This window comes from Brassica napus, chromosome C3, assembly GCF_020379485.1.
Source record: "Brassica napus cultivar Da-Ae chromosome C3, Da-Ae, whole genome shotgun sequence".
Taxonomy (NCBI): domain Eukaryota; kingdom Viridiplantae; phylum Streptophyta; class Magnoliopsida; order Brassicales; family Brassicaceae; genus Brassica; species Brassica napus.
Genome location: NC_063446.1, coordinates 49,800,183 through 49,862,533, shown reverse-complemented (window position 1 = coordinate 49,862,533; position 62,351 = coordinate 49,800,183). Strand labels below are relative to the sequence as shown.

Sequence of the window (62,351 nt, the reverse complement as noted above, 5' to 3'; positions counted from 1 at the left end):
CCTAGACCTTAACCTCAAATCCTAGATCCTAAACCCAAACCTAGACTCTAAACTCAAATCTTAAACCTTAAAGAAACAACATCAACATTAACCCAAACCTTTAGGATATAGGATTTGGGTTCAGGGTTTATGATTTAAGTTTAGGGTGTAGGAACTAGGTTTGGATATATGGTTCGAATTTATAGTCTATGATTTGGGTTTAGGCTATAGGATTTGGGTTTAGGGTTTACGGTTTGGGTTTAGGGTTTAGGATTTGGGTTTAGGATATAGGGTTTGGGTTTAGGGTTTAGGATTTGGGTTTAGGGTTTAGGGTATATATTTAAAGTTTAGGGTTTAGTTAGTAGCGTTAGCATCATTAAAATTGGCGTTATTATTTTTTTCAATTATTTCGAATTATTTTAAATAAAATTAATCTATTTTATTATTAATCTAGGTGATATTTTGATTGATAATACGAGGAGAGATGAATTAAAAAGTTCAAGTCTTGTTCTAGGTTTAAACCGAAGAGGAACTTAACATTTTTTTTTCTGACACAATTCGGATTTAAAAATGGGCGATAAAGCATTATAAAAAGCCCACAAAACTATAAGAAATAATATACCTTACGAACAATAAACGCTTAAGAAGTAATAACAATAGATTACAAAATTTTATCTACGGGCCCTACTAACTTTTAATATGCATATGTAGACACTCTTAGAAGAAAGAAAAGTCTCCCATTATATATACTAGGGGTAGAACTTCCGCGCTTGTGCCGGGTTATGGACGGAGTTGTTGCTCTACCTCTAAGTGTGCTAAGTGATGTCGTATTTGCTAAATTTCTGTTTTAATATGGTCATTGATTTACTTAGGCCAGCATTAACGGGATGCTTAGACAAGTGCTGACGGGTGGGGTCCATAGCAAAAGAGGAAGCACCGACGCCAAAGACGCTAGATCAAGCCCCGTGTTTTTTCAGTGCTTGCACTGTTTCACGGGTCCCACTGACATGTGGCAGTACGTGATTGGTTCGTTTTTAAACTTTTTTTTTTTAAATCAGACAAAAAAAAACTTTTAAAAAAAAAAATTAAGCACCCCCAAGCGTTAATGGTGCTCTTATACACTTGCACACGGGGTTCGTTTGTGTTGTTTTGAGAATAATTATGAGCGGACTCCTCTACTTCTCCATCTGTCACATTCACTGTTGGGAATGTCCTAAAATCATTTTGTACCTACTCTAGTAAAAGTCGTAGTGTCGAGATTGACAATCGTATAATATTAGGTGGTTATAATGTTTTGCTAGAAACCGCTTATAATCTATGAATTGAGAATTCATTACTAATATTATATGATCCTATAGGGTCACACACCTAAGCGAACTGGATCAGATTGTAATTGAGTTTAATTAGATTAAACCAATATTAGAGTTTTGGTGGTTTAATATTTATAAGATAAATATAAAGTACATTAATCCAAATTGGATTTGGAACCAACACGTAAGGCCTTAAAGCCCATTCCCATAATAATTATTATTAGGGTTGGTATGTGTCGTGTGTATGGATGACATATATGCTGTGTAGAGATCGATTATTATTATTCTCAAGCCACTGTACTAAAACCCTAAAACTAAGAGACAAAAGGTTTGTCTAAGATTTGATCTTAACGGCACTAGCATCCCGTCTCGATCCAGTTTGTGTGCGTGTGGATACCGGTAGAGGCACGACGTTTGGAGTGCATGCAATCTTGACTTGGTTTGTTCATCTTTCCGCTGCAAGTAATCAGGTATATTCAAAACCGTAAGATCTAGATTTATTTCAGTATTTACATGAGATTCTAGGCAACTGAATTCATAGCTTGATTTATAAATTGTTATAAATAGATATGAATTTCCAACAGTGGTATCAGAGCCTACTTGTTTAATACTGAAATTGAATAAATGAGTATATGTTAGATATATGTGATTGCTAAAATCTGTATGAAAATTGGATTATGATTTGAAGTTACGTTTCGTTCATAAGTTTTAGAAGATGAATACGTGAAATCTGACTTATTGATTTACGTGTGAAGGAATATTTAACTTTGGGAAAGTCAATATTACACATGTATGAGATAACTATAATCGTCCGATTATTATGCAACTAATATATAGTTTACAATATAGTTTACTTGCTTATCGTATGATATTTAATAACCAGGCATCGCGCATTATCGTAATGTTTGACTGCATGTTTTAAATATTTAGAAATAGCATATTCATGACTAATGAAATCAATTGAATCAAAGTGTTTGGTTCGATTGGTTTAATACGATTAGTTTGGTTTAATTGGTTTGGTCGTTTGATAAGATTTTAATTAGATTAAATTCTAAAATCAAATATATAAATAATTAATTTATTTTAATTAGATTAAAATTATTTTAATTATTTGTAATCCAATTAAAGTACATATAAGATATGTATTAGTTATATTTATATTTTATATCAGATATAAATTTTAAATATAAAAATAAATTGGATTAAAATTTATTCCTCAATAAATCTCAAGTATTTTTGATGTCTACCCAATCTTATCAACCATCAAGGCTCGTTTCATTGTAAGATGGACTTGCCAAAGCAAGGTGTCTGCAATTACATGAGTGAGGTGGATGGTAACGGTTACCATATGAATTAAGATTGGTTTACTTGACTAGGCTATTAAAACGGTTTCGGGCTTAGAGACATAGGTTGGATAAGATATAAGATGTCATCTGACAACCAAGAATTATATTGGATATAATTAGTAAAGTGTTGCTTACCTAAATAGCTATACATTCGGGCGATGAGCCAAAGCTCACTCGGATTTTAGTGAAATATGGATCTTGGATATTATATTCAGTTTGAGGAAAATGTTTTGAATATAATATGAGTTTTCTTAATTGTTAAGATTTCTCTAATTCCTGAACATCATATTAATGTTCGTTATTCCTCTATTCCAGCAATGTTAACTCCTCACAACCCATTTTCATTCCAATATGCCCTTAAGAAGGACAAATTGAATGGATCAAATTTCTTCCAATGGTATCGAAACCCGAGAATTGTTCTCAAACAAGAGTTTAAACCCTACTTGGAAGATCTGAAAAGGAAAAAGACTTTTGAAACATCGTCTAAGGGTATTTATGTTATAGAAGTAAATGTTACTACTTCTGGTTCTACTTCTTGGGTATTGGATACCGGCTGTGGTGCTCATATTTGTACGAATATGAATGGCATAAGCAACAGTAGAATTTTGGAGAAAGGTCAAGTGGACCTACGGGTGGGAAATGGAGCAAGAGTTGATGCATTAGCCGTGGGAACATTTCATTTGTCTTTACCTTCAGGCTTGGTTTTAGAACTTAAGAATTGCTACTATGTACCTGCTATAAGTAGGAATATTATTTCCATTCCTTGTTTGGATTTGGAAGGATTTCAGTTTTCGATCAAAAACAAGTGTTGTTCCTTTGATCGTAATGATATCTTTTATGGTAGCGGTCCATTAGAGAATGGACTTTATATTCTAGACCAAAGCGTGCATGTCTATAATATCAGTACCAAAAGATTCAAGTCCAACGACACGAATCAGACTTTTCTTTGGCATTGTCGTTTGGGCCACATAAATGAGAAACGCATTCAAAAGCTTCATAGTGATGGACTTTTGAGCTCATTTGATTATGAATCATATGAAAAATGTGAATCTTGTTTATTGGGTAAAATGGCTAAGCCTCCTTTTACTGGACACGGTGAAAGAGCCAAAGACTTGTTGGAACTTATACATATTGTATGTGGACCAATGAGTATACATGCTAGAGGAAACTATCAGTACTTCATTACATTTACTGACGATTTCAGTAGATATGGTTATGTTTATCTAATGAAACATAAGTCTGAATCTTTTAAAAAGTTCAAAGAATTTCAGAATGAAGTACAAAATCAGCTTGACAAGAAAATAAAAGCTCTTCGATCTGATCGAGGTGGAGAATATTTGAGTCAAGCGTTTAATGATCATCTGAGAGAATGTGGAATTGTTTCACAACTTACTCCTCCAGGAACACCACAATGGAATGGTGTGTCCGAAAGGAGAAATCGAACTTTATTAGATATGGTTCGATCTATGATGAGTCATGCAGATCTTCCACCATCCTTTTGGGGATACGCTCTAGAAACGTCTGCGTTTACGCTGAATAGATGTCCATCAAAATCAGTTGAAAAGACTCCATATGAGATGTGGACTGGAAAGGTTCAAATTTGCCTTTTCTGAAAATTTGGGATTCTGATGCTTATGTCAAACGTATGTTTACAGATAAGCTTGGACCAAAATCTGATAAATGCTTATTTGTTGGTTATCCCAAAGAAACCAAAGGTTATTACTTTTACAACTCCACTGAGAACAAAGTGTTTGTTGCTCGTAGTGGCGTTTTTCTTGAGAGAGAGTTTCTTTCTAAGAACAACAGTGGGAGTAAAGTACAACTCGAAGAAGTTCGAGAAACACAGGAAAATGTTTCATCCTCTCAGGAAAATGATCAATTAGATTTACGAAGAGTCGTAGAATCTACACCTGTGGAACCTGAGGTACGTAGGTCCGAAAGGACACGTCACGAACCTGTTAGATATGGGGTTTGGGTGACAGATCATCATGATCTATTGATAATAGAGAATGAACCTACGTCATTTGAGGAAGCTATGATGGGCCCAGGCTCCGATAAATGGCGAGAAGCCGCAGAATCCGAAATGGACTCCATGTCAGTAAACAAAGTGTGGACTTTGGTTGATTTACCTGATGGTGTTAAAACCATTGAGTGTAAATCGATTTTCAAGAAGAAAACTGACATGGATGGTAATATACGGATATACAAAGCTAGATTGGTGGCTAAAGGTTACAAACAAATTCATGGTATTGACTATGATGAAACCTATTCACCAGTTGCAATGCTTAAGTCCATTCGGATTCTCCTAGCAATTGCTGCTCATTATGACTATGAGATTTGGCAAATGGATGTGAAAACAGCTTTCCTTAATGGAAATCTCGAAGAGGATGTGTACATGACACAACCTGAAGGTTTCACAGTCCATGGAAGTGCTGGGAAAGTATGCAAGCTTCAACGTTCCATTTATGGTTTGAAGCAAGCATCTCGGAGCTGGAATCTTCGTTTTAATGAGGTTATCAAAGAGTTTGATTTCATTAGAAATGAAGAAGAACCTTGCGTTTACAAGAAGACTAGTGGGAGCGCAGTTGTTTTCTTAGTGTTGTATGTAGATGACATACTTCTCATTGGAAATGACGTTTCTATGCTTAATTCTGTAAAGACTTGGCTTGGAGGTTGTTTCTCAATGAAAGACATGGGAGAAGCTGCATATATTCTTGGAATAAGAATCTATAGAGATAGATTAAATAAGACTATTGGATTATGTCAAGATACTTATATCGATAAGGTTTTGCATAGATTCAAGATGCATGATTCCAAGAAAGGCTTCTTGCCGATGTCCCATGGCATAACTCTCAGCAAGACTCAGTGTCCGTCGACACATGATGAGCGAGAGCGCATGAGTAGAATCCCATATGCTTCTGTTCTAGGATCTATCATGTATGCCATGCTCTGTACTCGTCCAGATGTCGCATGTGCTTTGAGCATGACGAGTCGATACCAGTCTGATCCAGGTGAAAGTCACTGGACAGCAGTCAAGACTATCCTCAAAATATTTGAGAAATACTAAGGATAAGTTCTTGGTCTATGGAGGAAGTGATGAACTTGTTGTGAGTGGTTACATTGATGCCAGCTTTCAGGCGGACAAAGATGATTTCCGATCACAATCTGGTTTCATCTTTTGTCTTAATGGAGGAGCAGTGAGTTGGAAGAGTTCCAAGCAAAGCACCGTAGCAGACTCAACAACTGAAGCTGAATACATCGCTGCTTCTGAAGCAGCAAAGGAAGCTGTTTGGATTCGGAAGTTCATTGCTGAACTAGGTGTGGTTCCGAGTATTTCTAACCCAGTGGATCTTTATTGTGACAACAATGGAGCCATCGCACAGGCGAAGGAACCTAGATCCCACCAAAAATCCAAACACATTCAAAGGAGATATCATCTCATTCGTGATATCGTCGATAGAGGAGATGTGAAGATTAGCAGAGTCTCAACGGATGCAAATGTTGCTGATCCATTGACTAAACCTCTTCCACGACCTAAGCATGAGAGTCATACTACTGCTATAGGCATAAAGTTTCTTAAGATGTGATCTTGATTCTAGTGGTAGACTTTTCTTTTATGATATGATGTTCAGGTTTACATACATTTGGTTATGTTTTAAAATTAATGAAATTGTTTCAGATTTATTTTATTATTGGATAATTAAATAAAAGTTCCAAAATAATTTATATCATTCTTATAGGTCATCAAGTACGTGACTTGATCATGAAACCCTATAGGTGAGAGATGTTATAAATTATTGAGGTCCCTAGTCAAGGTTGTTAACTTGGGACATTAATAACTGAGAATGACTAGTATGTGAGGTGATTGATGACTAAGTTTCATGGAGTCATTCAATATGTGGTATTGAAGTCAATCACATGGATATGTGTTAGAGAACACATGATCGGAATGACCCGCTATGAGAACTCTACAAGATTGTTATATGAGTGTCATAAGAGTTTCTCATCACGACTATAGAGTATAGTCCTTAGACCTGAGTTCGTCATGATTCTTTACTTACGGATTAGTTCACTTTGACCTTGTCAAACGTCAGCCGTAACTGGTGATTATAAAGGCATTGATTAGGTGTTCTATGAAGTTTGTAAAGAACAGGGATGTAACAAGATGGGATTTGTCCCTCCCATATAACAGGAGATAAATATCTTTGGGCCTATCGAAGATTTGATACTGAAAAATGCATGGCCATGCTCAAACGAGGTGAATGTCAGTCGTTTGTTTTTATCAGTATAAATCATAGTTCGATAAACGTGATCTAGCTTAATAAGGATGACACTAGTTCTTGCCTTATGCTGAGATCGAGATATAGCGACAAAGGGATTAGGAGAATAGATGATTCTAGTACAAGTGGGAGATTGTTGGGAATGTCCTAAAATCATTTTGTACCTACTCTAGTAAAAGTCGTAGTGTCGAGATTGACAATCGTATAATATTAGGTGGTTATAATGTTTTGCTAGAAACCGCTTATAATCTATGAATTGAGAATTCATTACTAATATTATATGATCCTATAGGGTCACACACGTAAGCGAACTGGATCAGATTGTAATTGAGTTTAATTAGATTAAACCAATATTAGAGTTTTGGTGGTTTAATATTTATAAGATAAATATAAAGTACATTAATCCAAATTGGATTTGGAACCAACACGTAAGGCCTTAAAGCCCATTCCCATAATAATTATTATTAGGGTTGGTATGTGTCGTGTGTATGGATGACATATATGCTGTGTAGAGATCGATTATTATTATACTCAAGCCACCGTACTAAAACCCTAAAACTAAGAGACAAAAGGTTTGTCTAAGATTTGATCTTAACGGCACTAGCATCCCGTCTCGATCCAGTTTGTGTGCGTGTGGATACCGGTAGAGGCACGACGTTTGGAGTGCATGCAATCTTGACTTGGTTTGTTCATCTTTCCGCTGCAAGTAATCAGGTATATTCAAAACCGTAAGATCTAGATTTATTTCAGTATTTACATGAGATTCTAGGCAACTGAATTCATAGCTTAATTTATAAATTGTTATAAATAGATATGAATTTCCAACATTCACATGATCCTTTTGTAATATTGAAGGAGTTTGAATTTTCACACATATAAAACAAAGAAAGCCTCAATAAGAGGTAGGAACCTGAGTTTCCAGAGAAAAGGAGGACACATGAAAGACCCCAAGGGAATGATCATCGGGGTGTACATCTGATATAGTTGTTGTACCTTCAGTATGATCCAGTTGTAACTCAGTCTTGCTGATACATTGGCTATATTCTTGCCAAATTTAGTCTTTGCATAATGTTTTGTTCCTCATGTTCTGTTTCCGTTTGGTTCCAGAATTGCTATCCTCAATAGTGGAAGTTAGTGAGCTGTAGAACACAGAGAATTAAAGCACCTGCCATGAAACATGTACAATGTATCATCTTCTGTATACCACTCGGTGTTGCCAGCTCACAGGTAGAATGCAACAATTGCAGAGATCGGACAATTCTTGTTGCTTGCAACATAAACCTCATCAACTTCATCCACTTGCTCATATTCAGAATCTTTTGTGCTTCTTGAAGCTTCTTCACTAACCTGTTTCTTTTCTGATTTCTCAGGTACACATGATAACAAAGACGAACCCTCCATTCGGGATGTTGCTGTTGCTGTAGGCAACTACTTCCAGTAAACCCATGATCTGAAACATACATAACAGAGATCTTGATGAGCTTTTGTGGCAAAAAGCAATGTGAGTTTAAGATACTCTTGATCAGAGATTGTGAAGCAACAATGGAAAGCACCAACTAATTTGAAGAACTATTCAAACTATAAAAAAGATTTGGTGAATGGGTAGATTTTCAATCTAAACTAGAGCTTATGCAATTAAAATCACCAAGCAACGCTAGAATAATATATGTTCCAATTTCCATGGGAAAGATTGGTTTGCATGAACGTAAATATGGGGTTAGCTGGTTGTTTTTTGAATGGTAGGAATAAAATTCATCTCCCGTCTCCGAACCTTACTCCAGTCAAATCACAAACATGTATGTAAACTTATCCATCTGAAACGAAAGAAGTCCATCAATCCCATCAGACATCTCGCTCATATACATACATTGGTGGTGGATCTTCGAGATGTCGTCATCCACTGTAGAAAACTCTGGCACTGCAATTAACAATTTTTTTTATTCAACATGCCGATTGATACATGAATAAAGTGCAAAGTGAAAGCATTCATAAGAACTTAACCATTCCAGATTTGATGGTAGGAAAATAATCTCCCTCTGTACAACAACAAAAACGAAAATCAATCAGAGTTATACAGTTATAAACACTTTTTAAAACCATAATTAAGTTTCAGAACTAACCTCCTCTTGAGAGATAACTTGAGTTTATGGGAAATGTGAAGCAAAGAACGTCTTTTGCAGTCGCAGCGGCTAAGGTTTAGTGTATGTCTTCTCGGAGTCAGTGTTTGTGGCCGCGGGACCCCTCTGGTGGTGGTTTCATTTTCTATGGTCGACGGCGACGGATCTACGCCTGGGATTGGACAACCTAGGTTGGTGAAGACCCGAAGATCTGATGGCCACCGTTGTCCAGCCGGATTGGGAAGTTTGTCTTTCCATCCATGATTGCACCCTCTATGTTGTTGTTTTTAAGCTTCACCTGTAACCTAGGTTTACCGTTTTCCGGTACACTGAGATTGTAATATTCTGATGCCCGTTTTTGGGGCGAAACAATATAAAAAAAAACTTGAGTTTATTGGTTTATGTTGACATCCCTCTTATATAGAATGAGAAGGGAAGTCGAGAGGATGCTAACGTTTTGAAAAAGGCAGTCATATGAGAAATTAATTGAAGAAGATGGAAGAGAAATTTTGGTGTGATTGGTGACCACAGAACGAGAAGGAACGTTCAATTTCTTAAAGTTCCATAAAAATATACCATTTATGAGAAATTATTTTTTTTTCTATTTCTTATCATTATTCTTTTGTAGAAAAATAACAAAGCAAAATTATTTTTCATTATTTTTGAGGAGGAAAATTTGAAAGATGACGAAAAATAAAAAAGGAAGTCTTAATTAAATGCGGATCCCACAAAACTGCATACGTGTACAGCTTTAGAAAAAAAACAAAAACTCAACTATTATATTATAGACTAGAGTTCATGACCCCACGCAAACGCGGAGTTTATTTGTTTTGTACAATAATTTTAATAAATTTTTGGGGTTTTGTTATATTAATGAGTTTAATAGTTTTTCATTATTTGATTTATATTTTTTATTGTATTTTTTTGTGTGTTTACGTTAGACAGTGTGATATCTGTAGGTTCAGATCCTCTACAAAATGTACTTCTCTCGTTCTTTGCATTTGCACCTTGTTTAACTTTGTATAATGGTTGTCTTAGTTTTATCCCAGTATATTTTGCATTGCTACTCATTTGACTGTGTCTAGTTAATTGAATCACATTAAATCTCTGTTGTATTGAATGGTGACATTGTTTGTTTCTGTTTATAGAAAATCAATGGGTAATAAAGATAATATGTAATCAAAGCTGTTGCTTGTTTTTCAAGGCTCAACAGTTGTATTGTTTGTTGTATTGTTTTTTTTTTCTGAAAAAGGGCTTTCAAATTAAACTGCAAGAAAATACATGTATGAGTTTTCATTTATAAGTTTGATAAAGTTTGCAACAAATAAAATGGTTTAAAGAGACCCTAGATAAAGATTCACATTTGAATCCTAGAAAACAAGACAAAAAAAAATATTAACTAGTGGTTGTAGTTCCCTCGGCCTCGACTACCTTGTTGTATTGTTTGTTGTCCGTCTAGATTGAACCTATAAGAAAGTTACAAACTTACAATATACGTTCATATTATATTAAAGTCGTTGTAATTCACATCAATTTGCTTTAACGTATATCCCATAGTATGGTTTGTGTGCGTCAGATTTTATATATTCTTCCTAGTAAATATGAATATTAAAATGCATGTGAAACGTGTAGTTAAGTAGAGAGTCTTATAATTCTTATCAGTCTTATAGTTCTGTTAACGATCATTTTCTTCTGCTGAGCAATGGTGCCTTGAAAACAAAAAGTACATAAGAACAATAAGTAAGCTACATTTTCATGTTCCTTTCAAGACCCTACGCTTTTATTTGACTGTTTTAGATTGGACATCGATGCATTTACAACCGCTCATGATTGTGATCTTCACGAGGTAATGATCATTGTAGCCTTCTCCATTGTCTGCTTCGTAAGATTCCAAGGCTGAAGCCACATCAGCTGCTGCTCTTTTCTCAACCTCATTGCTTTTTGTTCCTGCAGTTCCACCTTTCTGAGCAGGAACTCTCTCTCTCTCTGCAACACACAATGCTCCATAGATCACATAAACAACCAAGAACTTGTATAAGGTTCAGTTTAATCCAAAATTTACTTGCATAATCTTAAAACAATGGCCAATTTTGAGAAAAAAATATAGAAATTGAAAATAATAGGGAGCTGGGTAACATTAAAAACTACCTACATTAAAAATCAAATAGGCATGACTGGAGTATTATACACCTATGAGAAAGAAGTTGCAAGTAGAATCCATTGATCAAATCAGATAGTATTAAAAAGTTTTAGATTATTAGATAGAGGGTAAGAAACAAAATCAGAACTTTTGATGGGATATGGAATAGCTATGGATCCAAGCATTGTGCCAGGCTATTGATATATAGACCTAAAGATCGACCTATCTACCAAAACCAATCAATACATATTCAAAACCTAAACCACAGAGCACAACCAACCAAAAAATCTAATTAAGATTATAGCAAGAACGCACTTGGATTGGATGGTGAGGTGAGCTTTGTGATGGGCAAGACAAAGAGAGCAAAGCTCACCGTTGGTACAGTCTAAGTAATACATATTGCAATCACCCTTGTGAGAGTCTACATGAAACTTGCAGTGAACAAAGAACTGCTCTTTAAGCAGAGGTTTCAGGCATGGCGGCCATCAATTATCTTCCTCCTCTGGTCCACCAGCTCCCTACACCAAAACCAATACATATTTGATTATCTGTTTCAGAACATAAACATTTTGTATACGATTATATATATATATATATATACTCCGAGAGAACATTTAAACATATCTCTTACACCACAATTGAACTGAAAACTTTAGAAAAAAAGAATATCTAAAGTTGAATTACAATTGAACTTTCACAATTTTTTGGGTTGTGAAAGAGCTAATTAAGATACCTGAGAAGTTAGAACCGAGAAGGAGCTTATCCACTCCCATGAGCTCTCCACCACAGCGGAGATTCCTGGCCTCCCACGGTGGGTAACATTTAAAACCACTTACATTCAAAATCAAATAGGCATGATTGAAGTATGATACAACTCAAACCCAAAAATATTAACAACGATATAGCAAATAAAATGCACGAATTGTAATATCACACCTCTTCATGGGGCCAATTCGTTAAAGATTTCCGCAGACGCATCTATTCCTTGCAATCGCATTAATTCATAATCCCAAGAGGGCGAGAAGAGTACGAAACAAAAATCCTAGAGAGCTATGGCGTTATGAAGCAAGAGGTTAGCGACACTTATCTTCTCCATCTCCAACAACTCTCAGGTCTGCAATTCCGGTGGGATCGCGAGCACCGGGACATTGTTCAGCCACCGGATCTCCTCTGCTACCCCACCTGCTGCTGTTGTGTTAAAGGGTATGAAGATTACCGGAGATCTCTAACGATGAATTCACTCACAAGGTGTTGCTAGTTGATGCAGGCCAGCAATAACCTGAGAGAAGGTGAGATCATCAATGGTAGCGTGGTGAGCAGTAGGCTGTCCGGAAATTGCATATGAAGCAGCAAGTTTCAAAGGAGTGATTTAGGATTCGTCGGAAGAGAAACTCAGATAGCATGTATGAGATGTTGGATTCGAGGCTCAACCCTCACCTATTTATAGGGATAGTGTTTTTTTTCTTGTTAGCAAACGCTTCAGTTGTTGATAGTAAAGAAAGCTAGACGGGGAGACTGGGAAGATTAGGCCTGGGCATCCGGGTTTTGGGGTCGGATTTAGGTCGGGTATTGTCGGGTCCGGGTCGGATTCGGATCGGATATTCTCGGGTCCGGGTTTTTCGGGTCCTAGCAATTTAGACCCATATAGGTACCTATAATTTTTCGGATCGGTTCCGGGTCGAGTCTTGTCGGGTCCGGGTCGGTTCGGGTCTATAATTTCAATACCCGCAAAATACCCAAAATTTTTGGGTATATTTCGGATCCGGGTCGGTTCGGGTATTTAGGACCCGAAATAGATCCGAAATACCCAAACTGGATCCGAAAACTCTAAAAATACCTGAAGAATCGCAAAAATACCCAAAAATTTATCCAAAATCAGATCCGAAAACCCAAAACATACCCGAATTTTACTTGAATACCCAAATTATATTTTTTAAAAATCTAAAATTTCACCAAAAACCTACAATTATACCCGAAAATCCAAACCCGAAACTTTAAAAAAATCCAAAATACCAAAAATATACCCAATCACCTAAATATACCTAGTATATACAATTATTTGTAGTACTTCGGGTACCCAAACGGGTCTCGGGTAGGACCCGGACCCGAACCGAGACCTGCGGGTCCAAAAAAAAAAGACCCAATAGGTACTTAGCATGGACCCGGACCCGGACCCGAACCTGCATTTTCGGGTCGGTTTCGATTCGGGTCTTTCGGATCCGTGTAAAATGCTCAGGCCTAGGGAAGATAAAGAGTTTAACGTGTATGAAATTCATACGGTGACGGTGTAGCGTTGGAGGGTAGATTAAATCTGACCTAATCGACTCCTAGTCTAAACGCCGATTATTTCTTGGTGTAGGCTTTGTATCCCACTATCGTTAATTAATAAGGCTTCGATCTAGTCTTATTTCTAAATCTGGTTTTATAATGGGCTATGCAGGTAAATACTAAAGGACCCAACAAATAATCGAGAATTTGATCATTCTGCGTTTGCGTTTGCCTGCCGATGGGAATAAATTATTAAGGTTTGTGGGTCTCACACAAATAAAGAAAATGATGACGTAGACAGTTCGACGAGAGAGTAACAACTCTCCTGTTACTATAAAGATAGATGATTACTAGGGTCGATGTATATTTCAGTTTGTCATCTTTATCATTTATTTTCTGTATTTGTTTTTTATTTTATGTATATGTTATTAAATGTATTATAATATATTATATTATGCTTCTAATATTTCTTATAATCATAATAATTATAGCTAATGTATATATTCATTGTTATAAGTAAAATTAAATTGTATCTCTTATTTAAAAGATAAATTTCATACAAATAGTTAAAACAATTTTTTTAAAAAAATGTTTAAATACACTAAAACTTCTATGAAAATATTATTATTTAATATATTATTTTTAATATAAACAAAACAATATCTTACAAAACAAAGAGCCAAAATTCTTCAAAGAAAGAGCTATTTTGTGTCCTACTAATGAAGATGTGAACATTATCAACGATTACATGTTAGATATGCTCGATGGTAAGTATAGACAAAGTTCTTTCATAACTATGTTCACGTATATCACATATAAATATTTTCTAATTTTTTTGGTGCGTTTCAGGAGAAGAAAAGATTTATATCAGCGCAGATAGTATTGATCCTTCTGATACAAATTCAGTTAACGACGAAGCTCTTGGTCCTGATTTTCTAAACACCATAAAAGTTTCAGGTTTACCAAATCATAGTCTCAGACTGAAGGTTGGTTGTCCCGTAATGGTTTTAAGGAATATTAATCCTACAGCAGGGTTAATGATGGTTCAAGCCAGAATCATAACTGGGGAAAAGGTTGGACAGATAGTAGATATTCCGAGACTATCAATAACACCATCAGACACCCGATTGCCTTTTAAAATGCGCAGAAGGCAACTACCTTTGGCAGTGGCTTTTGCTATTACAATAAACAAAAGCCAAGGACAATCTCTATCGGAGGTGGGTCTGTTTTTACCAAAGCCTGTGTTTTCCCATGGACAGCTATATGTGGCAATATCTAGAGTGACCTCAAAGAAATGATTGAAAATTTTGGCTCTTGGTAAAGATGGAAAGCCTCAGAGGAAAACCATGAATGTAGTTTTCAAAGAAATTTTCAACAATCTTGGATGATGTTTTTTGATAAGGTATGTCGTTTGAAAATATTATCTTAATGACCTAGGAAAATTGTTTCACAGTTAATGTATTAAAGTAATTTATAAGACCAGACTAAGTTTTTTTTTTTTGTATTGCAGATTTCAGTTCGTGAAGAAAGAGGAGTTTACTTTCAGAATTCTTGAACACTGTTGTTATTAATAAGACCGATGTTATTTTATTGTTATGGATTACTTATCAACAATCAAAATTATGCATTGATATAAATTAAAATATTTCAGAAATACTACATCAAACACAACCATTCAAGTCAATCAAGAAATGAAACAAACAAGCGTAAGGCAAATAAGAAGTACATGCCATCAGCAGTCACCCGTACATCTACCACAATCCTAAACGATTCTATTTCTTGATTAATGTATGAACTACTCATTTTTAAATTATACTAACCTTGGTTTGTTCGCAAGGTTGGCAATTCTATTTGATATTTGTGATCCAACGGTTACTGATCTTTCTTCTCCAACATGACCAATTCTTATCAATGACACCTTCATCACCTGAAAGCATACAAAAACATAGAAAAAATAGATTGATCATTGAATCTTTTGTAGTCAAACATGACAGTTTTTTCACAAATAATTACTAAACGAAAGTGAAGATACACTACCTGATATGCAAGACAAGTTGTTTATGATTTTCATTCGTTTGTTTCATTCTTTGTTTTCCTTCACTATGTGTCTCATATCAACCGTGTAAAGGATAAGACATGCTTTTAGTAAACACATAATAATTTCAAAAGAACAAAGAAAGAGTTTTAAGAGATGTAAACCTGAACTATCACCCGCTGCTTATGCTCTTAGTAAAATTATGAATAGAGAATAATGCTTCGTTAGGATCATCTCTGGAACACAAGTAAAAAAAACAAAAACATTATCAACTATAAATAATCAAAGTTGCCTTTTTATTTTGTGAGTTATAGAAGTGACAGAACAACCAATGAATATTCAAAATAGAAACTACAAAAAAAAGAACCTACCAAACAGAAATCGTTTAAGAGAAATAGAAACCCAACTTTGCTTCTGTCATAATTCGATAGAAAGCGTTTAATCAAATCATCTCCTTTTTCTTCTTTACGGTACCTTGCAATGATTCCAATATCTGGTCATCATATAATTGAGTTTCGATGTACACAAAGATTCCAAATTAACACTGACTTTATCTATTACATGCTAATCTTCAAAGATTTTAACGGAGATGGCCAATCTACTATTAGAGATGCCAGATTTAAAAAAGATTTGAACAATTTTTATGATTAAAAACACCTAATCGTTCACAATGTCAATTAAATAAAAAGAATATAAACAGTCTAACCTTTTTTTGAATAAATCGATGAACAATCTGATGATTATGGATTAGGATTCCTCCGATTTTGTATTTGATCAGTTTTTTGAGTCATAATCGAGACGGAGATCAGATCAAAGAGAGAGGCAACATCAGTTTGCATGTGTCAAAGAGAGAGACAGTGAAGGAGCGACAGAGAAGTTTAGGAGAAAGCAAAAAAGTAGTTGAGCTTTTAGCATATACGTTTTTTTCCCGGAGTAATTAGTTGGATTAGTTGGACCAGCTCAATTCTTTAAATAATTGATAGACTAATTTTTTATATACTCTAGCCCAATTTTATGACCCAATTCACTTTATTATTTAGTTTAAGCCATTATTTAAAAATAATTGACATATTAATTATTGAAATAAAATAAAGTAGATTTATGGTTGTTGTTTCTTTGTGGTGAAAATAAAAACAGAAACTATAATATATAATAGATAATATAGATTCTAATCTGCTACAATACAATTTTCAAGAAAATAAAATATCATAAAACTAATAATAATTCATGATCAACTACAACAAAAAAAAAATAAACGTTTTTTAAATAAATAAACAAAAAAAACCCAGTAAGTTAATATATGAATCTTACACTTATATCAAACTGCATCAAGTTATAGAATTATAGATATAATATTATGTAGAGATTGAAAAAGCTCTTAATATAACATTTTTACATTATAAATCATATATATTACTCTAAATGGAATTTACAAAACATAAAAATATAAATGGACATTTTATAAAATAAATGGTTTATAAATTATATTGAACAAAATTTAAATCCAGCATCCGCGCGGGGGCGCGGATCAAAATCTAGTTCTAGATTAAAACTCAGTGTAAAAGATAATCAAGGTATTCACAATAGATATTCATAATTTATTTAACATTTAACATAAAATTTTATTTAGTTTTACAAATATTATGTTTCTGAAAATACGAATCAGACTATTAAATTAAAAATGAAAATTTATATATTTTCTAACAAAATGTTTTTTCTTATATTCTTGTTTACAATATTAAGGATTAATGCATCTATTTAGTGGTTTAGGTGAAATTATAATATATTTTTGGTCCAACATTATGATAACTTTATTTTTATTTTTTTGTTAAATTTCATACATTATTTTGATTTTTAAGTTTTTCTTTCTTTTTTGTGAAAAGAAATGAAAAAAAAAAAACGTTAGTGTCTGGTGTTGCTTAGTGTGGTATAGTTTATGGACAGAACTTAGGTTCACCCCCTAGGGTGAACCTTTAAATTAACCCCACACTTTATGACCAATCAAAGTGATACATAGATTATTAATTAAAAAATATTAAATTAAATAAAAAATAGCTACAAAAAATAAAAACGCTAATTTTAACGACGTTAACGCTTCCAGCTAAACCCTAAATCTTAAATTCTAAACTCTATACCCAAAATTCTAAACCCAAATCCAAACCCCTAAATCCAAACCCTATACCCTAAACCCTAATCCTAGACCCTAAACTCAAATTATATACCATGAACCCAAAAACTAGACTATAAACCTAAACTCTACACCCTAAACCCAAGTTTTAGACCCTAAACCCAAACCATAAACCTTAAATCCAAATTATATATCCTAAACCCAAAACATTAACTATAAGTCCAAACGGTAAATCCTAATCCCAAACCGTAAATCCTAAACCCAAAACCTATACCCTAAACCCAAATCCTAGACCTAAAACCCAAATGGTAAACCCTACACTCAAACCCCAAACTTAGATGCTATAGGGTTTGGGTTAAGGTTTACGGTTTTGGTTTAGAGTCTAAGACTTGGGTTTAGGGTATAGGATTTAGGTTTATAGTCTATTTTTTGGGTTTAAGGTATATAATTTGGGTTTATGGTCTACGATTAGGGTTTAGGGTCTAGGATTAGAGTTTAAAGTTTATGGTTTGGGTTTAGGGTGTAGGACTTGGGTTTAGGGTTTATAGTCTAGTTTTTGGGTTTAGGGTATATAATTTGGGTTTAGGGTCTAGGATTAGGTTTTAGGGTATAGGGTTTGAGTTTAAGGGTTTGGATTTGGGTTTAGAATTTAGGGTATAGGGTTTAGAATTTAAGATTTAGGGTTTAGAGTTTAGCTGGAAACGTTAGTGTCGTTAAAATTAGCGTTTTTAGTTTTTGTAGCTAATTTTTGTTTGATTTAATATTTTTTAATTAATAATCTATGTGTCATTTTGATTGGTCATAAAGGATGTGGTGAATTTAAAGGTTCAACCTAGGGGTGAATTTAAAGGTTCACCCTAGAGGTGAACCTAATTTCTGTCTTTAGTTTATCTCTTCTTATGGTTCCCTCTCATATTTTTTTTACTATTCTTGTGAGGTATCAACCTTGGACAAAACCTGGTTCAAAACATAAAGCATCTACATGGTAAACGTGAGAGATTTGCTACCGAATGAAGTTAATTAAGTAGATAATTCATAAAGTGTTCAAAAAAAAAAAGTGTTCAAAAAAAAAAGTAGATAATTCATGTTGCAAAAAAAAAAGACATTTTCTTAGTTCATGATGCATGCTGCTCAAGAGGAGTGAAGGATGGGTTGCTTTGTTTCACAGATTCTAGGAACATTAGATCTGGTGAGTGAATATTGTCCCAGTGATCCCACCAGAGACAAAATTACTGATATGTTAATGTGAGTGTTCTTTATAGAACAGTCGATGGTTAGAGGGGTTCAAGTCATGGTTTTGTTGCCAAGAGCTGCAATGGTCATATCCAAAAAGAGATGAATGCGCTGAACTCTACTCCAGATGGTGGTCATTATTTACAGTAGATTGTTTTTAATGTGAATACATTGGTTTGAGAAGAACTTGAATCATTGCTGTACAACAACCGATTACGTTTAACCTTAGTTGGCGTTTGAGGAACTTGAGAAACTTGTATTGGGAGTTACTTTCACTGTCTTGTAATGCCACAGGGACATGCTTTGCAAGGGGCCTTACAGGTTGCAAATACCATTCTGAAAAAGTGAAAAAATACCCATTTTCTTGCAACATCTACCATTATCTCATCAGTTTGAGACCTAGAAAGACACCAAAGGCTCCAAAAATGTTACCCACATACCATTATATTACATACTTAGATTAGGTTGAAATAGAAGCTTTTGTGCTCAGATTCTTGGAGTCCTTCTGCCTGAAATAGAAGCTTTGATGATCTAGTGACTTGCGACTCTTGTCGGAGCCAAAACCAAAAAAAAAGAGGATTATTCACACGCCTTTCACACATCAAATCTACATAAGAACAAAATAAAGTGTAAATCTTTTAGTCCTCAAATACACAAATACAATCACAGAATTAACAAACCTTAAAATTGAATTTGTTGTTTATGTGAATGACGAAAATCCCAAAAGCCAGAGTCTTTGTAGTTCCTATCCTAGCACGACTGATCATAGCACGACTGTAAGACCCGAATCATGGCCTCTCGACCCGACTGGACCCGCATGCTTACTTATTAATTTCTTTGCTTGTTTGATTTATTTTCAAGTCTTTTATTTACTAAGTCATGTTTGAATATGAGGTTCATAACAATCGACCAGATAGCACAGCGGAATAAAAATATGTTTACTTTTTATTACTTAGAAACATGAGATCCAATACACAATTTCTTAACAGTTTCATAGACAATAACCAGTTCCTCCCTAGCATCGTCTAACCACACACCACACAGCCTCTCACTGACAGAGCCACCACGGCTCCTTCTCCTTGTCTTGCTCTTCCGGTTGATCGGAGTTGCTTTCCCAAACGATCAAAGTCGCCGGAAAACTCATCACCACAAGCGGCCTTGCTCTTGGCCGGATTCTCTCTCTCTCTCTCTCTCTCTCTCTCTTTCTCTCTCTCTACGATTTCTCTGAGTATTTTTACTCTGGAACTGAATAATGCAATCGACAGGGATATCCCCATATTTATAGAAAACAAGGGGGTAAGTCTTGCCCCACGAACAGGCATGACTTGTAACAAAATGGGCATCAATCGGCCAAGGGTTGCACCTCTCGGCCACTTGCATCCAATTGCCCAAACTGACTTGGTTTGGGTCAGATATAAGCCCAAACCATTACCCAAGCCATCTGGACTTAGCCCATGGCCTTGTCCAAGGACCCAACAGCCCATGGCCACATGGCCGGACCAAACGCCCCACCACTGACCCAGACCCGGACCATCGGCCCGAAACCCGAACAGTCTGTCCAGCTGAGATGAGCTGGCTCCCAGCTGACCCAGCTGAGTGAGCTAGTAGTCCAGCTAGTGGAGCTGACTTAGTACTGGCCGAGCTGGAGTGAACTGAACCTAGCTTCGTTGAGCTGGTCGAGCTACTCGTTCACTTCGTCCAGCTACCGTCTTACTCCTAGCTGACTCCTTTCTCTCCCACTCTTGTTTGGTTAAGTTTTGCTATACTTAACGCTTTTATTCGGACCATAGAACGCTTGTCTTTGATCGGACTGATCGACAATACGTGTTCCTCGAACCATGGTCCGTCCCGACAATATTACTCAGGATTGGGGATGTTACAACGACCTTGCATTGATAGCTCCAAAACAACTTTCTACACAAACATCAATATTGGATCTAAAAACCAGATAACTTTGAAGGGGTTATTAGGATTTGTGAGGATGATGATCGCGGATGAACCTTTTTACCGCCTCAAAGAGAAAAAAATGCATTGAATGAGGAATTGTGCTTGGAGTGCGTCAAAGGAGTTTATAACGGTTTACGGTTCCAAGGCGAAGAAACTCATACGAAAAGACACGAAGGTGACGTGAAGGTGGCGTGATCCAGAGATTTGTCATGTAGATTCGTCCCTCACAACCCTCCCGAAACTCCATTGTCATTTATGTAATCAGAGCTTGAAGAACACGATGAAATCTAGATCGACTTTCTTAAAGACATGAATGCGGGCTATGATATTATTATTTTTAACAGCCCAAATAAAAAATATCAAAACCCAATAATTTAAACCGTGAAGCCCACATCGATTGTAGACTTAAGTTAATGAAATGCTGTATTTTGATGGGGGACACATGTCGTTTCCTCGTGCAACGACTTTCATACGTGGAATCACATGTGGCGCAAAGAAGAGTGAAAGACCATTTCTTTATACTAATATATATATTTCTTATTTGCAAACCGTTCCTGAACCAATTAGTTTAATTTCATTCAGTTTTGATTATTATTAATCATATTCAATATTTCCCTAACCTAATCGTGTAATATATATATTATGACTTTCTTCTTCTTCACCAAATTTCAGCCACCATCTTTATTAAATTGTGCGAGAGAGCAGTAAACCATCGCGCACCATCTTCTTCTCCTCTTCTTATCTCCTTGTTTCTCGCTTGTTCTTATCGGAGTTGCATGTGATTATGTGTGCTGCTGCGTTTGACACCACCAACCACCACGACCGGAGCCACCGTTTCAATCTGACCAGCCGTGATCCTCAACTGTGAGTCACCGGAGAGGGCTATGCACTTTTGGGGCTGAGATCCGCCACTATGATTCCAAGCCGTGAAGGTTAAAAGAGATTATATTAATTTCTTGTGTTGCAAGTTTCTTAAACCCTAGATTAATAATATTTTAATCATGTCTCATTGTTTTGCCTCTATTCTTTTCCGATCTGGTGTGTCATTGACGAGATCAAGATTCATGGTGAAACCTTAGCTTTCTTGGTGATCAAATCATTTCGTTTGTCTTCTAATCCGTTTCTGGTTTCCGTTATTGGCTAAGGTGAGGGATATTCCGTTAAATCCCGTACTAGTGTAGAACTCTTTCTATGGTAGTTTAGATTTCGAAGCATAACCCGTTTCTTTGAATCAAATCTGTCTGAGTCTTGTTAGTTAGTTAGTTTATTCAATGTTAACCTAGAACTAAGGGTCTAGTGGATTCAACTGTTGTTTGGATTATTTGATATTAAGTGATGATGTATATATATATATATAGTAGTGACTATGTGATGAGTGCGGAGGCCAGAGATCTGGGCTAGCGACGCATATGAGTACGGGGGCCCAGAGAAATCTGAACTAGCGACGTATAGAGTGCGGGGGAACATAGACATCTGATCTAGCGACGCATATTGGATGAGTATGGGGGCCCAGAGACGTTTGAGCTAGTAACGTATATTGTGTGGTGCGGGGTGCATAGACATTTGCATATCAACGCATAGTGGTGGAGTGCAGGGGTCCATAGATGTCTTGACTAGTGATGCATATTATATTATCGTATATCCGTATGAGAAGAATGTGGGGGTGTGTGGACTAGCTATGTAACATCAGCGCATTGTTTGTTTTGTGTGATGTGTTATGCATCGTCTTTGTTCATGTTAGAGCTAAATTTCCATAGCTGGAGTTCTATTTTCTTAGTTAGTGGTTTGTGTGTCTAGCATCTCATACTTCACTGAGTGACTCCTGAGTAACTCCCATGTTACTCACTCCTCTTTCTTCCCCTTGCAGGTGATCATGATCAGTAGTCGGATATCTGGACGGTTTAATGTCTTAGGGATCATGGCATTTTATTTTGGTTTTCATTCGATTTATTTGACATATTTTATAATTCGATTTAAAGATGTATTTATTTTGGATTAGTTTTATTAAACATTTTGATATCTTATTTGGTTTTAAATAACTCGGTTTAATTTGATATTTTATCGGTAGTAACACGCCGTTCTAAAGAGAGAAGAGGAGAAGGGTGTTACAGTTTCATTTTTACATTTATGTTCGATGCGAAGGCTTGTTATCAAAGGTGTTAGACCAAATGGCCGTAAAGAGAGAACTACTTGCATATAATTGAGATGTGCAACAAAGAAATATGCCATAGTTGCGATTGATTGCGAGGTGATGAGAACTGTAAAGAAGGATGCAAGGGAGTCATCATTTAAGTTTGTTGCAAAGAGATGCAGAGTGTTAGTCTTCTTCCGATTTTTCGCCAGGAATTCGCAAGGAAATTTTTTTTTTTTGGCATCAAAGACGCGAGAGGTGTTTTTGTTAGTTTTCAAAAGTCATTTCATATCACTTGTAATTCCAAAAACGATTTTGTATAGCTTGTTATGTTTAGACGATAACTATCTCGTGTAATGATAGGTCTCATTATTTACAATTTTTAGACCATGTTATAGGTCATATTTATAGTCTTTATTATGTATTTCTAGTCTATTTTAGAGTATTTTCAGATTTATGTTACGGTCGTTTTACTGAAGAGTGGTCTGTCTGACGCGCGAGCAGAAGCTGTTGAAGATTTAGGAGATATGAGGACCCTAGACCGACGCCACCTGAGCGTGGAACGACGCCACCTGAGCGTGGAACGACGCCACCTGAGCGTGGAACGACGCCACCTGAGCGTGGAACGACGCCACCTGAGCGTCGTACGAAGATCCTCCTGACCAAGTCCCAGACGAGTTTTATTGAAGATTCAAGAATTGCAGTCTAGCCCCAAAGTCTCCCTTATTTACAAAAGACCCCAGAACATGTTTTAATCTATATTATTATAAGCCATTGTTGACGGCTAACATTTATTCTAGATTGGGGAGAAGAGAAGAACTGGTTCGAAGTCTTCTTGGACTCCTATTGATTCATCCCATTTTATTTATTCGGATTATAATTTGTGTTATTGCTTTCATGTCTGAGTAATCACCCTGTTAGATCTAGGGATTTCATGAGCTTAATATCAAATTGATAATCATAGGATTGATAGGGTTATTCATCATATTCTACATCAGGATTGTTTATCATACTAGGATCTAGATTAATTAACTAGAACCTTGGATTATATGGTACTAGTGGTATTCCGGCGCTACGCGCCGGGTTCGTATGTTTTATTCTCTAATGAGTTCAAAATTATTTGTAATCATGGAATCACTAATATCTCTAGATAAACTCTTACATCGTGTGTGTATGTTCTTTTAGCTGCTTCATATGATATTGTTGGGAGATGTTACATTTGATGGTCGATATGGATTTCTAGCAAACATAGATTATATTATTGTGTTTTGTAGTTGTGAGTATTCTCTTTTCGTTGTTCATTGGCATATATAGTTTGTTTCTACTAAATAGTAAATTAGTAATTTGTTTTAGGAGAAGTCGCATTATGCAATTAATGTACTATATCTTCAAAAGTATTTCTGTTTCTAAATTTACAACGTTAGTTTTCATATTGTTTTGCGGCTGATTGTAAATTTACTATAATGGGATAATTACAGGTTTATTTTAGGTCATTAGATGTTGAGAATAAACTCAAAAATCAATATTTATATCGGACAATAACCAAAATGAAAAAGAGACACAAAAATGAAAAAAATGTTGAAGATAAATATCGGGCAATATTTTACTATGATATTTATTTGTTTTTGGTTTTCTAGCCATTATGTTTTTCATTGCTATGAGTAAATAATTTTATGTTGTTGATTTTCTTGTTTAAAGAATACCTAAATAATGTAAATTATTCTTCTTTAATAATGTAAATTATTCTTCTTTAATATTTTATTTAGTCTAGTTTTTTATGTATATTTATCTGATTAAGTTTTTTATACTCCATAATTGTTTTATTGTTTGGATTAAGCTTTTTCATTATATATTGAAATGTTTGGTCTGAAATATATTTTTTATATATCATCTGGTGTGTCAATTACCACTTGATGAATCTTTCTTTTCAACCTTTCTGATTTTTTGACATTAAATGTTATGATAATAATTTTCTCTATTGTATAATTTAAATTTCAGTTATTTATATATATATATATATATACATATGTTGTTTGGTCATCAAATTTGTTGCTATGATGTGTTAACTACCATTTGATGAGTCTTTCTCATTAAACTTTTTTTAAAATTTTATGGTTCATTGTATTGGATATGCAATGTATATCTAAAATAAATACACTTTTTTTGGATCAGATACGCTCAAATTTTACTATTTCCGTTTAAGTTACTCACTGCGTACTATTGTTCTTGCATGTAAGCAATAATTATGTTCTTGTTGCAATCAAATTTGAAACTTTTTGTACTCGAGCTCATCTTTCTGCAACGATGTCATCAAATTTGAGCAACTGATTCATGAGAAACTTTGCAGTCATGTCAGACTCATCCACCGCAACTTCCCCAATTTACAGAAACTTTCGAAAGATTTCAGCTCTTAGAGTATCTCCAATGTAAAACTCCATTTTTTACTTTAAAATGGAGTAAAAATAAATATGGAGTAAATATGCTCCAATCCTACTCTATTTCTCACTCTATAATGGAGTGATGAACAAACAAAAAATAGATTACTCCATTTATGGAGTCCATTATGGAATGAGATATGGAGTTGGGTTGGAGCATTCTTACACCATATTCACTTTTACTCTATTTTAGAAGAAAAAATGGAGTAAGGATTGAGCTGCCCTTAAGCACAACTTATTTTTAAAATTAATGTCACTCTTCCCCACTACTAATTTGTGCAAACCAAAATCAACTTAAACACAATCCGTATATCATATGAAAATTTATTTGTTTGTCGTAATAGCAGATTGCGTTGCAAATTATATATTTATTTCACTATTTAATTATTTCACAAAATATATTTTAAACTTTGTTTTCAAGGTTTATTTTACTTTGATTGATACTTCCTTTATTTTAAATACATGACGTTCATTAGTTTAAGTGTGGTTAAGCAAATAATTAATAAGTGTTCATTAAGCAAAACAATAAATATAAGTGTTTTTACATGCATGCATAATCATAAAGCGTCCTCTAAGAAAAAAGAGAGTAGTAAATAAAATGTAATTTCTTAAAGTTGTACGGCCGATTGAGTTCAATACGAAATACATAAAAAAAATTATATGCTTGTTTATTGAATTTTAGTAATACTTTTTATATACAGTTTCTGGTAAGTATTGATTTAAACGATACAAAAATTAATAGTCTATTTATTATAAAAATTACGTTAAATTTGGTAAGAAACTTAGAAACCTAATACAATTCATTGTTATTTAAAAATATATATGTTTGTTTGAATTTGTGTATATGTTATTATATAAACACCAAGTAAACCATGTTATCCAAATAACTATTATTGCGATGGAAGTGATTGTATAATCTTCATAATAAACTTTTACATTGAATCTATTATATATAGTTTAGTTATTATATATAAACAATTGACTATATAACATTATTATAAACAAATAATTGTATTTTTATTAGTATAAATATTTCTATGTTCTTAAAACAAATAACCTTTACATCTAAATTTTAAAATATTATTTTTTATTATAAATTGGAGGATGTGATCAGGTGAAGCAATTTGCCACGTTTGTCAAAGGTCTACCTTAACGTCCGCCAGGAGATGGAGCTGCGAAGAAGAAAAAAGAAAAAAGAAGAAGCTCATAGACCACGATAGTGGTGATTGAAGGAGGAGGGGAGTTAGTGGTGGTGCTCCTCCGCAGAACAATGGACCGCCAGAAACTGCGATATACTCTGCTCCACAAGATCATTATCATCCTCCTCATCAGCATATGTATCCAATGGCTCCCAGTCCTCCATGTCACCATATGGACGAACCTCATCCTCTTGTTTGTGTTTGTTATGATGGGTTCGGTTGATTCTTTGTTTGGAAAAATGCAAGTAAAATTCTCAAAGGAAAAATAGTGATGCTGCGTAAGAGGGTGAATAACTCATCCTCTTCCTCCATTTCTTATCTACCTTGTACACTTTTACAAATTTCCCAGAGATTCAAAGATTCCTCTTTATAAACAAAAGATGCTTTACCCTCCCCCACACTGTCTTTGGTTAATCAACTGTTAAGTAAAGTGGGATTGATCGGATTATTGATTAAAGATCATCAAGGGATTGTTTATATTCTATGTTATCACATGTTAACGAAATTTTCTTGAAGGAAATTAATTGCATATTGATCTGTTTTTGTATGCTTTTTATGTTTTCTGAATTATAGGATGAGCTTTGGGAGAACTCAGAAGCTCTTTATACAATGATGTTTAAACATCAAAGGGAACTTAAACGGAAACAACAGAGAGTTTGTGGCTATGTCATCCAAGTTTGTGGCCCACTACGCATGTTCATCGATGAAGATGTCTCTACTTTGTACGATGTGAATTTTGTTCTCAGACTAATTCATTTCTGTAAATCAGTTAAACATTCCTCAAAGCTTAAAACACCATTGCTTTGTATAGGAAAACCAGCCACTGTTCACTGTAGCAACAAATCAACTTCCCACCAAAACAGACAAAACAAAAATATCTCTCAAAGACGATTACAGATACCAATATTGTAAAGGAAAAAGCAGCATGCAATCCTGCTTACCTTTCCATCAACCAGTACAAGATCAGCTCCCATCAGTTCTCCACCTTTCTTCACATTCCGAGATTCCCAGAAATGAAAGTTCCTCGTTACTACACTCTGCCTGCACCAACCAGCCTTGAGCTCAGAGAAATAAAGAAGTTGATTCACCATTTTTGGAACTTTCACAAAAATTATTTTAACGATTTTGATGGAACAAAGAGATGTGCGTGAATCCTCTCCCAGGGTATGTATATATACACAATCACTGAACCTGCTAAGGAATTGAAGAGGCATTGACGCTCAAGTAGTGGACTTCGTTGATTGAATGCCATAATTGCGTACGTTTCTGAATCTATGAGGAGCTGGAGGGGTACGGGGAGGATTTTACAGTGAGAAAAGAGTCGGCCAAGTTCGTCGGGATCAAACCCTATATTAGAAGTCTGGGCTGAGTATGATATGGGCTTTACTTCTTACGTGTATTGGAGCTATTTTATTATAAAAAACTCTCAACTGAACCAAAGCCCATTTATTATATAAAACTCGTAATTGAACCAAAGCTCGTAAACATCACAAGAAAACAAAAATGAAGAGGACACGTGTCCAAAAACGCCCATCCCTCCCTGCTGACGTGGCGGCCTGAGAAGGGAAGTAAGTCTACTTTATTGTTATAGATAGATATTTAGAAAGCAAAGAAAGATAAGTTATTCAGATCTACGGATAGACATGGACTCATTGGAAAATGTCAAACACGCAGAATCGGAATGTCATGCTTGGTTTAAAGCTAACATTAAACATGAAGAAATATCAACAGAGCGACAATCTCCTGAACAAGTCACGATCTCAGAGAGATGTTTGATAGATGGATCATAGACACATGACATACTCTTCAATGGTTGTGGATGGACATGGAAAAAATCCAGAGGAGAAATTCAACTATTGGGAGCAAGAAATCAACGCCGAAGAATATCTTCCACACACTCGGAAATTGAGGTTTTGTCATGGGCAATGGAGTGAATGCTATAGCTATCGACGTGTAATGCTTTGGCACCGATTGTAATAACGTAATCTCAACGATTAAAGATCAAGGAACATGGCCAAATTTTTTCTCTGAATTGAAGGTGTTGTCAAGTCTCAAGAATAGATTCTTAGATTTTTCGAATGTTTTTATTCCTCATTCTGAAAATGTATTGTTTGATTCATTACCTAAGATCCTTTCACAGGGATCTGTAATATATTGATTGTTTTGTTTCTGTCTGCTTCCACAGACCACCTCAAGCTTGAGTAATAGAATAGTCGTTTGAGGAAAAAAAAACACTATCTTAATAACAAACACAAGGTTTAGAATGAAAATACATATTTTCATATTTTCCTATTATTAGTAGATTAACAATAGAAAGAGAATAACAGAAGACAAAAGTTGAGGAAGAAGAACTTGGTGCAGCTTTTGCAAAATAATAAGTAATAAGATATACAAAATTTCAGAGTATTTTTAACCGTTTTGACTATATTTCCAAAATTTTGTTAAAAATCTTCCAGAAATTAGATTACAATAGATTTAGGAAATAGATGATAGCGTATATGTTGTATACTGCGGGAGCTTGTTGAAAGAGAACACAATAGAATGTAGATTTTGGAAATAGTAGACCAATGGTTTTTTGTTTTTGAGCACCGTAGACCAATGGTTAAATTTTAGAAAATATGATATGCTAACTTTCAGAACAAAAGAGTTGTATACTTAGGGTTTGACTGGTTCAAACGCAGCGGTTGCGTTTGCGGCTGCGGGAGTTTGCGGCTGCGGGAGTTTGCGGCTGCGGGAGTTTGCGGATGCGGGTGGTTGCGGTTTCTAGCGGTTTTAAGAGATTTGTACGACTGGTTCTGCGGATGGAAATTGGTGCGTTTGCGGGATACTTATGACTGGTTAACTACCAAATGCAGCAGCGATTAAATAATAAATTAACAATATTTACATTTTATATAATTATAAAAAATATCAAAAATCATAATATTATAATAAATATAAAAATTATATTTAGAAAGTTAAAGTTTTAAATTTTTAAAAATTATCGAAAATATTTTTATTTTAAAATTTTATAATATTAATTAAAATAAAATGCATATATTTTAGTATTTTTATAATTTAAATTTTTTTATTGAATATTTTTATTTTTGTATTTATATTATTTATATAAAAAAATTATCCTCCCGCAACCGCAAACTCAATATTCTTAATGTGTAATAACATACACAAATTTGTGTATTACATATTTTAGGACAAATTAATTTACCATTTATAAAATTTTACATTGTATGGGCATATTATGCAAAATTCGAGTTGTTGTAATTTTTAAATATATTTATTATATTTATAGGAATTTCATTCTAAAATGACTAAATCTTAACTCAGAAACAAAAAAAAAACTGAAAGAAAATTTAACTTTATAAAATATTAGATGTTATTTTTAAAATTTTGAAAGAAAATATTCTTTTATTTATTTTTGTATAGTTAATATAAATAGATGTATATTTGTCATTATATTTTTAGTAAATGGTATTTTGTGATTCTTTTTGGGTGCTATTTTTAAGATAAAAATTCAATCTATTTAAATTTAGAGAAATTCCACATGATAGCTTTTTTTACTTTATTTTCAAAAAAATAGTTGTCGATGTGAAAAATGACCAAAACAGGTTTTATTAAAGGGTATATATATATTTATATCCTAGAGTTAACTAATCTAAATTTATGATTTAGAGTTAAGAGGTGGATTTTTTAGGGTGGGATTCAAATTTTTAAAAATAAAAAAAATAAATATTAAAAGTTTCAAAATAAAAAGAATTATTTTGGTCATTTTATTTTTTGAGAGTTATTTTGCTGACAAAAACTTTTTAAAAAATATTTGATAGAATTGCCCAAAATTTCCTACGATAATTTTTTTAGTTTATTTTCACAAAAAATAGCTCCTAATAAGAAAAATGACCAAAAGATGTTTTATTAAAGGGTAAATATACATTTATATCATAGGATTAACTAATCTAGACTTAGGGTTCAGCATTAAGTGGTGTTTTAAATTTAAAAAAATAAAAATAAAAATAAAAAATTTCAAAATAAAAAAGACTATTTTGGTTATTTTCTTTTTTGATGACTATTTGGGTGAAAAAACTTAAAAAAATGCTATCTGAGAGAACTGCCCTGAAATGGATTCATTTTAAACAATTGTTATTCAACTAAATAGTTTTCATTAACATATACGTAAGTTATTACTGTAGTAGAAACTCTATAAATTAATACTCGATAAATTAATAATCTCTATAAATTAATAAATTTCGTTGGTCCTAACTTAAGTCTGTTCAAAATTTGCACAAGTTGATAAAATAATACAATAATAATTGTTTAGAAAATTCTATGTAAATATATGGTCTCATTAAAATTATAATTAAATAATATATATATATATATATATATTTTATATAAGTAAGAACTTATTACTATATTGTTTGTTTTGTATTCACAATAGAATTATTTTATATTTTCTTAACACTTAGTATTTTTTTGATGAGATTTAGTAATATTATATCTAAAATAACATTTAAATTCTATGCAATATATATTATATACACTAAATAATATAATAAAATTAATATAAATGTCAAATATCAAAAAAATAACAATTAGTGTCTATATAGTAAATCAAATATTTTTTTCATCTTAAAATAAATATATTTTAAAATAAAAAATCTAAATAAATAAATTTCTATAAATTAATATCTCTAGAGATAATAAAATTTTAAAATTGTAATATTATTAATTTATAGAAGTTCTAGCGTTTTTGTAAGAATCATTTGAGTTTCTCTAGTATCATTATATGACAGTAGAGATGGCCCACGTGCATAAAGCCCAGAACGCAGAAGAGAATAAAGACGAAAGAGATAAACCAAAACTTCCTTCCTTCTCTACACATCCTAGGCATCAAAATCCTCTGCAATCCCACGAAACAGAGATTCCTATTTTTCTCCTCAGTTTTAAATCAGAAACAGTAACGCCATTGCTTGTTTTTCTTTACGCCAAATCCTGTATTGGGTTCTCTTTTATGTTTGAACTTTCTCTTAGGCCATCGCCATGGGAGCTCAGAAGAGCATCCACGCTGGCAGAGGTCCATTCTTATGTTCTCCTTCTGTTCTACACTATCTCAAATTAATTGTTGAAAAAACGAGAACTTATTGTGAAATTAGCCACAACCATAGTTGATTGTATAATTTATGTATAGATACATTGGTTGTTTGTAAGGGAAAACACTTTCTTTTCTTTTTTTTAAAGAATTTTGTGTTTGCTTTTGAAAGTAGTAAAAGATGTATGATGGGATTGAAGTATCTATCAGTTTTGGTTGTGAACTGCTTTTGTTTCTGTTTGATTGCATTTCAGCCAAGATTGATGTGAATGTGGATTTCACTCACAAGCTTTGTACTTCTTTAATGTTTCCTGCTTTCAGGTTTGCTCCCATCAAAATCTATTCTTCAACTTAAAACATTAATCAATACTTACTTGAGAAAATCTATCATATATTTTTTTTTAACAGGGACACTAGCAGTCCTCTCTCTCTAGTGATTGGCAGGCAAGTTCTTTGACTCTAAATGATAATTTTTGACTCTGCAGAACTGACAATGTTGGTTTGGGTGGTCTCTGTATGTTGGCAGCCTCTGTATAAAGCATCCGAATTTGTTTGGAGGAAGCGAGAAGCTTGATGTATCGTGGGATAAAGGGTTGTATGATTCCAACGTGCTCGTGGCTTTTAGGAGACCTAGACCCGAATGGCGTCCCCAACAGTGCTTCTTTATACAGGTTTCAACCATCATCAAACAAATATATATATATCAAAAACTGCATTTTATAATAGCTTCAAAATAATGTCACAGCATTCTTTGTCACCTGAGATTGGAGTCCACGGAACTCCATATGACAATTTCTCCCGGTCAGGAAGCGGAGGTGTAAATCTGTCTAAACTGGCAGTTGGTTTAGACTTGAGTGAGCCGGCGAGTTCAAAGTGGAGCAGCACAACCAGTGTTAAGTTTGAGGTACCTTCTCCTCCTCCACACCTTGAACCAATATTTTGTTCATCTACTTACAAGAGCAATATTGGTGCAGCATGTGCGTCCTATGAACGATGAAGGACGTTTGATAACGAGAGACGTGGATGGATTCCCTGTAACCTGCAGGTGATATTACCTTACGTTGAGTTTTGTTTCATTGATCCCTAGCATAAGACTGATAATTTACATGGGCCTAGAAATGTTTTTGCCTATGCAGTGGAAATACTCATGACAGTATGGTCGTTTTAAAGCAAGAATCCCGGTTTGCAAAGGCTAACGACCAAGGTCTTTCTCATGTAAGAAGAAGATGCTCTCTTCACTTTCTGTTTCAATATCCCACCAAAACCCTTCTTTTTTTTTCTAATCTCTCATACATGTGTTTTGCTTCTTCAGTTCAGCATGCAAATAGAACAAGGTATTCCGGTTGTGTCCAAGTGGCTTATCTTCAACCGTTTCAAATTTGTCGCATCAAAAGGTGTCAGGTTGGGACCGGCCTTTCTCTTAGCAAGGTACTACTGGCTGAATCTTGACAAGTAGGTGAGGCTTTGGTGTGGATTCTTCTGACCTCCTCTCTTTATTTTTTTTTTTTGTGACAGCCTGACAGGTGGGTCAATTGTAGGAGACATGGCTCCTTATCAAGCATTTGCCATTGGTGGGCTAGGCAGTGTTCGTGGATATGGTGAGGGCGCTGTTGGATCCGGACGTTCTTGCCTCGTTGCTAATACAGAATTGGCATTGCCTTTGGTAAATGAGGAGCTGTTGCCTTACTCTTATTGTGGCTCCTCTAAACCATTTTAGTGAGCCTTTGGTTCCTTGTTTGATTGCAGAACAAGATGACAGAAGGAACAATCTTCTTGGATTGTGGAACGGACCTAGGTTCAAGCCGTCTTGTCCCCGGTAAGCTCCTCATCTGAACCATAAAGAAGTTGTATTTTGAACACTAAAATTGATGAAATCAATTGGAATTTGGTTTAAGGACACCCGTCGTTGAGACATGGGAAGCCGGGGTTTGGGTATGGGTTCGGGTATGGGCTACGGTTCAAGTCCCCGTTGGGTCACCTTCAGGTTGATTATGCCATAAATGCTTTCAACCAGAAGACTCTTTACTTTGGTGTCACCAACCTTGCCTCTTCATCATAGCCAAACTCAAGAGAAGCACATATTCAGTGTCTTGATTTACACGTATATATATATATATATATATATATTTGTGTGTTGAGGTGAGACCAGAAACGCCACAAGAGGAGGCTAACACGGCCCTAGAAGAAGCTGTTATAAAAATTGACAGATATGTTGAGGAGAAAAGAAAAATGTTGTCATAGGAATCATGTAATTGTCACAGGACCAAAAAGTTATAGTGTGCAGCTGCCAGAGTTTTGTCTGAATGCTGCGAGTTTCCACTGAGAAGAGAACACACATTTGATTTGAATGCATCTCTTGCTTTTTGATTTTCCATATCTGAGTTGAGCTTTAGTTTGCAGAATCAGTTTTAGATTTGGATTAAAAAAAACACCCGTATGATTATTAAAGCTGAACCAAATCTAACCCGAGATCAAAATTGGATGGTTTACTGAAGTCTTTGGGTGTGTTATTTATGAAGAGAGTAGTACTGCTGAACCAGAACCAATTGATATGTATGAGAATTGATTTTTGTAAGTGGATTAAAATCAAATGTGTGGTTGAGCCAAACAAGAATTGACTTGAATACGGACATTACGGGTCATACCATAACCATTTCTGCAAATTTGGTTTTACATTCCATACAGCTTGTTAAAAAGAAAAAAAAGGAAGGTTTAGAAGAAATTGTTGAACTGACTGGTAAGAGAGCTCTTGAGGTTGGAATAGAGACCGTAAAGAGAATACTGCTTCATGTTCTCGACTTCATACCACGAGTTAAGAACCGCCAAGTGTGTGTCAGTCCCGGAAAACGCAAGCTGGATACCGAGACTGCAGTCCACAGTGCCTCCTCGGCCTTTGCAGCTGGGTGTTCTGATAGCACAATCTTGCTTGTTGAGGCACACAAAGTTGGAGTTCCCCTTGCAGGACGCACACCCGTCTCTCTTCCAGAAGAGGTTTTGAAGCCTACCTTTCTGAAACTCCATCACCTTACAAAAAGAAAAATGCAGAGCCATGACAAGAGGTCCTTGGAGGAGGAGCCTACATAATAAAGATTATTTGAGACAGGGAAGATGATCTACCAAAGTAAAACTGGTAACGGTGTAGGTGGAGTTAGCAATAAAAGCCGGAGGAGACCTAGCTGCATATTTCCGACCAGCGAAAGCCACCATATATCCACCATAGTTGTCCTTGCATTCAAAAACAACATATTTATAGCCAGCTGCATTAACCAAATCAAGTACTACTTGTAAAGCCAATGCGTATAATAATTAAACATGATGGGAGCCAGTGATGTTTGAAACTAGTCATGGGTTAATTTGAAATCACTTAAAAACCAAATCTGATATTCAACCTCGAATATTTATAAGACTTGTGTTAGTAGAGAGCTGAAGCAATCTAACAAGTGTAATGTCAACATAATGCAGTGGAATATTCAAGAAACCAAAGTCAATTAAATCCACTGAGACAAGCATTTTCCTAAAATGAATTCAAAAAAGAAAAAGTTTGAATTTCACTACCAATTGAAGAACATTCAGGTGGTAATCACATTGACTTAAAATGGAAACTATTAAGGACTTGTTACCAAAAGTGGAAAGACTCATGTTTGACTTGTCGTTATAAGAAAAACAAATCTGATACTAATAACACTGAGAGTATAAAGTCAACCAAATCTAAACTCTGATTTAATCACAAAATTAGTATTAATATATAATCAAAAAAAAGAATCGGAGTCTACCGGGAAGAAGGCAGAGGTGTTGATGGAGAGCAGAGAGATCTCGTCGATCTTAGGACGGAAGATAGAGAGCTGAGAGTTCATGGCGGCCAGGGTTAGTCGACGGTCGCATGGAGAGAGAAGAACCGTCTGGTTCAGGAAGAAAGAAGCACGCGAAGAGAAGGCGATTCCGAAGGTGAATCCATCGGATCTCTGGATTCTGGTGTCGGAGCAAGGCGAGTAGACATTGTTGGTGTTTCCTCCCAAGGCTGCCGCTCTGTTGAAACCTCCTCCGGCGATGGTTAGAGCCACCACGAGGAGCGTTAGGGTTTGCATTTTCGAAATGTTTTGGGAACTGTGAAGAGAGAGAGAGAGAGAGAGTGTGTGTGTGTGTGTGAACGGCTGAGTGAGTCTGTTTGTGGCTTTCACGTTCGCCTTCGTCGTTTTCCGCAGCTTCATCACTCTTCCGACTTTGGAAAATTCCAAAAGTTCTCTCTTTTCTTTTTTTCTTTCTAATATAGCTTTTTCGTAAATTAACTGTTTTGAAATTATCTAGAAAAGTTTCCCAGACTTGTCTCTATTTTAGAAGGTTTTCCAAATTAACTATAGTTAATACAATGTGGTTCTAATCTGTAAGTTTTTTTATTATGGTTCTTTTCTGAAAAAAATAAAATAATGGCTTTTTTAGTGTATTTTGGTTTCAGTGACCTGTTCTTGTTGAAGCTTAAAACGCTATAAGTTACGACTTTTAATTATACCAAGGCAATGGAGAACCCAAAGGAAATATTCAGCCATCAAGGGGACTCCGACAAGACGATCATTTATTCCCATTCCTTTTTATACTGTTGACGGAGGCTCTAATTTCTCAACTTAAAGGTGCAAATGAGGTAGGCAGACTGACAGGTTTAAAGATAGCGCGAGCAAGTCCAGCAATCTCTCATCTCTTTTTTGCCGACGATAGTCTTTTCTTCTGTAAAGCTGATGTTCAGCAGGGTGCTGAGCTGATAAGGATCATCAATCTATATGGGAGAGCTTCGGGACAGTTACTAAACCTATCGAAATCATCTATTTTGTTTGGCAACAGAGTAGGACAGGAGGTCAAGATAGCGATGAAACAGATACTGAGTATCAATAAAGAGGGTAGAATGGGCATGTATTTAGGACTCCCGGAAAAAATCTGTGGCTCCAAGAGACAGGTTTTTGCTTTCATCAGACATCGGCTCAGTGATCGTATCAATTCATGGTCGGCCAAGCTTCTTTCTAAAGGCGGCAAGGAAGTACTTTTAAAGTCAATAGCACAAGCTCTGCCCACCTATGTGATGTCTTGCTTCCTATTACCAAAAGATATCATAAATAAACTGCAGGGAGCTATAGCAAAAATTCTGGTGGAGCACGAAAGGGAATAATCGAGGGCTGCATTGGATTGCTTGGGAGAAAATCTGTGTTCCATTGGAGAAAGGAGGTCTAGGATTCAAAGATCTTCTAAATTTTAATCTGGCACTCTTAGCGAAGCAGCTATGGAGGCTGCTACACCATCCTAATTCCCTACTCGCTCGTGTACTTAAAGGTCGATACTACCGACACATTAGCCCAATGGAGGTAAAAACGTCTAACTCCCCTTCGTATGGGTGGAGAAGCATTCTAGCGGCTCAGAATTTACTCAGTGAGGGACTGCGAATAACGATTGGATCAGGTTACAATACGCGCGTTTGGATTGACCCATGGATCCCGACCATACCAGCTCGTCCGGCAACAGACAATGGTGTCTATCGCGATCATGATATGTTCGTAAACCAGCTTATTGATCAAACTTCCAAGCAATGGAGAGTAGAGATGTTGGAGGCATTGATAGACTCAGGAGACATCCCCCTGATCCAGAGCATTCGTCCGAGCCATATATTTAGAGATGATGGATACTGCTGGAGTTATACAAAGACCGGTTTGTACACAGTGAAGTCGGGATACAAGCTTGCAACTCAGATGAAAGAGGAGAAGCACGAAAGTGCAGTCATGGAGCCGAGCTTTAATCCCTTGAAAGTGCTGATCTGGAAGTTGAAAACACCAAGGAAGATTCAACACTTTTTGTGGCAAGTTTTGTCGGATAGTGTCGCGACTTGCAGCCGTCTTGCTGATAGACATTGTGGAACCGACAGATCATGTCCCAGATGTGGACATGAAGAAGAATCACTTAATCATCTCTTGTTCCTTTTCCCCCCGGCGCTTCAAACATGGGCACTTTCAGATATACCAACCTTTCCGGGGTTATTCCCGAGTGAATCCCTATATGAAAACTTTGACTACTTACTCCTACGTGCTACAAGGAATGGATCCCCCAGAAATATTCTTGCTAGGTTTCCATGGATCGCATGGTTCATATGGAAAGATAGGAATGAAAAGATTTTCAACGGCAAGCAAATTCTACCTCCGGATACTGTACTACATGCTACCCAAGAGGAGGAGAACTGGAGAGTGGCACAAATAATAGCGAGTCAAGAAGTGACTGGAGGAAACCAACACGCAACTGACGGGAACATGGAGAATGAGTCACCATATCCAAGATGTCAAGTGGATGCATCCTGGGTGAAAAATTCGACAGTTTCTGGTGGAGGTTTTGTTCTCGAGCTGGCGCCTGGTTCCATTGGTATGGACCAGACCCTATGTCCTATGCATGCGGAGTTCACCATCTTGCTATACGCAATGAAAAATTCCCTACAGCTAGGAGTTACATCGATGTCCTTTGAATCGGACTGTCTTCAGCTTGTCAAGCTGATTAACGATGAAGAAGATTGGCCAGCTATGGCTTCGGAATGGAATGAATTCATTCATCTCTTATCTCTTTTTACTGTTTTTTCAATTTCTTTTATCGCAAGAGAGCGGAATGTAAGAGCGGACCTTCTTACAAAAGGAGCTCGTTCAAAAAACTCTATTTTCTCCCATGTAGACTCTGTAATTCCGGGATGGTTAGCCCACAAAGCTAACCTTTTCATCCTGAATTAATAAAGCATGGAGTTCGATGTCAAAAAAAAAAAAAAATTATACCAAGGCTAAGAACTCTTGTTCATTAATTATACCAAGGCTAAGAACTCTTATTCAGAGGGCACCACAATGCTCTAATGAACACTGGCTTGTAAGGCAATAGAAAATCAATATGAGATTTGCATTGTTTTTTCCTCCAACAAAACAAAGCATTATTATTCAGAGGGCTCGTCCCAGCTCGAACTTCCATGATGGATTCATCTCTTGTAAGTTCGAGTTGGGACGAGCCCTCTGAATAATAATGCTTTGTTTTGTTGGAGGAAAAAACAACGCAAATCTCATATTGATTTTCTATTGCCTTACAAGCCAGCATATAAATTGAACTGGTAAAGATAATACAAGCTTGATCTTTTGAAAATTCAAAACAAGTAGTCGATAGTTTAAGCGTTGGTAGCTCCTATGGACTGGAATCTACTTTGAAGAATAGACATATCCTGAAACTCTATTGAAAAATTTGGCCATGCTTAAATTTTTGTAATCATGGTGATTAAATCTTTACTGGCTTTTTCAAAGTTTTGGCAAATAGACTGATGTAACATACTCTCCATTGTCCAAATTAGTGATGATAACTCTGAAAGCAGAGAGGTCTCTCACTGCCTTATGTTCCTTGTACCCATTAGTTGAACGTAACCAGATGTGTCTTTCCGCGCCCATCCATGTCCACCGAACTGTGATGTAGATGATCATGATCCATCCACCATACATATGTTCTATAACCATACGACTTGTGAATCAGTATTGTCTGATGGTTGTGTTGTTGTAGCCTTTACTGCATTTTGCAGAGGACTAAACTTGGCACTCTTCTTCATGGTTGATCCGTTCTAATGGATCCATGTCTATTCCTCATAATAGTTTATCATTTCAACATTTTCACAGATACCAAATTATCCACATATAAAAATCTTAATCTAATTCTAGGTCATCTATACTGCTTTCGCTAGAAGAGATAATTCATACTAGTGCAGACACTCGAGACCAGGAAAATGTTTGAGCTAGAAGGTGTAGCTGATAAAGCCTATGCTTGTAGTGTCAGCAGGCACTCAAAAATGGCATAAGTGAGAGACTCATCTTGTTCCCCACATCCAGGAAAATGATTATCACATCGCATATGACAACGTGTCATGTTCTGCGTTACAGTTACATGTCATGTTACCAGTTGCCATATAAGATGGAACATCTTCTGATTTCCAAGCAAATGCTTGAAGCTTAGTGATCCAGACTTGCATTCCAATATCCAGACTAAATAGTATACTGACCATTCTTCATAAAACTCCAACAAAAAATATTTTGATGTGTGGTTCGACATATCGCTAAGCTACGAATCAGTGGTATGTCATCAGGAACGATAAAGTTTTCAAGCATCTCAATATCCCATACCTTTGAATCGCTTTCAATAAAATCATTGACCGCCATTCTCGGGTAAACCAACAGATCATTTGGACGTGCATGCCTTGCTGGTGTAGTTGGGATCCAAGGATCCTCTTACACTTTAACTTCATATTCTGAATGAATCTTCTGTCTAATTCCCCAATGATATTAATTGCTTTGCAGCCGAAATACTTGCCCACACGTAAAAAGGTGATATAGCCACGAAACCTAGTACGGTGAGACGGTCGATGGAATAGTGATGGTCGAGAAACCGGTAGAGATGGAGGTGATCGATGGATGAGTTGATGTCCCTTTAGTCCAATGTAACCTGAAATCAAAGGAAGAACAATGAGATGATGAATGAAACAAATAAAAAAAAAAACTAAAATAAAGAGATAAGATGGGATTCAATGGTTTGAAGGATAGATGATCGATGATCGATGAAGGAGATGGTGATGGATAGTTGATGATTGACTCTCTCCATCCGTGGTTTTGATTGACTTTCTCAATTTGTGATCTTCAACGCTGATGAATCTCTCAAACAACCTATAGAACCAACGAGCTCAGTAAATCTATAATGCTTCTCACATTTAGAATTCTAAAGAACAACTATAATAACATTCTTTGAAAAGTAAATGCTTTGCATACTATTTTATTGATTGAAGGTGGTTTTTACATAGGTCGACAATGAGCTTATATAATTCTCAAATACAATATTCTAAACGTTCTTAAAAAAAAATAAAGGAAAAAAAATCAAAAATAAGCAAGAAATCGAAAACTAGCCGTTGGAGATTTTTGTGGGATGTTGGCTCCAAAAGTAAGAAACTTGATCCTTAGAACATGGACGGTTTTAGAGGATAAAGGAAATTCTTGAGATCTTCTTGGGTTCTTTATATGTGCTAATCACATCCATAAATGAATAGAAAAAGAGCTGTTGGGTTTAATTGCATGAGACTCCAAATAAGGAAAGTGTGGCCAAGTGTGGATCCTCCTGATCCTATGGTTGATGATCCATGGTAAGAGAAGGAAAAACGTCCTGGATGTCTTTTTTTTGTTTAGAAAGTCTTATGGTAGGAATAACTTGGTTGGGAATTGATTGAACCGAAAGATTACCTAATCTTTCCATAATCGGCTCTTGGTTGGTTTAATATATTCTTCAAGGATCCGCTGGACTGTTAATTCCGATAAATTCCTTAGGAAATTGTAGAGGGCCTCTAGAATTGAGTTTGGTTTGATGGTAATTTCGGATCTTCTAATTTAGGCAAGTGTAGAACTGTTTTGACCGGTTTTGGGAAATGGGCCATAAATTTAGATTTCAGTGGAAATTTCTCCTCATTCTTCTCTTGTTGAAAATTTAATATATCCATCTTGAAGTTCATGATTTTGTTTGGGTCGGGCCGCTTCTTTATTGGACTTAAATAACCTTCTAAACTCTGATACTCGCAGATGGAATGGCTAGGAAACTTCTGGTTTGTAAAATTCATATATTTCTTGTCCTGATATATTTGGGGATGATTCCACTTAGATAAGAAATATTTATGAGTGTAGAATCCATGAAACAAAATTTCTTGGTGAAATCCATCTTGAAGCGTAAGATATGATGTTTTCACTTCACATATGTCCTGGTTGGTGACTTGGCTTGCTGAGTTGTGTGTTGGGTCGACCTCTGGTTCATCTACTGATTTGATGGCCGCATCATACCCTCTCCTTGAATTTTTTTCGAAACTAGAAACCGGATAATCTGCACCAAGATGGAGCAATTTAGGTTTCATTCTCATTTGAGACTCTAGAGCCTTACCATGGTATTGTATCAGTTTGATCTTGAATGACACATCTGGTGGCTCTCCTTTGAGTAGGAACGACATGGCTACTTCTCTGTTTTGTTCTGGCCCTCTGGTGGGTGGTTTTTGGTCTTATGGATCGTCTGGAATCAAAATGTTGTTGATGACAACTTCTTGTTTTCTTTTGGCATGTAAACACCTTGTGATCTGCTTGTGTGGATTTCTTATCTGATCTTTAGCCTCTGTTCCTAAAATAATCTCAACACTTTTGGCAGGAAACAAATGCATTATATTTGTGTTTGGGATTTTGTAAATAGGACAAGTAAAGTTTAGATTTTACCCAAATATTTTCAGCTAGTTGAAGAATGATTTGTTCTATGGCAACTTGTGTACTCTTAGTGTTTCTTCCTTCTTCTTCAACGTTTTGTGGACAAGACATGTGCTTTCCCTGGTTATCTTTCAAACTTTCATCATGGATTGGTAGTCCATCACGTTGTCTTATCCGTGGATCAAAATCTTTGGCAAAAATAAGTACATAAATCCAGAATTTGAAAGTTCTAAAGGAAAAAGGACTATCACTTGTTTTAGTTGGTTCTAGTTTCAAGTCCAGTGATGTATATCCTAATAACTTTCTAGTGGATAAGTTACAGAAAATTGCCCTCTTTTATGGTATCTATAACATGTCTGACTTTTAAAAAATTTAGACTTAGAAGACTTACCTTGGTTTAGTGATTGATGCTGGTAGCATTTGCAAACTTTGTGTGATAGCTTCACCTTCAGGTCGTGGACCTCCTTTGTAGGTTGTGAAGCTCTTTTTGTATCTGGACATGTTGCTGGTACCTTTAGCAACTGGAGTGAACTTGGATGTGAACCCTTTTGCTTCTTGATAATTTTCTTCTCTACAGCTGGTTATATCTTGTGTAGGCTGTGATGGTGCTTAGCTTACTTTCTTCCAGTCTTAAAGCTTGTGATTGTGGTGTGAGTATAGCCTGCGTGAGCAACACTCATATGGAACTGATATTGCTGATCTAATTCTTTCTTCACAAACTTCTCAAGCATCTCGAATTTGAAACTCCCCCAAGTATTATCCGGTTCATTGTAGTACCATTGAGAAACCTGCACTTTTGCCCACCATGCATAAGCAGGTCCAGTGAGTGTATTAGTGGCATATGATAGCTTCTCTTCTTCTGGAACGTGGTGCATGTGGAACAATGTTTCCATTTCGTCTTCTCACTTTAGATAAGCTTTATTTCTTTGACTATAATCTGAAAAGGCTCTTTATCAATTTTTTCCAGCCTCACTTATGGCTTCCTCCTCTTCATGGAAGCCATGTTGGAATTCTGTTTCATCTCTCTGGCCCTAAAAATCGTGGACTTCTTTGCTTCATCCTCACTGATTTGAGAATCTGTTTCTTCACACCATGATCCAATATCTTGGTAAGGCTTGAAGAACAATGCTTGCCTTGCCTCATGATCAGAGTATGGCACTTCATTCAATGGCCTCTCTTCCATAATTTGGTGAGATTCAGGTCTCTGGTTTAACTCCTCACGTCCTGAGTTATCAACAAAAATATCTTCTGATTCACCAAATTCTCCATCATTTTGATCAGTTTCTCCTAAACTGATATGAGAATTGGTGTCCTCACACCATGGCATGTCTTCTTGGTCAGTGACAGGAGGGGTTTGATCCTCCCATGATCTTGGTCGTCCAATTGGGACTGAGTTTCTTCATAATCCCATTTTTTTTATTTTTCTAGACTGTTTTTAGCTTCAGTCTCTTCTTGCCATGAATCACTCTAATAGCTTTTTTCTGGATCAGCTTCTTTTCGAGACCAATCTGTGGAGTGCTTTTCACCGTGGTAAGGGTCTGGTGGGTCTGGTTCAGAATCTTCTTCATAAAGATCCTCGTCAAAGTCAGTGTTGGAATAATTAATCATCAGTCCATTGATCATATACATGATCATCTTCTATATCAGGCATGGACTGATCTTTTTTCGGTGAATCTTCTTCCTCCATGTGTACTTGAAAGGAACTCACAAACTTGTAGTCAAGATATTTAATGGGCACTGGTAGAATTCTATGCAAAACAGAATTAATTAAAATGCTTTGGAACGACTTTTCTAAAACTATGATGTAAAATATTTTTCTTTTGTTTTATTTAGATTCACAAGAGTAACGATGCAGCCTAAATGATGTAATATGTAGATATGGTATGCAAATTTTAAAATGACTTCGATATAATTATTATGTATCTTTTTTTTGTATGCTGGCAAAAATAATTTAAATGCAAATTCTTATTTTGGTTTTTGAATGAACGAATGGTGTACACGAAATAAGTAATTAAATAATGGATATATGCAAGAAAGAATTAATTAAAACTAGATTTTGACTCGCACGCTCATGCGGGTATTTTATTTAACTTTTATACTGTCCAAATTTTATTTTATAAGATTGAATATAATATATATATTAAAAACTTACCAATATATTAACTAATTGTTTAATATGTAATTTTTTGACACACAATATGATACGAGAGATCGACAATAATTTTATTATGATATCAACAACCCTTATATTAGCCCATTTTATATATATTTTTCTTGTTATATTTTCTTTCCAATAGAATCAATAATGTAAATATGCGTAAAAATACATATTTATTAACATTTTTTTATTTTACATAATAATTTTTCAGTTGGTGATGTTGATAAATTATTTACATGTGCTTAAAACATTTTAATTCTTAGGAATAAATAGTTAGGTATTGGATGCTAATTTTAAGACAAAATATTTCACACTAATTTAAACATTTTTAATTAATAAAATATTTTATGATAAAATATTCCACATTAATTTAAAATATCTTAGAGTATATCATATTTGGTTAGTTAATATTTTATATTATGATTTTTTAATAGAACATTTAATTTTATACTATGAAGTAGTTTTATAAAATGAATATTCGTGTTTCAAATATTCTATTAACGATTTTAATTGAAAATTTGAAATTGTGTTATATATGTGATAGTATATATAGGAAAAGAATTTCGTTGTTCATTTTTATTTTTGGTTTTCTAATACTTAATTGTTTATCTATTATATGGCTAGTCAAGAATATATATTGTATACGAAAGATTTATTTATTTTTAGTTAATTTGTAGCAATAAATTAGGGATGCTTTAATTTGGAACTAGCTTTTGACCCGCGCGGGCGCGCGGATGTATGTTTATGCTATCAAAATTTAACAATGCCATAAACATAATTGTTTAGATGTTCTAGTTATATATTCATAATTATTTACATAGTTGTGTCTTCCTTGATGTATTTAGCGATCAGTTATAAACTATGAGATTGTGTTCTCTCATTTATAGTGCTTTTATTTATTCTACTTGGAAAACTATAATTAAAATGTAAAATGTGAAAGTTTAAAGTTTACTTGTTGGTTTTTTGAAATTATATTTGTATTTAAAGTTGAAAGTGCTTAATATAATTTCATACTGATATTTATAAAAAAATCAAAATACATTATTTAAAATAGTGGTTGCATAACATACATTAAGAACATATAAAATAAGTTATTTAGTTTTACTAATTAGATAAGGCAAGATTCATTTTAATTAAACAATGGGCCATTTCATTATCAACTTATCATTAAAAATTTGGTACTTAACAAATATAAAAATATTGAACCGTAATGGACTGAAAACATGAATCAAAGCCCATATTTCTTTTTGTCCAGGAAAAAAAAAACAGAAACTCGTTGTCCTTTTACCGACTTTTCACATCCAAGAAGAAAGTTTACCCTTATTCTATGTTACATGGAAACGGAAGCGGGTACGTAGAAGCGGAAGCGTATGGAAGCGCAGAAGCGAGATTTTAAAAAAAATTAGGAAGCGGATACGTGTTGGAAGCGTATCCATATATATATATATGTAAGACTAAAAATTAAAAATTTGAATATATATATACATATGTAAGATTATTTTTAAAAATCTAAAACTAAAAATTATATGATTTAAATTTAAAATAAAGCATTTATTCATTTATAATAATTTTAAAATGACTTCATATTTAAACTGTGAAAATACACATAAATTAAATTAAATAAATAATATTATATTTTTTAATTCTGTATAATTAATTGACATAATATATTTGAATATATGATTTATCTTTAATAAAAACCTCAATGCATAAAGATAATTTATAGTATTAGTTTTAATATTTGTATATTTCTATTCTCTCTATTCAATACTATTAAAATTTGGATTATATATAAATTAAAAACTATAATTTTATATTTTTATTGATATAAGACATTGTGTTTTTTTTTTTTAAATGGAAGCGTGATTCCAAAACGGAATCGTAAGCTTCCAATGTGTTTTTAAAGAGAATATTTTAGAAGCGTTTTGGAAGCGAGATTCCGTAAGCTTCCACAAGATTCCGATTCCGATTCCGGTTCCGAAGCGGGAAGCGGATGCCCGATGAAGCTTCCGTGCAACGTAGCCCTTATTTGCTAACTACAGTCCTGAAACTGGTTCTGCAAATAAGAAGAACGGCTGTAATAATTTGAACGGTTCGGACCATAAGGGGAAGGAGTTTCACCACTGGTATTATTTATTTTTTCATTGTTGCTATTAATGCTGTTGAACTGACTATGACTTGTAATTACAAATGGTAGGGTTCGAGTTTTAATGATCGGATAGACAAAGCTCTCGCATGTTTTTAACTCCCTTTGCTTTGGGTTATGACTTAACTTTTTTTATTATGAACATTAAAAATTGAAGGACTTGGAATAGATTTCAGATTTTTATTGTTTGCATAGGTTCTTCTAATCGAATCTAGGATGGAATGTGTTAACAAATTAGCTTCATTTTATGAGGTCTGATTAAATGAGAAAAGTAATTCTTAATTTCATGTTTTGGTAACATTATTGTTCATATCATAAAGAATATTTGATATATTATTTACTTTTCAGGAATTAGAAATTTGTAACAGGGACCTACGACTCGTTATGCAGAAAGAGAGAGGGAACATAAATGATTTAAAGAAAAGCTCAGGCAGATACATGGGGATTGGGGAACATAGAGATGAGCATCAGTTGTAACTTCACAGAGAAAAGGGAAGACACGCTGATCAGGTAGTCGATGTTAAATGCAAGTGTTCTCATAAGTTTTGTTGATCTTTTTACACAACCATGATGTAATTATATTAATCTTTTTACATGATATTGGACGTTCTGAAAAACAAATGCCAGTAATCAAGTTGCAACATAACTAAGAAGCCAACATGGAATGGAAAACAGACTTATCCCACGGCAAGGTAACTCCGTACTTATCATTCATAGCCGGAAGAAAAGTAGGAAAGTCTAGATTAAGCTATTAGGTTGAAGAACCCTGCCTTAAGTTTAGATGTTTGGTTTTTATTTTCTTGAGTGAGGCATATTTGGATTTATGTTATATGACAGTATTATATAACACCAAATTTAATTCCCTATATCTTATGATGTTACGTTGAAATGAATGTTTGAAAATAAAGATGTTACGTTGATTGCACAAATAACAACTTGGCTTTCTGAACCAGCAACATTTTTCCATAAGAGAGAACCTGTGAAAGACTAACCTGTAAAGAGCAAAAGGGGAAATTTATTATAATAACTTTTCTTAAATGGATATATAAGAACACATAGTAATCTAAACTTAAAAAAGAACACATCGAAACATAAAAAAACTATAAGACATATGTGGCTATTTAAATTACATACCTTATTACACCAACTAGTGAAGGTTTTCAAAACAGAGCATTGTCTGCTATGATCTTGTACTTATGTTTTGTAGTTTGATACTGACCACCAGCTGAAGTGACGGATAAGTTTGCAAGTAGCATGGATCTTGTTTCCCTAAAAAAACACACAGTCATATTAGATTCAAAGACAAATAAGTAATGTTATAAAGAGATTCAACGTTATCAACATAAAGTTACCTATTCATCTGCTAAAATCATCTCGAAGCTATCACCTCCGAAAGATGTGTGTTGCTTCCATGAATACAAACATTTCACTTGAACTCCAATTGTTTTTGTAAGGTGAAAGTTTTTTGAGTGGTAAAGCAGTCAGGATGTACATCTTTCTGATTTTAGGTTTTCTTTGCTATGTTTTGGACGATAGATTGATGAGATATATATACTGGCGTTTGGAAAGAGAAGGTTTTTTTTTTTTTGGCGGCGGAAAGAGAAGGTTAAATTAGAAAATCAAATAAAATATTTGGAGTTATTTGTGAGTTGTACGCAGAATCACACGAATATAAATTAATTAATATTCATTCCTTTTTATGATATCTAACACTACTAAAAGGTGAATATGGAGTGTTTCTAGCATGTCCACGTAGGCTAATATATTTAACCAATCAAGACATTCCAATAATACACGCTGGCAAAAGACACGAAGCTCTTGCTTTCGTATGGGCTCTGCTGTGTTTCGATGGGCTTCGTCGGTTAGCATTGGGCTTTGCTACCCAGTTCAATTAAAAAAAAAAATTCAACCCAAGACGGATAACACGAGGCTCTACGCTTCTCGCTCTTCGTCTTCACCGTTTCTTCACCATCGTTTCAGTTCTCTCGATCCAGAACTCCACAATCAATACTCCACTACATCTCGATTCAATCGAGCTACCTCTGACGCTAACTGACCTGGATCTCACGGTGAACCGTTTATCGGAACTGGACTCGAGGATCGCTCACCTCTCTATGCTCAAGAAGCTTTCTCTTCGCCAAAACCTAATCGAAGACTCCGTCGTCGAGCCTCTCTCTCGCTGGGACGCCTTGTCCGATCTCGAGGTGATTATTATCATCCACTCTCTGATTCTGCGAATTTCACAAATATGATCTCTCGAGGCCTTACGATTGATAGTCATTTGTATATGTAGGATCTGATTCTCAGAGATAACAAGCTAGCGGAAGTACCAGATATAAGCATATTCTCAAGGCTTTTGGTCTTTGACGTATCTTTCAATGAAATCACTTCGTTGGAAGGATTATCAAAGGCCTCTAGCACGTTGAAGGAGCTCTATGTGTCTAAGAATGAAGTTAACAAGATTATGGAGATTGAACACTTGCACGACTTGCAGATTCTTGAGCTAGGGTCCAATAGATTGTGGGTTTGGATTTGTCGTGATTACTTTACAATGTTTTAGCAATGAATATGAAAGCATTGAGGTTTATTCAGGTGATGGTGAATATGGAGAGCTTGACAAAGTTAGAAGAGCTGTGGCTGGGAAGAAACCGTATCAAAGTTGTGAACTTGTGTGGGCTCAGATGTATTAAAAAGATTAGCTTGCAGAGCAATCAATTGACCTCTATGAAAGGATTTGAGGTGTGTGTTGTTTTACTCTTACCATCATTTTACTAAATCTGATGCATTGAAAAAAATATGTGGACAGGACTGTGTTGCTCTTGAAGAGTTGTATCTGAGCCATAATGGTATCTCAAAAATGGAAGGCTTGAGTGCGTTGGTTAACCTACGGGTATTAGACGTGTCGAACAACAAGCTCACATCAGTTGATGACATTCAGAGCTTCACAAAGTATTTCACTTTTCTTTTTCTTCAGGACTGACTTTTTTATTTTGGTGATTTTTGTTTGTTTACGTTCTGACTTTTCCTTTACCTGTAGGCTGGAAGATTTATGGCTTAATGACAACCAGATAGAAATACTTGAAGCTATCACAGAAGCTGTTGAAGGCTCTAAAGCTAACAGCTTTCCCGGATTCTCCATGTAGTTAGTCATTAAAACCCTTTTATTAACTTATTTTTTTCTAACAATATAATATGACTTCTGACAATTTGACTAATCACTGTATAGAAAATGGATGCTAATATAACTGCAAACTGTGTTCATCCTGGAATCGTGAGAACGCGTCTCACAAGAGACCGAGACGGCCTCATCACTGATTTTGTCTTTTTCTTGACCTCTAAGCTTTTGAAGTCCGTTCCTCAGGTATCTAAGTCAAATCAATATTTGATCGATTTTCATTTATAAATCATATATTTAGAATTATCCAAACTAACGTACGACATCATAAAAATAGCTTAATGATCCCTGTTAATTATTTATAGGCAGCAGCAACGACATGCTGCCTAGCAACGAGTCCGAGATTGAGGAACGTGTGCGGCAAATACTTTTCAGACTGTAATGAAGCTCGGACTTCTAATCCGGATCGTGCAATCTTAAAGCTCAGAGACTGTGGACTGCTTCGGAGTTGTTGGTCAATCCAGCTTCCACTCCCGATGTTTATCAAACCTTTAAATACTTTTTAACCAACGATGCTATGTATGTGTAAAGCCTTTCCAAGCTTCTTGGTTGTGAAATGTTTTAGATCATTTGGAGGAGTAATAAAGTTTATATGTTATCACTAATCACATATATAGATTGAAGAAAGGCAACACAGGCAGATATAAACATTGGCACGCCAATGTATCTACCACAAAGACAACTATTAAGTTATCATCATATTAAAATCTAGGGGGCATTAAGCACATGCGTAACAAAAAAATATTTAAAACACACTGTGTTAGTGTTATCGGCTAAACAAGAGTTTGTTTTTAAGTTTTTTGTAAGAACATAGTTTGTTTTTAAGATAATATTGGCTTTTTAACATGCTTTTGCATATTCATTGCATAATTATATGCACTTGTAAGGCATCGCCAGTCCTATATTATACTCAAATTTTATGTAGTGTTTCCAAATCTACAGAGTGATGCTCTGGTTTATACGATTTAAAGACTAATTTCTGGTGGTGTTTTAAAAACAAAATTGGATTAGTTTGGTTTGTGTTTTATTTTTCTTTGTAATGTGTTTCCGTAAGGTGGTTTTGAGAAAAATAAATTTTTTTGTTGTTTGATATTTTTATTCAGTTTATTTTTTTTATCATAAATTAGTTTGGTTTTGTAAAAATAACCGATTTAAATAATCTATTTTAATCAGAAACCATGTAAAGCAATTTCATTTCTCTTAATTCCGTTGATATTTGATCGAAAAACATTTCTTAACCTTTAGCTAAAAAATTTAGTTTTCAGTCTCCTTGATAAAAGAATTTTGGTTAGTGTATCAAATCAATATTGTATAGCCGTAAATTAATTATACAAATGGAATTATTTATCATTTGAAATAAACAATGCAAAAAACATGTAAATATGTCAGTTTGTATTTTTTGTAGAGAGGGCAGAAATTGAAAATGTAAAATCAATAATTCTAAATACATAAAAAAGTTTTAAATTAAATGTAGATTTAACAATTGTTTTGTATGAAACAAAAGATTTTAGCTGAAACTTAAGAATATTGACTATTCATAACTTTTCGTTCATTTTAATAATAAATAAACAACAAAGAGTAAGGGGTTGATTGGTTGTTCTGAAGTTTTTGTTTTTGTTTTTATTTTAGAAAATAAGATGTGAATTGTTTTGCTTCGGTTTTAATTGTTTTGCTATATATCTATTTTCAAAGCACTAAATGAAATCTTTAGAAAATTTGATTTTGAAAACTAATATATTATTTTTTTTCAAAAAAACTTTATACTATATCTTTAATTTTAAAAGATAAAATATGATTGTTTTAAAAATAAAAATTTTAGAAAAAAATAGATGTCTAAAACATTTACCACCATTGTCAATCAACCCCTGAGTTTATTCATTTCAAATTCGTTGGAGAACATAATAAATTAATTTCTGTATTATTACTTATGTTTTTGGTAGTCAATTTTGAAATAATACATATACATGCTTTTTATAAGAAAATAAACAAGCTAAACTTAATTACAAATTAAAAGAAGAAATTTACGCCCGGACAAAGACCCTAGTCATATTAAAAAGAGAATATACAGTTTTTAATTCTAGGCAGTACGTGTTTCACAAGATTTAAAAATAGAATATGCTGATTGTATGAGTTATTTGATATCCTTTACTGATACGAAGCGTAGAAATAGGAACTAATATATCGTAATGTTGTTTTGTTTTTGAAAAGGAATATACAGTTTCGATCTTAGATGGAAATCTTAATTGTTATTGCGTAGAAGTAGAAATCGTAATTAGTTTTGATTTTTGATGGAAATAAAGCATAATTAGTTTTGTTTTTGCACTGGGATTAAATCTTCTGATATCATTATTATCTATACAGACGAAACCAAATTATCATAAAGAAATAATAAATTGGGTTAACAATACAATCGCTAAACCATACTTGGTTAGATTAGTATACACAATGTTGTTGTACATATTCAAAATCGATATAAAGAATTTTAAGAAATGGTCGATGTGTAGATACATTATCTAATCAAAATTAAATTTCATGTTTTGTCAAACTTATGATTAATCATTTGGTTTGTAATGATTTAGGTAATTTATAAAAAAAATCGTTACTGGTTTCTTCGGTTTGCTTTAGAGATATTAAGTTGTTATTATGGTATGGGCTAGCAGGTATAATAAGCCCAAAACATATTAAGCTACTCTAAAACAAACATGCGAAATATTGGGCTAAGCAAACATTTATCCTCTCTTGATTTACATAAAGCGAATTAATGGGTTAAGATGTGTTAAACGGTTGTGTTTTAATTTCAGTGGCATGGAATATGGTAAATATTGAGGAAAACTCAGGGCTAAGTACAAAATGTACTTCAGTTTTAATAGTTTAATTTAATAGTTTAGATGTTCTTGATATTAGGAACATTTTATGGAGATTATTTTAAGCTTTAGACATTTTTTATGTTTAAAATAGATTTAGGACACACATATCTATTAATATGTAAAAGACAAAGAAAACTTAAAAATAGATTCATTAAATATATCAGTGGAACTGGAGTGTAAATAACTTGTAAAATTAAGGGTTATTTTTATTTTGTACTCCCCTTTGTATATATATTCTATATTATTAAAACAGAATCTCTCATAGGATTTTGTCCTTATTTTTTTGGAGATAATTAGATTACCATGCCACTGCTTTTTAGAATTTTTTTTTAATTAATTGTGGCAACTATAACTTCAACCATTGGAAAATAAGAGTGTTAAAACCAATCAAAGTGCAGCGAAATAATATCAGTCTTGACCAATGTCAAGGCCATCGAAGCCCTATAATATAATGAAGGTCACCGGGCCGTGCTTGTGTATAATCGATTAACATATACTTTTACCAGGGAGGCCCAATTATTATTGTGTTTTCGTTAGAGTTTTGGATATTTTTTTCTGGCGAACAATTATGTGTTCTTTTACAAAAAAATATTTTGGTTGTTATTTATTTGTAAACAAAAATACCGTGGAAACCGAAATTCACACCGTCTATTTCCGTGAAAATAAAAAAAGTCAAGAAACCATAACTTTCCCAAAGGTCCTGGATTTCTGTTAAACCAACGTCAAGCAATCAGATAATAAAAACAGACGAAATTATGAATTGATAAAAAAGAAAAAAGAGAGCAAGAAGATCTTATTCTGAATTTGCGTATGAGCGATTACAACAGGTAAAGCCTCGGCTGCAAGAACTGTTAGCGAGTTCCCTAGTTCTAAGCACTTAAGACTTGTAAACCTAATTGAGCGCAACTCTATAACAAAAACAAAAACAAAAATGCCTAAATTGCTAAGTGCTGAATTTTTTGTGTCCCTGCGCCTTCTGCCCTAGCATCCCTTATATACTCCTCCTTAGGTCGGTTTACCTTCTTCCTTTTTTTCCCCAAGTCAACTTTATCTTCTTGCAGAAATATTTCATTTTCTTCGATCTTCATGATTATCTTCGAAAACTTGACATTTATCCTCGGACTTTCCATTTATCTTTTCCTGCAAACAACACATAGACCGTCATAGCAACTTTGGGCCTGATTTCATAAAAATCGTAAGTGGGCTCATAGTCGCGTTTTAAACCCTTTGGGCCTTTTTTCGACTTTAGACGTTTTTACGACCTTATTGAAAGACAACCTTCGATGCAATGTCAATTTTTTTAATAACTCAAATTGATTGTAACAAGGATATGACCGAGGTATTACGTTAACTGTTGTCGTTTTAGAGGATCAATTTGAACTTTTACGAGAAAACATGTCTTTGCGGTTTTGTCGTCAGTTTCCAACGGTAACTCCAATCGAGACGAAACAAGGGTCAGTTCAGTCGAGGCTTGAAGGAGGAAGCTACGAGGGTTTATAGACGAGGCAGATTTGATCAATCCAAATCGCCATTGGGAGAGTTGGTTGCGGATGCTCCAACTTGCCCAGTGGCGAGTTGGTCGGAGCTGATCCAACCCGCCCAATGGCGAGTTGGATAGTACGATCCAACTCACCACGGGGCGAGTTTTTCGGAGCTGATCCAACTCTCCCAATGGCGAGTTGGTTGGAGCTGATTAAACTCGCCCAATGGCGAGTTGGTCGGAGCTAATCCAACTCGTCCAATGGTGAGTTGGTTCGTTGACCCAACTCGCCATTGGGCAAGTTAGATGAGGGTCGCCCAACTCGCCATTGGAAGAGTTGAACGGGGCTTCTCCAACTCGCCATTGGGTGAGTTCGATGAAGCTTCTCCAACTCGCCCAATGGTGAGTTGGCTAGCTTCCCGGTGGGTCTGACGATGCTCGTTTAGTTGCTTCGATGCTCGGGAATCGTTTGTTCGAAAGATTGAGTAATCTTTCTCGAGAACTCGTCGTATAATTGGTTTTTTAAATTTTAACAAGTTCTTACTTTGATTTTAAAGATAGTGGGACTCGTTAATTCCACGTAAGCCGTATTCGTCATAAAAAACTCGTAATAAGAAAACGCGGGCCTCACTCATTCCTCGTAAATAAAAAAGTGGACCTCGCTAATTCCTCGTAAATGAACGAGGATGTTACGAGGAAACAAAACGCAGGCCTCGCTAATTCCTCGTAAAAAAACACGTGCCTCGCGAGTTCCTCGTAACTTTACGACGATTCCTGATTTTCTATATATACACGCGAGCTTCTCACTTCCCATCTCGTCTCAACTTCCTCTCTCTTTCGTAGCAATGGTACGCTCTCTCTATTTCCTCTCTAATTTGATTAGTTTAGGGTAGATTAGGTGGTTAGTGTAGGGAATTTAGATAGGTTTACAGATTTTATGTTAGTGTTGATTAGGTGGTTAATTATAGAATTTGTTAATTACTATTGATGTTAATTTTAAAATTAAAATTTTTTTATGTTAGGTTCGAAAGAACAGACTTACTCCCCATTATAGAGAGATGTTCGGTGAGCCTGGTAGTCGTTTAGACCCGTCTTCTTCAGCTCTCGGTTCTTCTTTAGCTCCCGGTTCTTCGGGTCCGGAGACTGTCCCCGAGACTCAGTCTTCTCAGAGAGTCTCTCGGTCCCCTCCTTCTGGTGCACCATCGGTTCCTCGATTCGTTTGCACCACCGGCTCCACATGATCATGTGCCTCCTCCGATGGCTCATCCGATGCCGGCCGGATTCATCCCGATTTGATGGTGCCGCCGAGTGCTCCTTACTCGCAGTACACTGTCGAAAACCTTCTCGCTCAGCCAGGCAGAGAAGGCTTACCAGTCTTAGACCCCGACCGACCGGAAGGAACTTTGTGGTACGTTACATTTTTTTAAAAAAATTCTTTAAAAATTGTTTTTAACAATAATAAATAATTTATACTTCAAATTTTTTTTTCAGGTTTGGGGTTGACGGATGTGTTGCTCGGAACGTAACCGAGACGGTCAAAGGTTACTTCTCCGAGCCACATCCAAACTGGAGAAAGACGCCGAACCACGTCAGAAAGACGTGGTTCAAAATTTTCGCTGTAAGTTACTATTAATTAATTATATATACTTTATTTTTTTTATGATTTGGAATTTTCAATTTTTTAAAACTAATTCTTAATTTATTGTTTTCGTGTTACAGCAAAAATACCATTGGTCCATGGGGTCAATGAGAGGGTGAAGAAAGTGTTTAACGCGAAGGCGCAAGCTCGCTTGTTGGACACGGTCTCCAACTAGAAGGGTGACTGGATCGTCAAGGGGTATGAGCGTGGCAAACCCCCTGAGCTCACCACGGATGTGTGGGATGGTCTCATCCGTTATTGGCGGGATCCTGACGCCATTAGAGTCGCCGAATCTTGATCCGCCTCCCGTCAGACGGTAGATGAGCTCGGCCACGGGCCGATGCTTCACTCTACGGGTCAAAAACCCCACGCCGGTGTCCGTCTGGATATGGTAATTAAATAATTAATTTTATTAATTAAATATATTCTAACTTTCTTAAATGTTTTTTATGCCAAAGAGACGGGAGAACTCCCGTTTCTTTTGCAACTTTACGAGAGGACCCACAAGAACAAGGCGGACCAATTTCTAGATGCTAGGTCCGAGCAGATCTTCAACGACTTGGTTGGTCACGTTGAAGACCGCCAGACCCAGCTGACCCAGCAGTCCACCGACGGATTACCCGTCACCTTATCCACACTTGAAATGGATAAGATTTACGAGGAGGTAAATTTTTTGAAATTTAATTTTTTATTTTTGTCCCTAAGAAAAAGGGACGTACGTTGGGGATTGGTTCTGTCAACGATGTTCCGAGAGCGACATCGTCTTATGGTCAGAGACGGGAAGATGAAGTCACTCAACTGCGTAACGAGTTGGACTCGACGCAAACTGCGTTCACAGCTCGTGTGGGTGGAGTCGAGGGCTTCTTGGACGTTATAGCGGCCACAAATCTGGAATGGGAGTCCTTGTTGAGGAACATGCGACGACAAAATCCCATTCTAGGCTAGTCATCATCCGACACACATGCTAGCGCGTATGTAAAGATGAGGAGTGAGGAATTCTACCAGGCGATTAATAAAATATTTTCGTATTTATTTTTATTTTTACTTTTCTTTGGTTGTATTATATTCAAAACTTATTGTATTATATTCAAAACTTATTTATGAATAAAATATTTTCGTATTTATTTTTATTTTAAAATTAGATTTTTATTAAAAAATTAAATAATTTTTATTAAATAATTAAATAATTTTTATTATATTTTTAATTCTGGAAATATCAAAATCGAAGTAAATTCGTAGCTAAATTACGACTACTTTACGTCGGAAAGTTACGAGGAAGTAATGAGCAAAATGTTTACGTCAACACTACGAGGAAAGTTTTACGAGTATTTTACGTGGAATGATTTACGTGTAATTTACAAGGAAATGCTTACGAGGTATTTACGAGGAAATGTAGCGTCCTCCTTACGTGGAAAGTTTACGTGGTTTTTACGACAAATGTTGTTCTTCGTTTTTACGACGAAATTTTTACTCGCTAATTTACGACGAATAGGCAAGGAAATATGCGTTACGACGAACGAATAACGACGAAACGTGTTTCCTCGCTAATTCCTCGTAACGCCTCTTTTACGAGGAAGTTACTACGAATTTGGTCGTCGTTAATATTGTGTTTTCTTGTAGTGAGCGGGTCGCAATGAGGCTGGTCGATTCCGCCGGCTTCCTCGTCCTCTAAGGTGATCGAGTTTTTTGGGGCATCACTGGGCGGAGACCAACTTGGCCAGTTTGCGGTCGTCTCTACTTTCCGCTGGTAGGTTTTGATGGATGACACCATATCGTTGCAGTACTATGATCCTCCGATGATCATGTTTATCGTGCGATGACTATTGTCATTGCCTTTCTCATCATGTCTCCTCCCGCGCTTCACACCCGCTTGATTTACCTGAGAAGGGTTCTCTACTTGCAGAGTTTTATCGTTTTTTGGAGGACGGTCAGAATCGCAGAAGAGATCTTTCACTCTTGTTACACTAGAGAGCTCCCCTGCGAGCAATTTCGCGGCCAATCTTGCCCCAACAACTTTTCAGTTGATAGTCGAGTGGCCTTTAGTCTGATGGAAGTCGCAGAAGGTGTTTTCATCATAACTTGAATTTCGGGTCCATGTGTTGCCCGAAGTTCTTCCTTGTTCTGATCCGGAGTTGATGGCATAGTTATGCCCCCTCTGAAGCTTTTCCATCTCGTGATGAACATATTTGTCGTTACGAAAGTTCTTCTTTTTTGATCTCTGGTTTGATGTCGCGTCCTTTGAGGATGTATTTGCCGACTTATGTTTTTGCGACAGGACTTTAGTCTCCTCTTCGATGGTGATGTAATCAGTGGCCTTATGTAGGGCGTCTTGGATCGACTGCGACTTTCCGAAGGTTATCCACTTCCTGAACTTCGACTTTTACTAGAGCGTCTTTCTGAGCGCATCTATAGCCACCTTGTCACTTATTCCACTAACCCTTGACATGGCGAGTTTGAATCTGCTCATGAAGTCGCGGAGAGGTTCGTCTTCTCTCTGGGCTAGGCTCCAAAGATCGACGTTGGAAGTTTCTCTGTCTATGAACATAGAGTACTGCTTGAGAAACTCCGAATAGAGTTGGCGGAAACTTCTGATGGAGTTTCGCCTATGTCGGGAGAACCACTCGAGTGCTTCTCCTCGAAGGTTTTTGACGAAGAGTCGGCAATGGCCAGCGCCTCTTTTGATCTCCCTGAATCTGGCCCACCCCATCGTGATCTAGAAGGCTTGTAGGCGTGCCTTAGGATCACCGGTGCCATCGTAAGTGGGAACCCTAATCTTTCCCGGATCCGAGGTTTTGACCTCGGTGATGCGAGCGGTGAAAGGGGTTTTCCGGGCCTCTTCGAGTATTCTGTCGATCTCGGGCGCGACACTGGTAGCATGGTGAATTTGAGACTTAACTTCTTTCACCTCCGCTGTAGTTTTCACGATTTAATCACGGAGATTGCGGATTTCTTCGGAATCGTCGTCAGCAGTTTTCTGAGCTTGTCGGTGTTTGTTGTGAGTGATTCGAGCCTGCTCCTCGAGTAGTTTCTCCTGTTCCACCCAGAAGAGATTTTCCTCTTCTTCGGTCATGGGCTTCTCGAACGAAAAATCGTGACGAACGACGCGGCTTCTGGTTCTTCTCAGATGCACGTCAACGTCTTCGTCCGAGTTATCAGACTGATTACTTGGATCCAAGTCGAATTGTTCACGCTCGTTATCCTCTGTTTCCCGCTCGGTAGGTGGAAGGTTTTCCAAGTTTTTCCATGTGACAGCAGGGGTGGTCTTGTCAAGATTTTCTGCTGTCGGGTTATCTTGCGTTTTCCCTGGTCTGTCGGGCGGAGTCGCAAAATCAAATCTTCTTCCGCGAAGCTTTGTGGCTCCGAGGGGAAGGACAGCCCTGGTCCTCGCCATTAGGGGTTTGACATGTTTAGCAAGAGAGCCGATGAGCTTCTCATGTTCTTCCGATTTCTTTTTGAAGGTGGTGAACATCTTCTTGAATGCTACGGTGTTAGCATTAGCGTTAACCGCGGACACGTTCACTGCAAAAGTGGTGCCAATGTTATCGCTGATGTCTCCATCAACACGAGTTTGCAGGTTGTCTGTTGACATATTTGATCGAGCATTTACGGCTGAGAGTTAGATTGATCCGTATCTCCCCCCCCCCCCCCCCCCCCATCCTTCTAGCGCCAAACTGTGGGAACCAAAATTTGCACCATCAATTTCTTCGAAAATAAGGAAAGTCAAGAAACTCTAACTTTCCCAGAGGTCCCAGATTTATGTTAAACCAACGTCAAGCAATCAGATTATGTAAACGGACGAAATTATGAATTGTTAAAAATGAAAAAAGAGAGCAAGAAGATCTTATTCTGAATTTGCGTATGAGCGATTACAACAGGTAAAGCTTCGGCTGCAAGAGCTGTTAGTGAGTTCCCTAGTTCTAAGCACCTAAGAGTTGTAAACCTAATTGAGCGCAGCTCGATAACAAAAACGGAAAAATGCCTAACTTGGTCTAAGGGCTGAATTTTCTGTGTCTCTGCACCTTCTGCCCTAGCATTCCTTATATACTCCTACTTAGGTCGGTTTACCTTCTTCCTCTTTTCCCCCAAGTCGATTTTATCTTCTTGCGGAAATAATCCATTTTCTTCGATCTTCATGATTATCTTCGGAAACTTGACATTTATCCTCAGACTTTCCATTTATCTTTTCTTGCAAACAATAGATAGACCGTCATAGCAACCTTGGGCCTGATTTCATAAAAATCGTAAGTGGGCTCTTAGTCGCGTTTTAGACCCTTTGGGCCGTATTTCGACTTTAGACGTTTTTAATCTTATCGAAAGACAACCTTTGATGCAATGTCGATTTTTTAATAACTCAAATTGACCGAGGTGTTAAGTTAACCGTCGTCGTTTTAGACGATCAGTTTTAACTTTTACGAGACAACATGTCTTTGCGGTTTTTGTCGTAAGTTTCCAACGGTAACTCCAATCGAGACGAAACAAGAGTCAGCTCAGTCGAGGCTCGAAGGAGGAAGCTACGAGGGTTTAGAGACGAGGCAGATTTGATCAATCCAACCAAGCGATGGCGAGTTGGCTAGCTTTCTGATGGGTCTGGCGATGCTCGTTGAGTTGTTTCGATGCTCGGGAATCGTTTATTCGAAAGATTGAGTAATCTTTCTCGAGAACTCTTCGTATAATTGTTTTTTGAATTTTTAACAAGTTCTTACTTTGATTTTCCAGCCAATTGTTTCTTCGATACTTTCAGACGTTAACTCTGTCGCAACCGATTTTGACCCCAACAAATACTTAATCTGCTATATGATTTTGTCATATATAAAATATTGTAAACTAAGAGGAGAAATTTATGAAATTTTCACAAAATAATAGTTAGGTGAATTAAAAAAAAAAATATTTTCAAACTACAAGAAAATATTTATTTTAAAAATTTATATGAGGACAAATGTATAACTTTGTAAATCATTTTCAAAATCTAATAATATTTTAAAAACATAAACAATCAATAAAGCTGTAACTATAATAGATAATCTATACTATAAAAACAAGATCCCTTATAATTAAAAAATATTTGTCATTTTAAAAGAAATAAATTTCGCGTTTTTAAAGCGCGGGTCAAGATCTAGTATATTCTTCAAGGATCCGCCATATCCAGTGTGGTCTCGTGCTCCTTGAGACATTTGAGAGGGCCTCTAGAAGCTGAAAAAAAAACTCTTTGTTGCCAGAATTGTGTTTGGTTTGGTGGCAAATCCGGATCTTCTAATTTAGGTAAATGTAGATCTTGTTTGGTCAGTTTTGAAAAATGGGCCATAACTTCAGATTTCGGTAGACATTTCTCTTCATTCTTATCTTGTTGGAAACCTAAAGAAATCCATCTTGAAGTCCATAAGATTTTTTGCGTCAGGCCGCTTCTTTACTGGGCTTGAATCAACTTCTAAACTTTGATACTCGAGGATGGGCTGAAAAACTTTGGTTTGTAAAATTCATATCTTTTTGATCGGGATAGATTTGGGGTGGATTACACTTGGATAAGAAAGATTAATGAGTGTAGAATCCATGAAAATTGGTTTCATGGTCAAATCCCTTCCGGTGTGTAAGATATGATGTTTTCACTTCGCATATGTCCTGGTTGGCGTCTTGACGGGTTAAATTGTGTATTGGATCGACCTCTGGTTCAACTACTGATTTAATGGCTGCACCAGAAGGAGTATTCGTAGTACTTATTTGCAATGGTGAATTAAGTTTACAATACTTACAGCGCAAAACCCAAGCTAAAAATAGTCTATAAATTGAAGTAATCTCCAAACATATTTTGTCAAAATTGCCAGATTAAACTAGTCGATCATACGAAACCCAATAACACATTACTCTCTTGGTAAACAAAGTTTTCTCATTTTCCCCAGTAAAGCTCTTTTTAGGAGTATTCGAACTCTGCTAGAAATGTGTAATGGCATTCGCAAGTCTTTCACATATATCTAGAGGAAACAAGAAGTTAAACATAACAATGTCAGTAAGACCAATGCAATAAATTTGATGAGAATCTTCTTCCCTCCTTTAGATATCCATCTTGCTGACTATCGATCCACTTTATTCTGCAGTCTGTGCTTGAGAAAAGCAAATATTTTATATTTTGAGCTACTACGATTTTTTTTTTATTAAAAAAAAAATCTACTATGATTTTCCAGACACTAAGTAGGAAGACATTTTCTTTTCATTTTGGATTTCAAAAGTATCTTTTACTGTTTGCTTTATATTCTTGGAGACATATTTTTTTTTACTGTTTTTATAATTTATCAGATAAGTAATAATTATGCAAATAATAAATTAATTTAAGAGAAAATCAAAAGCTGTTGGAGTCAATCATATACAAGTGCCCGGCCCAACTGCAAGGCTACGTGTTGAATCCTTTTAAAGATTCCAAGCATTTATAACAATACTCAACAACTGCTAATTACAGATTAGATTTGATTAATTTTATAGACGCGTGGTGTACAACCAAACCACATTCACGGATCGGACAACATTTGAATAATATCTTTCGTATGCGTTGTATCTTTTAGATTCTTTCGGATTTAAATTTTATACTTCCCTGATTTTCTTTAATTGAAAAACCTGATATTTCAACAGAAATGGAGAAGCGCAGTTGTCAAGCCTTGTGTAGAGATCAAAAGGTGAAATTAAAGAGGTGAAAAAGAAGCTGTAAAGTATGACTTTGAAGTTGATACTTTACTTCAAATCCATAAACAATCCTGCGTATATATATCTTTCTTGGTGCTACAATCCCAACGAATTTGGGGTTTATCTACAGTACTAGTTCCAAAGAAGTAAAAGCAAAGCAGCATTCTTCTTCGACGAAAAAAAGATAAAAATAGCACTAAATCAAGTTTTTGTTCTCAAACTAGCACTTAAGGTCAAAAGTCACAAAAATAACATTTAATGTTTTATCAAAAGTCACAAACTTAGGGTTTAGAGTTTAAGGATGGGGTTTAGGATTTAAGGTTT

General features: G+C 35.5%; 3 protein-coding genes and 4 long non-coding RNA genes across 12 annotated transcripts; 3 read left to right on the top strand and 4 right to left on the bottom strand.

Moving 5' to 3' along the window:
• Positions 1-7,943: 7,943 nt before the first annotated feature.
• Positions 7,944-9,506, bottom strand: LOC106435713. Its single transcript, XM_048749722.1, has 4 exons — positions 9,487-9,506; positions 9,036-9,305; positions 8,917-8,951; positions 7,944-8,833 (listed from the first exon to the last, which is right to left on the bottom strand). Exons 1-4 carry the CDS (start codon positions 9,504-9,506, stop codon positions 8,697-8,699), a joined length of 462 nt encoding a protein of 153 aa, XP_048605679.1. The 3' UTR covers positions 7,944-8,696.
• Positions 9,507-10,699: 1,193 nt separating this feature from the next.
• LOC106435704 lies at positions 10,700-12,672 on the bottom strand. Of its 5 annotated transcripts, none has more exons than XR_001287019.3 (4): positions 12,109-12,672; positions 11,906-12,003; positions 11,488-11,690; positions 10,700-11,398 (listed from the first exon to the last, which is right to left on the bottom strand). It is a non-coding gene; the product is annotated as an uncharacterized LOC106435704 (long non-coding RNA). The 5 variants fall into 5 exon arrangements; XR_001287020.3 differs by having other exon boundaries at positions 11,906-11,970; XR_007320836.1 differs by having other exon boundaries at positions 11,906-12,672.
• A 2,859-nt stretch (positions 12,673-15,531) lies between these two features.
• On the bottom strand, positions 15,532-16,701 carry LOC125583755. The gene is made up of 3 exons (XR_007320835.1): positions 16,182-16,701; positions 15,847-15,968; positions 15,532-15,711 (listed from the first exon to the last, which is right to left on the bottom strand). It is a non-coding gene; the product is annotated as an uncharacterized LOC125583755 (long non-coding RNA).
• Positions 16,702-20,151: 3,450 nt separating this feature from the next.
• LOC125583754 lies at positions 20,152-26,866 on the top strand. The gene is made up of 2 exons (XR_007320834.1): positions 20,152-21,928; positions 26,464-26,866. It is a non-coding gene; the product is annotated as an uncharacterized LOC125583754 (long non-coding RNA).
• A 4,492-nt stretch (positions 26,867-31,358) lies between these two features.
• On the top strand, positions 31,359-34,005 carry LOC106418499 (outer envelope protein 39, chloroplastic-like). The gene is made up of 11 exons (XM_013859221.3): positions 31,359-31,616; positions 31,886-31,952; positions 32,040-32,075; positions 32,158-32,302; positions 32,377-32,535; positions 32,606-32,676; positions 32,768-32,846; positions 32,944-33,059; positions 33,147-33,294; positions 33,378-33,447; positions 33,527-34,005. The coding sequence occupies exons 1-11, from the start codon at positions 31,583-31,585 to the stop codon at positions 33,688-33,690; spliced, it is 1,089 nt and encodes a 362-aa protein (XP_013714675.1). The 5' UTR covers positions 31,359-31,582; the 3' UTR covers positions 33,691-34,005.
• Positions 34,006-34,183: 178 nt separating this feature from the next.
• On the bottom strand, positions 34,184-35,888 carry LOC106418500. The gene is made up of 3 exons (XM_013859222.3): positions 35,405-35,888; positions 34,749-34,856; positions 34,184-34,655 (listed from the first exon to the last, which is right to left on the bottom strand). The coding sequence occupies exons 1-3, from the start codon at positions 35,837-35,839 to the stop codon at positions 34,344-34,346; spliced, it is 855 nt and encodes a 284-aa protein (XP_013714676.1). The 5' UTR covers positions 35,840-35,888; the 3' UTR covers positions 34,184-34,343.
• Positions 35,889-46,086: 10,198 nt separating this feature from the next.
• LOC106417799 lies at positions 46,087-54,678 on the top strand. 2 transcript variants are annotated; one of them, XR_007321403.1, is made up of 7 exons: positions 46,087-46,177; positions 46,553-46,707; positions 46,825-48,936; positions 49,004-49,146; positions 49,235-49,336; positions 49,424-49,558; positions 49,678-54,678. It is a non-coding gene; the product is annotated as an uncharacterized LOC106417799 (long non-coding RNA). The 2 variants fall into 2 exon arrangements; XR_007321402.1 differs by having other exon boundaries at positions 46,088-46,177; positions 46,546-46,707.
• Positions 54,679-62,351: the final 7,673 nt, after the last annotated feature.

What these genes read in the sequence shown, in the direction of transcription:
- LOC106418499 (XM_013859221.3), top strand. Translation starts at nt 31,583, where the DNA reads ATGGGAGCTCAGAAGAGCATCCACGCTGGCAGAG. An exon ending in ACGACCAAGGTCTTTCTCAT is followed by an intron (nt 32,847 to 32,943) that starts GTAAGAAGAAGA and finishes TTGCTTCTTCAG; the next exon opens with TTCAGCATGCAAATAGAACA. An exon ending in TTCAAGCCGTCTTGTCCCCG is followed by an intron (nt 33,448 to 33,526) that starts GTAAGCTCCTCA and finishes ATTTGGTTTAAG; the next exon opens with GACACCCGTCGTTGAGACAT.
- LOC106435713 (XM_048749722.1), bottom strand. Translation starts at nt 9,506, where the DNA reads ATGACTGCCTTTTTCAAAAC. An exon ending in ATGACTGCCTTTTTCAAAAC is followed by an intron (nt 9,306 to 9,486) that starts GTTAGCATCCTC and finishes ACAACAACATAG; the next exon opens with AGGGTGCAATCATGGATGGA. An exon ending in AAGTTATCTCTCAAGAGGAG is followed by an intron (nt 8,952 to 9,035) that starts GTTAGTTCTGAA and finishes GTTGTTGTACAG; the next exon opens with AGGGAGATTATTTTCCTACC.
- LOC106418500 (XM_013859222.3), bottom strand. Translation starts at nt 35,839, where the DNA reads ATGAAGCTGCGGAAAACGACGAAGGCGAACGTGAAAGCCACAAACAGA. An exon ending in ACACCTCTGCCTTCTTCCCG is followed by an intron (nt 34,857 to 35,404) that starts GTAGACTCCGAT and finishes TTTGAATGCAAG; the next exon opens with GACAACTATGGTGGATATAT. An exon ending in CCGTTACCAGTTTTACTTTG is followed by an intron (nt 34,656 to 34,748) that starts GTAGATCATCTT and finishes TCTTTTTGTAAG; the next exon opens with GTGATGGAGTTTCAGAAAGG.